This window comes from Zalophus californianus, chromosome 3, assembly GCF_009762305.2.
Source record: "Zalophus californianus isolate mZalCal1 chromosome 3, mZalCal1.pri.v2, whole genome shotgun sequence".
Lineage (NCBI taxonomy): Eukaryota > Metazoa > Chordata > Mammalia > Carnivora > Otariidae > Zalophus > Zalophus californianus.
Window position 1 is genome coordinate 121,374,790 of NC_045597.1, and position 72,089 is coordinate 121,446,878.

Here is a 72,089-nt window from a genome sequence, read left to right on the forward strand (position 1 = left end):
AGGATTGCTTTGATGATTAAATGAGCTAATGCATATAAAAACTACATAGTAAGCACTCCATCAATGACAGTTGTAAATATTCATTCATCTGTAACTGGCTTGTTCCCAAAAGGTTTAAACAAGCCAACTGAATAAATAAGACATTATATATGTAAACCAATTCCATTTTTATGATGCTATCTTTTTAGAAATAATAAACAAAGCAAGTCACTCCTGAACAAGAAATACGGTGTTACTCATCCATAACTACTAATTACTATAATCTCAAATTAGATTTTGAAATGACTCAATACTGTGAAGTGACAGCTACCAGTGAGGAAAAAGGAAAAAAAATTCACCAACTAGAAAAACACAACAAGGTGGAATTGTCTGTTTAGTTATCTATGTTTCCCACTAGATTGTATTTTCTGTAGAAGCCAGGGTTATATCTTTCTTTTTCATTTAAATTTCCAGCTCTAGCATATTGCTTGGCACATATTAGATGCTCAATACATTTTTAAATAAATTAACAGTGAGGGTCTTGAGTAGCAGAGTAGATTGCGCAAAACAGTAAATTTATATTTGTCTCAGTAATTTCTTTTTTAAAAAAGATTTATTTATTTATTTTATTTGACAGAGAGAGACACAGTGAGAGAGGGAACACAAGCAGGGGGAGCGGAAGAGGGAGAAGCAGGCCTCCTGCTGAGCAGGGAGCCTGATGCAGGGCTCCATCCCAGAACCCGGGGATCATGACCTGAGCCGAAGGCAGAAGCTTAACAACTGAGCCACCCAGGCACCCATCAGTATTTTCTTTCAATGGGAGAGTTGTCATACAGTTATTCTATATATTAAATTATATTAAAATCTGAGATGTTTTAGGTCAACCCAAACCTCCCACCTGGGAAAATGCCAAACCCATGTCAAACTCATGTGTGCAATATTGTTTCTAAGTAAGAAAAGTCTTATACACCTTTGAAGATTTCATACACACACACAAACACTTGAAGTATCTTTAAACAACTTTCATAAGCTTCACTTGTCTAGAAAAAATCATACAACTAGATCTTTCTTTTCTAATATAAAATAAACATACCTCTTCCTGTGTTCCCATAACACAATGTGCATATTATTTCTAGCACTGCTCCCGTGGTAGTGTATCTGTTGACTTTTATGTGTCCCATTAGACTCAGCATGTGTATTTCATTTTTATATGTCCCATGCTATCTGGTACAAATAGAAACCCAATAACTATTTGTTTAATTAATTAATCAATACCTTATTTGGGGGGCATCTGGGTGGCTCAGTCGGTTAAGCATCTGCCTTCGGCTCAGGTCATAATCTCAGGGTCCAGGGATCTAGCCCTGATTCAGGCTCCCTACCCAGCAGGGAGTCTGCTTCTCCCTCTCCCTCCGCTCCTCTCCCTGCAAGCGCTCGGGTTCTCTTCCTCCCTCTCTCTCTCTCTCTCTCTCAAATAAATAAATAAATAAAATCTTTTTTAAAAAAATACTGTATTTTCTATGTGAATTTTTTCCTTAGGAATGGTTGTCCCCAGAGAAAAGTCACCTTTATCTAAGCCATCATCTTCCAGTAAGAATGATAGTATCTTTTGGTATTTTGTCCATTACCCATTGTCCTCAGCTAATGTCATTAACAGTGCTTATAAGGTCCTATGTGATCTAGCTCTTGTTTGTCTCCAGACCCTTCTCCTGTCATTCCCTACATCACAACATCCTTGGAACTGCAAGGGAGCTGCATTGTATGAATTGGCTAGCCAGAAATTCTCCATGAGTATTAAAAAGAAAAACTTCAAGACTCTAGTTAACTTATTATTCAGAAAAAATAATTTTAGGGAGAAATTCTTTGTCTGTTTGGGATCAGTAAGAAAGAACACAGGTTACTCTACAGGGCTTCAGATGGCTCTTTTCTCTGATTTTTGATTGTAGAGCTCTAAACATGGTATTTTCTTGTCCCTGAATTATAATTTATTTTGATTAGAGATTGATTCTTTCTTTAGTAAATATTTATAACCTTGAAATAGATACATGGGGAGCTGCAAACACATGATTTTTTAACAATAGGCATTACATTTGGTTTTGCCATAAATTTTCAATAAAATATAAATAAAATACAAAAGTATATGATTTCTATAGACATATTTGCATCTTTCTAACCATATATGGGTACTTCACACACCTCCATAAAATAGTGATTTGTGCAGACCTATTGTTTTAAAGGATGACTTTTGCTAAATCCACTGTGTTGATTCTTTGAAAAACAAATGCTTATTTTTAATATGAGCTATATTTTCATATGTATCAACATTTACATTCTCTTCCCCTTATATAAAAAGGTATAATTTAGATATGTGAACTTTTTTTTGAGTGTGTGTATTTTTCTTTTCTTTCAAAGAAATTGAGCATTTACATTACCCCACTTGAAAAAGAAAGGTATAAAGTGGACATTTCTTGATGGATAAATTAAATAGCTTTGGAATAACAAAGACTTTTCTCCCCCAATAGCCAACACCCCTGATACTTTGCTTACCTTTATAGAAACCTCAAAGGGAAAATCACGACATGCAAAATATAAAAAAAGAGGTCATATTCCACACACATCTGTCTATAGAAAAATTCATAGCCTTCAAGCAGACCATGCAATTTGATGTTTTGAAATGTGACCTGGACACCCAGAAGCTGCCTTTAAAAACAGAACACATCATCACTTGGTGGTTCTGGGGTTACCCTTTGCATAAGATTTGTCAGCAGCAAGATACATGACAAACCTGAATCTGAACTTGGAGTTTGAAGCTGAGAGGTAATACCAACAACCCCGGAATGAGTGTCTTCTTAAAGAAACCAGACAACATTTTCAAAGAACCAATGGTTATCAACAAGCAATTAGTGATAAGAGGTAAGAATATCAATATGTATTCACTTTGCAATATATACATATATCAAATCATTGTGTACCTGAAATAAACATAATGTTTAGAAAAGCAACAACAACAAGAATACCAAGATCCATTAAAATCTTTGTCTTCTGGAAACATATAAGTTATGAAGAACAGGTACTCCATGACCCATTATGCAATAAACTTGCATTCTTTGCAGCAGTATTTATATTTTAGTTTAAATATGGCTCCTGTGTAAATGAGAAAATTTTCTCCTTTTTATAAAGTTTCCAGGGATATTACAAATTTGAAGTATCCAGATACTATTTATTTTTCTACAGGAACATAAAAATCAAAGAAAACTAAATCATGCACGTGGGGGGAAAATGAAACTTTTGATACTAGGTTGACTCACATGTGTGGTAGCTGATTTACTCTTCTTTGCTTCTTTCTTCTCACTAATGAAAACTAATTATCAGTCATTCCTTGAGACTCTCACAGCCAAAGGCTGTTGAACCAATCTTGATAGATGATTTTCTTTGTACATTGTACTCCATGCATTCTTCAAGAAAGGCAGAAAATGTTAGGAAATAGTAAGTGGCAAATATGTTTTCAATTAATAAAGTGTAAAAAATATCAGAAATAACATATAGCTGTTGCTTTATTATAAAACTACTTCTCAAGCTAGGATATTTGCAATCCAATTGTATGGACTACACTGGCAGAAAATATTCTAAAGCAACCCGATTAAAATGAGGAGTGGGTGCTTCTTGGTCAATTTTATTTGTTGGTGAGAAAAAAAAAGTCTTTTTCTTTTATTTACCAAACTCATACATGAGTACATAGTCCCTAGAAAAAATTACCAATGCAAAAGTCTATATAATAAAATGGAAAAGATTTCTTCACCCTCTCCCATTCCTATACCCCTCGCCATAAGTAACCACTGTCAAATGAGTGAGGAGAATGACACCACCATGCAGACAGCATAAGTCATTCCTTAGTTCATGTCCATTCTCCAATCCCAGGGTTAAATCTCAATTAATCATGGTGAATGATCCTTTTGAAATGCTGCTGAATGCATTTTGCTAGTATTGTATTGAAATTTTTTGCATTTGTGGGGCACCTGGCTGGCTCAGTTGGTAGATGATGAGACTCTTAATCCTGGGGTTGTAAATTCAAGCCCCACATTGGGTGTAAAAAATTACTTAAAAATAAGATCTTAAAAAAAAAGAAAATTTTGCATTTACATTCATCAGGGTTATTGCCCCACTGTTTTGTTTTGTTTTCCAGTAGCTTCTTCTTCTGGTTTTGATATCAGGATAATACTGGTCTTATAAAATAAGTTTAGAAATGTTCCCTCCTCTTTCATTTTTTGAAAAAGTTTGAGAAGGATTGGTGTTAATCATAAATGTTTGATAAAATTTACCAGTGAAGCCATGTAGTCATGGGCTTTTCTTCATTGGGAAATTTTTGATTACTGATTTAATCCCTTAATATTAGTCAGTCCTATTCAGATTTCCTATTTCTTCCTAATTTAGTCTTGGTAAATTGTATGTTTCTAAAATTTTCATTTCTTCCAGGCAGCCCAGTTTTTTGGCATAGAGTTGTTCTTAGTGGCCTCATGATTTTGAACTTTTGAATTTTCGTGGTATCAGTTGTCATGTCTCCTTTTTCCACACAACTTTTGTTAATTTGGATTGATTCTCTTTTCACTTGGTTATTCTAAGGGTTTGTCATTTTTGTTCATCTTTTCAAAGAATCAACTCTTAGTTTCGTTCATCTTTCCTATTGTTTTTCTGTTTTCTATTTCATTTAATTCTGCTCTTAATCTTCATTATTTTCTTTCTTCTATTAACTCTGGGTTCAAGGCTCAGGGTTAGGATGTTTATTTGGGATCTCTTTTACTTCTTAATGTAGGCATTTATTGCTATGAACTGCCTCTTAGAGCTGCTTTTGTTGCATCCCAGGAGTTCTGGTATATTGTGTTTACATTTTCATCTGTCTAAAGAAACTTTATTTGCCATTTAAATTCTTCTTTGATCCATTGGTTTTTCAGAAGAGTTTTATTTAATTTCCATGTGTTTGTGAATGTTCTAGTTTTCCTCTTGTTAATTTCTAGTTTCATGCCATTGTAGTAAGGGAAGATACTTGGTATGATTCAAGTCTTCTTCAATTTGCTGACTTTTTATGTGGTCTATCATATGGTCTATCCTAGAAAATATTCCATGTGCACTTGAGAAGGATGTGTATCCTGTTGTTGGATAGAATGTTTGTATATGTTTGTTAGGTCCATTTGGTCTATAACGTTGCTCAAATTCTCTGTATCTTTATTGATTCTCTGTGCAGATGATCTATCCATTGCTGAGAGTGGGGTATTAAAGGTGCCAGCTATTATTGTATTGCTGTTTATTTCTCCTTTTAGCTCTGGTAGTTTTTGCTCTACATACTTAGATGTTCTGATGTTGGATGCATAAATATTTACAATTGTTACATCTTCTTAATGTATTGACCCCTTTATTATTTTATAATTACCTACTTTGTCTCCTTTTATTATTTTTATTTTTTTAAAGTGGTCAGAGTGACCACCCTTACTTGTTCCTTTTTTTTTTTTTTTTAAGATTTTATTTATTTAGTTGACAGAGAGAGAGACAGCGAGAGAGGGAACACAAGCAGGGGGAGTGTGAGAGGAAACAGCAGTCTTCCCGCGGAGCAGGGAGCCCGATGTGGGGCTCGATCCCAGGACCCTGGGATCATGACCTGAGCCGAAGGCAGATGTTTAGTGGCTGAGCCACCCAGGCACCCCCTCCTTTTATTATTTTTAAAGTCTATTTTGTCTGATATAGGTATAGCTACCCCTGATGTTTTTTTGATTATCATTTGCTTGAAATGTCTTTTTCAATCCCTTCATTCTTGGTCTATGTGTGTCTTTAAGGTTAAAGTGAATCTCTTGTAGGTAGCATATTGTTGGGTCAGTTTTTCTAATCCATTCAGCCGTTCTATGTTTTTTGTTTGGAGCATTTAATCCATTTATGTTTAAGGTTGCTGTTATTGTTGTTGTTTCTTAAGTAGGCACCACACACACAGTGTGGAGCCCAGTGTGGGGCTTGAACTCACTGAGATCAAGACCTGAGCTGAGATCGAGTGTAGGACGCTCAACCAACTGAGCCACCCAGGCGCCCCTATTTATGTTTAAAGTAATTATGGATAGGTAAGAATTTTTTATTGCCATTTTATTAATTGTTTCCTGGTTGCTTTCTAAATCCATTATTTCTTGTTTCTTATCCTGCTGTCTTTTTTTCCTATGCTTTCATGTATTTTGATATCAAACTATGCTTTGACTTTTTTATTGTTTTTTGTTGTCTAATTATTACATTTTCCCTTGTCGTTACCAAGAGTCCTACATAAAATATCTTAAACTTATAAAACTCTATTTTAAACTGATAACTTCAGTGGAATTCATATACTTTACACTTTTACTTCTTCTCCCACTCCCATTTAGGTTATTGCTGTTACAATTTACATGATTTTTATATTATGCAACTAGTAACAGATTTTTGTGTTTATGGTTATTTTTGTTACCTTTTAAAAGCTTTTAAATCAGAGTTGTGAATTATTTGCAACTGTTGCCATATTGCAGGATTTAACCATGACAATATATTTACCATTACCAGTGAGATTTATGGTACCTTTTGTATTTTTTTATCTTAATTAATTTTCTTTTACTTCCATTCAAGGAACTCCCTTTAGTATTTCTTGTAAGGCAAGCCTGGTGGTAATGAACTCTCAGATCTTATTTGTTCAGGAAAATCTTTATCCCATATTTGTTTCTGAAGGACAGCTTTACTAGGTATAGAATTCTTAGTTGACATTTATTTTCTTTTAATATTTTGAATACATTATCTCATTATCTCCTGGTCTGAAAATTTTCTGTTGTGAAATCTTCCAGTAGTCTTATTCACATGTAAAAGAATGAAACTGGACCCCATTACACCACTTACAAAAATGAACTCAAAATATATTAAAGACTTAAATGTGAGACCTGAAACCAGGAAACTCCTAGAAGAAAACATAACAACAAAACTCTTTGATGGGGTGCCTGGGTGGCTCAGTAAGTTAAGTAGCCAACTCTTGATTTCAGCTCAGGTCATGATCTCGGGGTCATGAGATTGAGCCCCATGTCAGGCTCTGCACTGAGCAGGGAGTTTGTTTCTCTCTCTCTCTCTCTCTCCCTCTGCTTGTACTCTCTCTCTCTAAAATAAATAAAGGGTGTTATGCTGAGTGAAATAAGTCAATCAGAGAAAGACATGTATCACATGACCTCACTGATATGAGGAATTCTTAATCTCAGGAAAGAAACTGAGTGTTACTGGAGTGGTTGGGGGTGGGAGGGATGGGGTGGCTGGGTGATAGACATTGGGGAGGGTATGTGCTACGGTGAGCACTGTGAATTGTGCAAGACTGTTGAATCACAGATCTGTACTTCTGAAACAAATAATGCAACATATTTTAAGAAAAAAGAAAAAGAAGAAGATAACAGGAGAGGAAGAAAAGGGGAGTATGTCAGAGGGGGAGACGAACCATGAGAGATGATGGACTCTGAAAAACAAACTGAGGGTTCTAGAGGGGAGGGGGGTAGGGGGATGGGTTAGCCTGGTGATGGGCATTGAGGAGGGCACGTTCTGCATGGAGCACTGGGTGTTACGAACAAACAATGAATCATGGAACACTGCACCAAAAACAACTAATGATGTAATATATGGTGATTAACATAACAATAAAAAATTTAAAAAAAAAGAGTAAGACACGGGAATAAATAAATAAATAAATAAATAAATAAAATAAATAAATAAATCTTCAAAAAAAAATCTTCCTTGAGATGGGTCTTGATAATGGTTTTTTGGATATGATATGTAAAGCATAAACAACAGAATCAAAAATAAACAAGTGGGACTACATGAAACTGAAAAGCTTCTACACAACAACAAAAAAATCATCAACAAAGTAAAAAAACAGCCTATGGAATGGGGATAAAATTGCAAACCATATATCAGATAATGGGTTAATATCCAAAACATATAAAAACCCATACAACTCAATACCAAAAAAGTAAATAACCCAATTAGAAATGGGCAAAGTACCTGAATAGACATTTCTCCAAAGAAGCTATACAGATGGCCAACAGGTACAGGGAAAAGTGCTCATCATAACTAGTCATTAAAGAAATGCAAATTAAAACCACAATGCGATATCACCTTATGCCTGCTAGATGATTATCATCAAAAAGACAAGAGATAACAAATGTTGTCATGGATGTAAAGAAAAGGGAAGCCTTGTGCCTGTTGGTGGGATTGTAAATTGGTACAGCCACTATGGAAAACAGTTTGGAGGATCCTCAAAAAATTAAAAATAAAACTATCATATGACCAAGAATTCTACTTCTGGGACTATATCCAAAGGTAATGAACATACAAACAAAAAGGTATCTGTACCCCCATGTTCATAGCAGCATTATTTACAATAAGCAAGACATGGAAAAAACCTGTGTCCTTTGGTGAATACATGAATAAAGAAATACGAATATTATTCAACCATTAAAAAAAAAGACAAGGAAATCCTACCTTTTGTGACAACATGGATGGATCTGGAAGGCATTAAGTAAAGTGAAATAAGTCAGACAAAGAAAGACAAATTCAGTATGATCTCATTTACATGTGGAATCTAAAAAAAGAAAAAGAAAAAAAGAATCCAAACTCATAGAAAAAGAGATCAGATTTGTGATTACCAAAAGCAGGGCATGGGGGAAGGTGATCAAAGGATACAAACTTCCAGTTATAAGATAAATAAGCACTAAGGATGTAAGGTACAACATGATGTCTATGACTAACACTGATGTATGATACATAGGCAAGTTGTTAAGAGAGTAAGACCTAAAAGTTCTCATTATAGCTAAAGTAGGTTTTTTTTTCCTTTTTTCTTTTCTTCTTTTTTTATCTTTATTTTATCCATATTTCATCTATATGAGAAGATGGATGTTAGCTGAACCTAAAATGGTAATCATTTCACAATATATATAAATCAAACCATTATGCTGTATGCCTTAAACTTATACAGTGATGTATGTCAATTATTTCTCAATAAAGCTGAAAAAAAAACTAATAAAAAAATAAGTGATATGCAACATTTCAGAAGGTTGTACATTTAGATTCATGTGTTAAGTATTACATGTAACATCTATATAGTGATTTTATTTATAAATACATATATTGTGTTTGTATATACATCAAATTATATAGGTATGATATTGTAATTTATAATAAGAAATATGTATTTAGTCTTTGCTAAAACCCTTGGAATTTCTTTTTTTTAAGATTTGATTTATTTATTTGACAGAGAGAGAGAGACAGCAAGAGAAGGAACACAAGCAGGAGAAGTGGGAGAGGAAGAAGCTGGCCTCCCACGGAGCAGGGAGCCCGATGTGGGGCTCAATGTGGGGCTCCATCCCAGGACCCTGGGATCAAGACCCCAGCTGAAAGCAGAGGCTTAACAACTGAGCCACCCAGGCGCCCCAACCCTTGGAATTTCTTATTTGATGAGAGTGATTAAGGTCTTTTGTTATATGAATGAGGTGACTTTTGGAGCACTTAAGGATCTTGCCTTGTTGCCAGGAGAACCAACCATGTAGTTAGAGCATTAGAACTTTCAGTCCCATCCTTCCCCACCTCTGCCAGGGGAAAGGGCCTTGAGACTGAGTTTAATAGCCAATGGCCAATGATTAAATCAATCGGGCTTATATAATAGAACTTCAAGAAAAACACCAAAGGGCAGGGTTCAGAGAGTTTCTAGATTGGTGAACACATGGAGAATGATGCTCTTGGAGAGGGCATGGAAGCTCTGCACCCTTTCTTCATATCCTACCCTATGCATCTCTTCCATTTGGCTATTCCTGAGTTATATCCTTTTATAATAAACTGGTGATCTAGTAAGTAAAATGTTTCTGAGCTCTGCGAGGCCCTCTAGCAAATGAATAGAACCTGAGGAGGGGGTCTTGGGAAACTGATTTACAGCCAGTCAGTCAGAAGTATAGGTAACAACCCAGGCTTGCAATCAGTTGGCATCTTCAGTTGGAGGGGGTTGTTGGAAGCTCCACTCTGACCAGTTGGTCAGAAGCACAGATAATAACTTGGGCTTATGGTTGGTGTCTCAAGGAAGTTGGGGGTGTAGTCTCGTGCAGCTAAGCCCTTACCCTGTGGGATCCGATGCTATCTCCAGGTAGATAATATCAGAACTGAGTTGAATTATAAGATACCCAACTGGTGCACAAGATTGCCTGTTGGTGTGGGGAACCTCCATACACATTGGAATAGGCACCAGATCATAAGAACATGCTATGTAACTATATATATATATTATTCTTAACAATATTTCTTAGAGATTTACCATAGCCAGATTTATCTATCTTACCCATATTTTTACCCATATAGAATTATGCTATGTTCTATAGTTTAAATAGATCAAAATTTATTTAATAATTCTCCTAAAAAACTATTTAGTTCTTTTCAAGCTTCACTCCTACAAACAATGCTACACTAAGCATCTCTGAGCATATATCTTTTCCCTTATGAAGAATTTCTCTAGGAAGGATACTTAATTTTGGAGCCTATTTAAATAGGTATTGCCAAATCGCCTTCCAAAAATGCTATCCCAGTTTACACACACATCAATTTTAGGAAATGGATCATTTCCCCTCATCCTCACCAACAAAGGATATTGTCTATGCACTTAATGTTTTACTAGCTTACAGTTTTAAAAAATGGTCTCTGATTATTGCTTGTTAGAAATAAGAGCAAAAAAGGAAAACTGTCATATTAAAAGATTAATTCAGAAAGTCCAAAACCCTTAGTTTTTCCTCAGGAATTCCCAAAAGAGAAAAAATTTACCCCCCCCCAAAATAGGGAAACATTTGAAAGAAGTAATTGAGGATATTTTCCCAAAACTGAATGGCGTTCTCGATTGAGGTGGCCCACTGAACACACAACACAGCATAATAAATTGAGAAAGACCCATAACATAGCCCAGAAAAATTTTATAATACTAAAGTTAAAAAGAAGATCCTAAAGAGGCCATTATACAAAACCAACCGACCAACCACAACCACCAACGACAAAACCAGTAATCAGAATGGCATAGCCAGAGTGATCTTTATAAAAATTTAATCAGATAGTTTTATTTCCCAGTTGAAGTTTCATTATTTTATTAATTGCTCCCTACTGTTTGTTGGTGAAAGTATAAAATATAAATTCTTTTCTATGCCTTTGCAGAATCCAGATTCTGATTACCAATCTAATCCCTGCCAATGTCCCCTCCTTGGATTTTATATGCCATCATTTCCCCCCAAAAAAACCCTAGGCCTTTTATATTCCTCTATATATACATTCCCTTTATTGTCTTAAAAGTAAACTCCTTCCTCTACAAAAGAGAGGATGCTCCCAGGCATTCTTGGACACTCTATCCCAACATATGGCTTATGGGTCCCTGTTTAGGGTTATTAACATACTGTGCTGAAGGTGTTTGTTTTCACAACTGTCTACCTTACTAAACTCTAAGAGACTTGAGAGCAATGACTATGGATATCTTCTTTGTATGTCCCATTTTTCTACACTAGCACATAGAGAATTGGCAGTCAAGACTGGTCAAATAAAAGAACTCAAACAAGGCCCTTCATGATGAACAACATTATAAACCACCTGATAATACAAAGTAATGAGTGGAAGATGGAAATGAAATGAAAGAACTGTATTCTCAGACCCTAATGAAATAGTGGTAAGAGAAATAATAAAAATAGAACTATTTTACTGGGGATTAATTATGTCCCAGGCTGTTTTTATCTCATTGACAGATGAGGAAACTGAGGCATAGACAATATAGGCAAATTGCTCAAGGTAACAGAGCTTGTCGTTGGCAATGCGCAATAAATGTAAGTGGGTTACCAATGATTGCTAATTTTATTTCAATGCTCATAGGAAGTGCCAGGAATCTCACTCAATCTTGTACATGATAAAATGCACTGGATTCTTGAGCTGTGGAATAAGTATTATCTTGCATTTAGTCAACTTCCACATTTATATCCAAATATTCAGAACTATTTCCCAACATACTCCTGAAAGAGTCAAAAGCTACCTTTCCCCTGGAGCCTGCTTCTTCCCTTTCTTTTTCGAAAACATATAGCTTTAAACCAGGCAACTAATCTAATTCCTGAAGGGTTCCTGATATCAGCACAAACTAGGCTAATTCTTCTCTAAAAACTCCAAATAGAAAAGAACAGGGAGCAGGATATATACACAGAGTCTTATATACACCTATAGGAAATAAACAGCTCTAAGACAAGGGTTCATCCTATTGAGCATGTCAAAGTTTCTATTTCCACATGCCTACAGATCCTAGAAACTCTTTGGAAGTTCAAGGTACTCAGAATGATGCAAAACTGGACACTGTGTATCTGTCTACTTGCCTACGTTTTATCTATCTGACCTAGTCTGTTTTAAACAGACAAACTTTGAACCTGCAAATAAATTTCATTTTAATTACTAAACAAATGTTTTACTTGCCTTTGGTTAGGTATGCCATTATTTATGCCCTAATCAGTGTCAGAGCAATTTTATGTCTGTATATGTAATACTATGTCTACTGCCTCAAGAGTTTCCTCTACATTGTATATCTTAGGAACATAAGTCATTATTTATAAACCCACAAAGAAAGTGTTAAGCAACAAAGCTAACCATTGTCAAAAACTCTCATGTTCATACCAACTCAAAGACATCCTATTCCTTGGAAAAAAATCAATGGAAGTTATTCACATATGTTAAAAAATCATCTCAAACAAAATACTTTTTCTATAAATAAATACATTTTGTATAAGTAAGCCAAATGTACATAATGTAATTTAGATACACTTGGCATCCTAAAAACACTTGGGAGAGTAGTCACGAAATCATTCACTAAATGCTATAATATTCTGTCACTGTATCATAATATTTTATATGCAAAATATGCCCTTCCTAAAGTGGGCCTAAAAACACTCATTTCTGAAATGTTTATCTGGAATATAAATGTGTTAATGCACTATGGGGTAAAACACTTGAGTGCCTAAGGATTTTCACTAGGTCCCAGAAATTTATCTAAAGATAAATCTTTCATTCCTTTTAATGACATATTCAAAGTAGTTAGCATCTAAATATTACAGTGCTCATAAAATTTTTTTCAAATCCTCATTCCATGACATGTTACCCTTTGTGCAGTTAGAAATAAACTGGGATATTGTCTTTGACATGCAAGGGAAGCAAAACAAGACTGGCCAAGAGAAAGAAAGATGGCTTTAGTCAAGTTTGTGAGACTACTTTAAGCTTTGTCATTTTACAATTCTATAAACAGACAAGTGCTTATCTTCCTAAGAAGATAACAAATGTTAACTGCCTCAAAAATCACTCTAATTCACAAAATAGACATTATAAACATCGCACAAATTATGTCATAGCTAATAACAATGTTCTTGTACCCAAGGAAAATTCACATGGTGTGCAATGATGTAGTGAATTTGAAAGGATCTAAAGAACTCATTTACACAGTCTAATTGCATAACTCTGAGCTTCATGGACATGGCCCCTCCAGCCTGGTTGGACTTGTCCTATGCTTTCAAAAGATAGAGAGGAACGACAAACAGGACAAAAAGAAAAACAAAATTGCATAATCACTTCAGAAGTTTTGTGGTCAAAAACCAGAGCTCAAAATAATGTAAGGATTAAAGTAAATAAAATGAAAAAAAGAACTAAATAAAATGTTTAACATGCAAATTGAAGGGTTAGGACTAAGTTTCCACACTGAAGCCATGACAAGCCTAAAACCAAAAAAAAAAAAAAAGGAAGTGATTAATTTAAAAAAAGCTCAGTATCACAACAAATTCTTGGTTATTGAATAAATTAGTATAATAAAAATGCCTTGTCTTTAACAGTTTTAGAACCAAGGTATAAGCACTGTAAACAAAATAATCTAAAATTCAACATTTCCTTAAATGATCAGAAGAATTAAAAATGTTTGAAATAAGCTAATCATAAAACTGGAAACAAAAACCAACTCCCTTCTTTATCCATATTGGTATTTTTAAATGTACAGTCACATCAGAGACTCTTGTTAGAGTTTATCGTTAGGTTTAGCAGAAAAAGTCAATGATAACAGCTTTGTTTACTCTAATTATTTCTTTTGTGCAAAAATAAGGTCATTTTCCCACTAAATCATTAACACAGTAACAAAAGTAAAGCAGTTTAGCTATTAGAAATATTTGCTCACAGCATAGTCTGTCTACCTGTGTAATCCCTTCTCCTTGCTTTTTAAGGCAAAATGATTTAATTAAATCTCTGGGATGAAGAGCTTGCTAAAATAAAAACAGAAATTATAACCATTTACAAAATGAAAAAAAATCAACTTAAATCTTAGGGCACCCTCTTCACTTAATAAAACTGTCTAGTAAATATAGCTCATTGACTTTTATTAGGGCAATGCATTTTTTAAAACATCACTTTTTCTCCTTTTTCTTTCATTGAGATAGAGTTGACATGCAACATTATATTAGTTTCACTACAACATTATTTTGAATAAATAATAAGGAAAAACACTTGGAATCTCCTACAACGAAGTAAGAAGATACCATACAGATATTTTATATGTCATCTTGAAACTAAAATTATGGGGCAAGTTTTGGTCTAAAACACACCTATTACAAATTTAAAGCTACTTCCAGGGGCACCTGGGTAGCTCAGTCGGTAAGCATCTACCTTCAGCTCAGGTCATGATCTCAGGGTCCTGGGATGGAACCCCACATCAGGCTCCCTGCAGGGAGTCTGCTTCTCCCTCTGCCTGCCGCTCCCCCTGCTTGTTCTGTCTCTCTCTCTCTCTCTCTTTCTGTCAAATAAATAAATAAAATCCTTAAAAAAATAATAATAAAATAAAGACACTTCCAATAGAACGAATTGGCTATAACGGACACAAGCCATCACGTATTAGATATAAACAACAGCATCCCCCCCAAAACTAAAACAAATGTTGGGTTTTTTTCCTCCCCCCCCCTTCCAATTAGCACAGTAAATCCTCCAGAGTTTAGATATCAACTGACTACATAGCTTCAGGGAAAATACCTGTGTGCTCCTCCAATATGAGACCTCACTGTTAGAAGCTTAAATTATACGTATAGTAAATAGCAGTTCAAATAAAGACAACCTATAAGTCAGTGTTATCATGGAATCATTCATAGGATCCTCTCCAGAAATCATTACGCACAGCCTTCTGCATATGTGGGCTTCTCCGTAGCCTGACAGCAGGCAGTTTCAGAGTGCATGGGGAGTGGAGAGCTCACGTTAATGAGATTCTCCTTCTGCATCTCTCCACCTCACATGCTGCATCCTCAAGCACAGGAAAAGCACTCTCTCACTAAGACAGAGAAAGCAGGAGATTCTTAGAGGCCTTGCGTTCACTTCTTTCTTTTTTTTTTCTCTTTGCCATTTATGTTTTTAGATCCATTTCTATGTCTCGTTGACACTGGAAGAAATCTTTTTTCCTTTGCTTGGCTTCTAGAGGAGGATGCTTTGTAAAATCCTTTCCCTCACTTCCATGCTTATTATAATTTCAAGTGGCCACTTCATTCCATTCGTTCTTTTCCCTTCCAAGCTGAGCCAAGTTTCAGAGGGGCATGCCAGAAAAGAACACTAATAAAATACAAATGAGAACACTTCTTGGTTCTTTTATCAATTTGATACTGGGCTGAGTTCCATCAACATCACTTCCATTATGAGAACAATTCCATGAAGAGGAATATTTTATTAAAAGAAAACACTAAGATCCTCTTATTACATTGACCAAGGTAAGATTAGCCTACTATAGGATATATGGTCAAGAGTAGTGCTAATGCTAAGAAGGACCTATGAAATAAGAGTGGTCCTATTTTTAGGCTGGCTTCATTTAAGATTCGCTCTGACCTTTATTTGAATGTGTCATATTTAATTTAAACTCCACATAAAGTTCTTCACGTGCTAAATTGAAGTAAACTACTGATTTTTCTTCCTTTTCCTCCTCCTCATCTAGAAGTTTTCCTGTGGTGAAAAAGCAGCCTTTTTTCTTTTGCATTAATAGGAGCAATACAGTTCACTAATTCCTCAAAATTGCTTCCATTCTTTTACAAATAACATCACTGCAAATTATTTTCTTGACAATCTACCAAATTCCTCTTTACTTCTTTTCTTCCCCTTACCTCAAAGTTACTGCCATCTTGGACCAATCTAAACAATTCATCTTCTACCTTGGTATTTACACTCTTCAAATAATCATACATGGTTTTCTTGTCTCTCCTCTCCTCTACTGCTTGTCTTGTGTGGGTAAGCAATACATAATTGGTTCTTTTAATCTTTCCTTATAAGTCAATTGCTCCAGCCCCTTAATCATTTTTGTTGTGGTTCTCTGAAATCTGTCCAATTTGTCAACATCCCTCTGGTGCTGGGAAGTTTGGGACTGCATGCAGGATTCCGGCACTGCCTTGTCAATGCTTTCTGCAGAAAAGGATTAGCATCTCTCTTGTTCTGATGGTGAGAAGTCCCTGGGCATGCAGCTTAAAAAGCATATCAGCTTTTCTGCTCTCATTTTACATGGAATACTGAGACCTAATTTTTTATCTAGCCTTCACTCCAAGCATTAACATTTTACAAATATTTCTCTTGCACTCAAATTCCATATTCCAAATTTGCAATGCTGAGACATGTATTGGACATATTTGCTTTCATCTTTTTCAGCTTAGAAGCGCTTTATTTTCTCCGTGTATGCCTGACCTCTCTTTGTGCCACTGCATGTCTCCAGTCTCACCAAGTTCTCCATTCACTACTCTTGGTGAGAGTGATTAATACAATGTTTGTCCATTATAAGGATGGTTAGTAACAAGGTTAAATGAAAACCTTATAACAGCACCCCCATCAAATCACACCACACGAGTCAGCTTATGGTCAGACAACAGTTCGTTGTATTTACGGTCTTTCCATTTTCAGCACATGTGACAGTGCTCGTGTTAATCTGAATAAGATTTCAAATAAGATTTTGTGAAACTGGATCACAGGTTTCATGTTCCTTTTAGTCACCGGGTTTGTAATTTGATCAAAGGGTTGTTAAGTTTGACTGCTGTGGTTCAGTCTTCAATTTTGGAAGTTACTGTTATTAACTGGAGGAAAAAAAATGATTAGGCTATTCACAGTACTGGGAGATTGATTTCCCTAAGTGAAAGCCATAGGAACATAGACTTTTTAAAATAATAAGTGTTCATTGCAAAATCATATACATTTAATAATATGCCTAGTTTTCATATTTATGGTCCGATTTCACTGTTATCATCAAAATTTATGAATATGTCTACATAATGCAAGTATTTGTATTCTAGTTACAGAAAGGAAAAATGCTTATTTACAGCTCCTTGTTTATAGTACCTTGCCTTTTCTCTATCATCCATTGCCACTTGCAACCTAATGAATGATGCGTTTCTCACCCACACCAACTTTCCTATAATCATCAAATTCCATAACTATTTTATATTATTCTACATTGGAATGCTTATTTTGAATACATGTTAAGGGAAATTAACTCAAGAAAAGACAAGCACTTGATTTTCTTTTTCCTGCTTTCAGTTAAGTACATACAAGAAATGTAATGAATGAATCAACAGTACGTATTTTGATGAAAGCAATGTTCAGCATACAAACCACTGCACATTCAAGAAAAGCCTTGCATTTTTTTTCCTAACTCATAACCTAGGAAATGAGATTCACAATCTTGTTAGTGTCAGACTATCATCATTCACATTGCTCTACAAATTAAAATCCTATATTTAAAAAAAAAAAACAGCACTGCACCTTTGATGTTAAACTTTTCTGTTGTTTTGTGTTTTATGAATGAAATTTTCCTCAGGAAGATCCTCAAAGGATGTAAAAGTCCTCAGGCTTTGTTAATCAAGAAGAGAAACTGGGAAGCTACAAGTCAAGAGTGCGTGCAAGTTGGTCTCATGATACCGTTTGAATTGCAAGATGCAACATTAAATATTTCTGCTAGCTGAAAGTAAACTTAGGCTATTCTTACAAACCCCAGGCCACAATTACTGTGCGTGTCATGGAGGTGATGTGTCAGTCCCCAGGGAAAGGGTACAAAGGAAAGTGCACATAAAACTTCCACTCCAGAGGAAAAGCAGTTCTGACACCCCAGACAGAGGATGTCACCTCTTTGTCCTTCTACCTGCAGGTACAGTGCTGTCCTGGCCTGTGACAACAGGTGGAGATTAAAAACAGGAGAAATATCTGGGACAAAAAAATGTCAAAGCCTCAGAGTCAGTTGCAGTCTTAAAGAAAATAGCATTTAAATAGAAGCCACATGATTAGCAACACCAGTTTTAAAGAAGGAAAATGTAGTTAGCAACTTATTCATTCCGAATTACAAAACTTTCAGCCAAATCTATCCTTATAAATCTGAACAGACCTCAGGACAGACTTTGTGTAGCACTCATGTTTGTCACACAAGGTACAGGGGCCACGAAGGTGGTTGTCTTTTTCCAATACTCAAACAACAAATGGCAGTTCTTTTAGGACTATGGTACTCATAAATTTGAAAAATGCCTCACCAAAGATTAGCTGAATCTTTTGAACTCACTGAGTTCTACCTGGAGAACTAACATAGAGGCGGGTACAGAGGGAAGACGACCACACTATCAAATCTGTATTTTAGTCAGAGAAGGCTGTTGAATCTCTGATTCTCTATGTATTTAAGTATGTGTTTTTTCGAGGCCACCTAGATTTCTCAGCTCAAATGGCAATTCCCTACTAGGGACCCTTCCAAAAATAAATGAGTAGAGGACAATTCCAAATACTACTCAGACTGATTTCAAAACCTCTGTTCATTACATCAGATTCTGGTACACAAATTCCTTGGCTTCTGAGGGCATAACCATTCCACAGAATTGCTTTTCCTTATTTGTTAATCCAGGACTATAGCAAATGTAAGGTGTCTCACGTGTACCAAGTAAATGTTTTCTCTAAAACGTAAAAATCAAATTATCTCTTCTATACACAGTCTTCTTTTTATGGCCATAGCATGGAAAGCAGTAATAGCCTAATTCATTAAAACATTATTTACATAAATAACAACAAATCATTTATCCAATAAGCAGATTTACAGACCCCAAATGTAAACACCAAAAGCTCCATTTTAGCAACAAAACATGCACTATTTGGGGAAAAATACAAGACAGACAGAGCAGTACACCATACATAAAATGTCAAACATGTCAAAACACTCATGAATACCAACATCTCCCACCACACCATGACCAATTTTAAAGGTTATTTAGGGCTAACACATCTGCAAGTGCAGATTTTACAACAGCAGACTTTTTTCTCAGATATATTAAAAATAAGTCACTAATGTGTCAAATGTTTTTGATGTTGTTTCCATCCATGGGGCCCAGGCACATTCAGACCAGCACTGCTGAGAGCAGGACAATTACACACAGCACAGATCCTGGCGTCAAATGGATTCATTACGGATTTCTGGAAGCTTGGTTTTAGCTGTATCAATTCAGGATGCAGGGAGGATGGTTAAGCAAAAGATCAAGAAAACAAATGTAGCTATCTTCATTCCTCCAAAATAAAAACCCCTGTTGGGGTCTCCATAATTCAACTTTTCAGAACTTCATTTCAGAAAGGCGCTTTCAGAACATGTCACAAGGCTCCCTTGTCCCTAAGTCCCTGATTGTGAATTATTTCCGGATAGCTGCAGACAACAAAGCTTTATAAAACAGGAAGCATAACACATGCAGAACATACTTATCCTATTCCCGGCCCTCAGATAAGTGAGGCTTAAATTAAATGTCAAAGACGAACAAAATCTATCGTCTAAGCAAAGAGCTGACCTAAATCCACCATATTTTGTTTGTCAACTGTGTATATTCCAATAAATTTTGTAATATAATATGATCTTTGCCACCCTTTGACCACACCAAGCTAGATGCAGATAGTCTTCTGAAGAAAGATTACTCTCTGCTTGACACTCTAGGTAAAATCTACTTATAGCATTTGGTAGACTACGAGAGTAGCTTTAAGAAAATGTTAATAACAGTTAAACACCGCATAGATCACAAATAGAGAAGGAGAAGAAAGAGTAAATGGCTCGTGCACAACCAGTCTTCACAAAGTGGTCTGCTCAGGGCTGTGACTAAAGTGAACTTACTGATGTGCAATTTGGCTTTCCTGATAGGAAATCTAGAAGCTGGCTAAAGATCAAATGATTAATGTAAGGAAATTCAAACAGCTTGAGGAGGAAAAACATTTTTTTCTCTTTACTACCTTTAATACGACTTTCTCAGTGACATAAACACATGTAGCAATCATTCCCAATCTTTTCTTTTCTTGGGCAGCAAAGCAAGCAACTCAAAACTCCTTCAGGTCCTAATGATGCAAAGCAGTCAAAATAACCCCGGCGAAGAGAAGGGGTTATTCTCGTAAGAGAAGAGCAATATACTATCATCACCACCCCATTATGATTTCATGTCAGTGCTCCACTCCGGAAGTCTGAACACACCTAAAATAACCTCTTCAACTCTCAGCAGAAACCCACAGCCAGTTTCAGTAGCCATTGTGGAGAAAGGTCCAATCCTTCTGGGCCAGCTATCGCAAAACCAGGTCAGTTGGAATTGCGTGTCCTGGTTCTGAGTTTAAATTCCAGCTATCCCATGTACTGACAGGCCAGGACATTTAACAATACTTTTGAATCTCATCTCCTCATTTGTAAAAATGGAAGTAATAATGGGAACGTCACAGGGTGGAGCTGAGAGGATTACATGAGATGAGATCCAGCCTTGCCTCAGACGGTAGGTAGAGAAAAATTGTAATGGAGGAACCTTGGAAACCATGGAAGGGGGCCTCATCTGACATCAGGCTCTGCCTTTCCCAGTGGCCTGAATCTTGGAAGGAAGTCCACAACCCCCAGCTTGAAGATCGCAGCCCTTCTTAGGAAACAAGCCTGCTTTCCAATCCCCTCAGCTAGAACGGAACGACAGGAGAGGCGTATTTCCTTGCCAATCATTTTGCTCCTTTTAATTCCCTGATGACAAAACTTGAAACTTCTGTGTGGTCCTCAACAGTCCAAGGCTTCCCACACCTAAAGCCACCCTCTCCTCACATAACCGTTGTACTGTGCCTTCCACATTCAACCTTCATCTCAGACCTGCCCCCCACCAACCCACCCACCCCCGCAGCATCCTTTATTCACCCTCTTTAGTTGCTATCCTTTATCTCTTCATATTCCTTTAAGCTCATCCACATTACCGTCGGTGCCCAGAATCCTGTATTTCTCAGGCACCCCAGTCCTCTCCTTCCCATCTCTGTTTGCCTTCCACTCTGGCACTTTGATTAAATAACTCAGGTTTCCCCCACCTCGTCCATCTCCTCAGTCCCCACTTAGCTGAGCATTCACAGTATGGTTTGTTATCTTTATCCACCCCTATCTCTACCTTCCTCAAAAGCTTCTGCTCCTTTCCTTGTATTGGGCAAGAGCATACCAATGGGACAACCCCGGCATATAGTCTGTAGGCAATGTGACGTGGACTCCCCTACCTTCCCATTGGATTCCCCAAAGACCTTCTTCACTGTTTACCCTCTTCTCAGGCACTGGTTTGCTGAGGGAAAGGAAAAGGGGGTGGCTTTATGTGCTTGTCCTTTGGCCCTTACTCACGATCCCCAGCAGGGTTCCAAGTACATAACAGGCCAGGGTATAAAGAGATGTGGAACCCCACTGGAGTAGGAGGGGGCAGTGAGGAGATGGGGACAAAAAAAAAAGAGAGAGAGAAAAGAAGAGAGGGGACTGATCACCGCATTGCTGAAATGCCCTTCTCAGCATCTCTCAGTATAGATATCCCCTCCCCTTCGCTTCCAGCACGATCTGGTCCATCAGCAGTGGCTCTCAAACTTTTTGACTAAGACCCACACTCATAGATATATTTTACACTACCGCCCAAGAAAAGTTTCAGCAAACGATACGTACACCTTTCATATTTGGCTACTCTGTGCAAAGCACTCATGATTTCTATTCTGTAACTCTTTTACTTCTTTGAAAGAAAATTTTGATCACAAACCATTGTATTGATTTTACAAACCATGAGTGGGTTGGGACCCTCAGTCTGAAAAACACTGACCTACTTGCAACCTACTGATCAAGAGACCTCTCTCTCTTTCTACCTCCATACCCTTTGTAAAAGTCCAATTCTATTTGAGATAGTCAACACAATCCTTTCCTGCAAGCTTCCAGAGGCAGAAAATCTTAGCAAGTTCCGGCCCTCTGAAGTCCTCACATGTGCAGCAGCCCTCCCCCACCCTCTACTGCCCGGGGAAGTCTCTAACGGGTACTTGGGCACTGTATCTGTTAAGACAGGTGGCACGTGTCCTGGAAATCCTAGTTTCTCTAAACACAAGTTTCAATAAAAACATAAAGAAGTAAGAGTGAGAGGATTAACTAGGGGAAGAAGAAACGCGGAGGAAAGCATAGAAGCCCGTCTCTCCAAGGATCCCGGTCCCCATCCGGCGCTCTATCCAGTCCTGCTGAGCACGCCAAACAGAACTCGGCTAAGCTAAGAGGGCAGCCAGCCACCGGCAGTCGGTGTCTTTAGGGGAGGAAGGAGCGCTCCCGGCGGCAGGCAGAGAGGCGCACTGGCTGCCCCACTGCCCCTCTGAGCGCGCAGCACTTTTGTGGCCACCTGACGAGTCGCTTCCTCCGGCTCCCGGGCCTAGGGCTCAGAACTCGGGGTGCGAGGAGATCTGAAAGCGGGGTCAGGACGCGCGCCTTCTCTCCTCGGAGCTTGGGAGTTGAGAGCACACGTGCGGGGCACGCGTGTGGCACAGATGCGTGGGCCCCTCTCTCGGCTCTTCCCGAGGTGTGGATGCGCCCTGGCGCCTCTGCCCCACCCTTTTGTGCTCCCCCACAACTGGAAAAAAAATGGTTCCCCCCGCGTAATGTGGAAGAATGCCCCGGAGACACAAGGCTGACCACTGATGGGTGGGTGCCAGAGAAGTCGGGGGCGCGCTCGGCCGCACGTGCTCGCGCCCTGACGCACCGAACCTGGTCAAGCTGCGTCGGGAACCTGTTGCGGCCTCCGGCTCTGGGGGACCCGACAGGGAACAGCTGGGAAAAAAGCAGGGAGCAGCTGGGGAGGGCAGAGCAGGAAAAGGAGGAAACGGAGAGTTAACCCAGGCGAGTGTGTCCTAATTGTTCCCAGGGTCCCTCGGCAAAGTCTTTGACGCAACATGCGGAGTCAAACTCTAAGTCTCCAAAACGCAGTGGGCAGAGGGACAGCTTGCGTCTCCACGTTCACCCTCGGCGGAACCGCGAGCAGACACGTCCTCTTCAGTAATCCTGGGGCCTCGAAATCAGACCACGCTACACGGGGGCCTAGTGTGAAAGCGTGGGGAGAGGAGTAAGCGTCTGGAGCCTCGCTCTCCGGAGTCCTCTCGCCGCTGTCGGTTGGGCCGGGAGCGCACGTCGCGGCTGGGAACAGGGGTGCAGCTCTCCTCCTTACTTCCCCGGGGTGGGGTGGGGCCCTGCGCTCCAGCGCTCCAGCGCTCCAGCGCTCCAGCGCACCTGCTCACCCACCGCTCCAGGCGGCGCCCTCCGACCGAAGCGGGACTTGCCCTTAAGGAAACGCAAGATTAAGGTGGGAGAAAAGTCCTTGCGGGCCCCAGTGGTCGTTTCCAGTCGTGCTCAGGAAATAAACACTAAGGGAAAATGACTTTAAATAACAGCCTCACCGTCCTAAATGGTTACGTGTGATATCCAAGTAGGGATTTCTAGTAAAATCTAAAAGTAAAAATGAAAATTGAATTTCTGTGTTTATTATTAAAATCGAATTACTAAAAAATGATGACCTTGTTTGGAATTCATATCTTTCTTTCCCAGGAAAGTCAGCCAATATCGACTGAACGCCCCCCACCCCAATATAGCTATACGAATCGTGATCACTCTGGTTCGAGTTCTGTCACATGCACGGATCTAAGCAGAACCTCTGCCAAAGACTGTTGCACCGGGCGCGCCCTTTTTAGTAGTTGCTGAAACCTCTGGGAAGGAATGGTTGGCTGGGAGTTGGCTGGGAACCCCCCTCAACCCCATCCCTCCTCTGTGGGACTCCAAAATTGAGTCAGGTCCTGGCTCACGGGGTGCACAGGAATTGAATTGCTGAGAAATTCCAGGGCGCGCCCTCGAAGCTACAGTTCCTGTTCCCGAATAGCGGTGACAGGTGGGGGGGGGGGGGGCTTAGGAAGATATCTTAAAGATAGATACTCCGTCCTAGACCTCTGTTCAAACAGCAAAATAATACTGAAGAAAGTTTTTAAATCCGCGGTACTAGACACCCTCTTTTCCCCCTCGCGCGCTGATAGGACCCGTCTCAATTTTTGAGGTGGCTGCGGGCACCCACGGCCTCCAGACCGGCGCCTGTCTCACCGAGAGAGGCGAGGCCGGCCGGGAAGACCCCCAGCCCTCACTCTCCGCTGCCACCTCCGGGCTGCCGCGCCGCGGATAAAAAAGAAAACGGACGTGTGTGCAGAGTTGGCGGGGAGCTTGCGGCGCGAAGATGGGCCACACGCGCGACGCCCAGAAGTACTCTGGTGTTGCTACCCTGTGTGGGGCCTGTCGGGATGGAAATGTATCCTGTCCTGGAAAACTCTGTGATCAAAATATTACCGTGAAATACAACTTTTTCCTCACAGACCTGTTCATATCTTGGAAGTCTTCACTGCCGACGCCTAGGCTTAAAATATAATTAGATCCTCGGATATTCGTGTAGACGCACTGACACCTACAAAGCCAAGAGAGTCTCAAGGCAAAGTGAAATTGAACCTTCAAGTGACGTTCTTAAGTTGGCAAGAATATGTGTTTCTCCTCGTCGGGCCCCTTGCACGCTGAGAATCAGTGTCCCTTAAGACTTGTGATTGATATTTTTAGGGGAGCGGGCACCCAAACTCTCTAGGGACGGAGTCATGCACCAAAAGGAGATATACATGATAAGGTCGTTGGGTGCGGCTGTCACTGCAGGATGCTATCACCGCCCTGGGTCGGGCGTCTCTCTTGTTAGAACCAGAAATGCAAACGTCCCTCTCTTCTCCCTTCCCTCTGTCTCTGTGTCTCTCCCCTCTCTCTCTCTCTCTGTCTCTCTTCCCCTCCCCCCCCAGCGAAAGATCCGAGCAGGGGTCGCCTGAGCACCTAGGGAGACTGCGGAGGTCCTCTAGACGGCGGAGAAGCCTAACCCACCAAGTAGCAGGCAGTAGCTCTGCTCGCCGGTGCTTTGAATTAAGGGCATCTCTCCATAAAGTCAGGGCGTTCTAAGCAACCACTCAAAGTGAGTCTAGACTTAAAATTAGACCTTTCAGACCTGAGAAGTGTATGGTCATATCCTCAGAACAATGATTATGTATTTTCCATAGCTGGAAGGATACAGGATAACTTTAAGAGGAGGTGGGAAGATGAGAGTGATCTGAAGCCTTCACTATAAAGTTTTCATCTCTTTCTAAGGAAGTCCCATACAACGTCTGGATTTTGCAATGCAGCGTGTCTGTTGCTTTTCGTGGGCTTTACTCATAGAAAGACTAGGGCAGAATAAGTCCTCAACTGCATGGACCTCGGAAGATGCAGGAGAGATGGTTGCGAGGTTCTTCCCTCCTACAATCCCGTGCGCAGCCGGCAGTTGGAAATTGACTCGATGACTGTGAAGCAGAAAAAGCACTGGCCACTTTGCAATTTAGAAATTACAACTGAATGTACGAGGAGCCAGTGCAATATGCCTGCGGACTTGGGAGAGTCCTCCCTCCCTCCTTTCACCCCAATTCTCCGGAGGCACACTGCCTAACACCTCATTGGCCTCGGGTGGTGCACAGCCGCTTCCTTAAGGGAGAACCCTCAAAAGAGTTCGTTTCTGGGTTCAACTCTCGGGGATTCTGACTCGGAATGTAATTGTCTCAGGGCTGGAGGCACCTGGGAGACAAGCCCTGACGGCTCTGCAGACTCCCAGCATTTCTAAAGAGCTTTCTCTTTCTCTCTGCTTATTAGTGTGAGGCTTTGGTTGGACAGAAGTTGTGAAAATAAAAGGAAATGGCAAGCCCCATCTTTTCAAAAAAGCCAGGAACTTGGATATTTCGCTTATTATTTAATCCCTTTTGTGACCACCCACTTTTGCCCCTCAAAGTTACCTGCAGAGAAACGTATCTGGTTAAAATAACCTTAAATTATCACCAAACCTGCCTTCTCTCTTTTTCTCCCACACACAAAACCTGTCTTTAAAAAAAGGAGGGGGGGGAAGCAAAGTAAAAACAACCACCTAAAAACTCTTATGGCAATTTACTGGCAATTTCTAACTTTGCGTTTTAAAAACAATAACACTCTCTAAATTTCAGTGCCCCGGAAGCCATCTGTAATTCACTAGGGTCAGCGAAGAAGATGGTCCCCATCTTGTGATAAGAATTCACCGTGAGCCTGAAGCAAATCAGGCAGGACCTCCACTGCCCAAGGACCAGGACGTTGAGCAGAAGGAAGCTCAGACCTTAAGAGGGCGTCTACAGCATTAGTGGCTTTCTTTGCTAGAAATTGGTGCTGGGTGGAAACCTGAAGGCTGTGGTATAGCTTATTTGTACCAGACTCAGCATCTGACAAATGGCTATTTTATAATTTATCTGAAAAACTTTAAAGAAGGAGATATTATGCTAAAAGTGCAAAGTGTACATCATCGCTATCCACTGAAGGAGGACAACAAAAAGTTGTAAGAAACACCTCTCCTGAGTTCTGCTGTATGTTAAGACCACTGACCCAAGGCCCAAAGGGCCCGAAAGGCTTGGCCCTTCTTGCAAGACCCTTTACAACAGTAGTAAGTAGAGGAATTGGAAAAATCAAAGATAATATACAACACACTTCAAAATCCATGTTAACTTCCTGAGTCTTAAAAAGATACTCCCTAAACATTCTGCAAGACAAAAACTTGAGAGGACTTCAGACCTTGCAGAACTTCAAAAGCTATCTGGTCTCCTAAACTTCTCTTCTGAAAGCTGCACTTACTAGCAAAATTAACGAAAGAGTTAAGATATCCTCAGTTGATTCTGATAAATGCAGGTTGCCACACTCAAAAATCCTGGTTGAGGAAAAATATTGTACTGAATTTTCTGGATAATTAGTTCAATTCCCCAGGTTCTTTTGCTAGAATAGATCTCGGCTGTCAGTTTGAAACTCAAATGTTGAATAAGTGACCTATCCTAAATCAATCTCCAATTCTATTATATATTGCTGTTTAGTCATCATTTCTTCCTGACCCGGAAAGAAGACAAAATTCTGTTCATTTACATAGTTTATTGTTGTAAACATTAAAATTGTCTTTCTCAAAGAAAGAATTTATCAGAAAAAAAAAATCAGCGTCTCTAACTGTCATACACCATAGAAAAAAAGGCAGTGACTCATATCATGTGCCATACTGGAAATATACAAAGAAAAATACTACAGAATATGGCAATATTAAAATTCTTACTCAAACATAAAATAATATATTAACTGACAATTTTAGACATTAAAAAAAAAAAACAAAAAAAATTCAAAGTGCTCAGTAATTTCCAGGGAGTTATGTATATTATAAGCACTCTGGAAACAGTCAAAAGCTGCTGCATGCAAGTTTTGTTTAGCTTTAGACAACAAAATAATCAAGATATAAACTTCTTTTTTTAATCAACATCAACAGTACATACAACACTTACAAACAAGGAATGTTGGACGGTGTTACAAACACTATGTGTCCCTTTTGTCAGGATTTTCTGATGTGTAATACTTGTGCCCACCTATTTTACAATTGAGAAAATGTTTAAGCTCAGATAACTACCAATCTTTATAAAATCTAACAGACTACATAGTGTCTGAAATACTATTTATATAATATAGACATTACTGAAATAGCAAGTGCCTATAACATTTTCAACCTAGAATCAACATGCTTGTCCCTTTTTTGTGTAGTTCTTTTTTTCTTTTTTTGTTTTTTTTGCAAACACACTTATCTTTTAGAATTTGTAATATGTATTCATAAATAGGCACAAAATAATTTAAAAAGCCAAACTGCATTGGGTAAATTTACAAGCCTTTCCCTTCTTCAACTCATGCCACCCACGCAACATTTAGTTTTACTATATATTACAGCTTTCTTTACAGCAGAAAACTTTGAAGTCTTTTAAAGGGCAATACTTGTGGGTCCCCTTACAATGTGTGACTCTGTGTGTGTGTGTGTGTGTGTGTGTGTGTGTGTATTACATTTGTCTTAACTGCAACAACCAAACATGGCCAAACATTTCCCATCATACATTAGGAATCTTTCTTCTGAACAATAAACTGATTTTTAAACTGATAATAAAAAGTTTATACCACTGTATTGTGTGTAGTCCGTGTTCTAAATCCAGGATGCCCCGGAGCCAAAATGCCCTTTCAGGTTCTGCCTGCAGGTTAGGAAATAGCAACAGTTTTTGTTGTTTTGTTTTGTTTTTGTTTTTTTCTTTAGGGATCAAGGGACTGGGATTTTATGGAGGGGGTGGGGGCCGGCTAGAGCTGAGGCAGCTCATGGGGATATCTCTGCCTTGTGACTTGCCCCCTCTGGATAGTTTTAGGTTTCTTTCCAGTTCCTTTGAAGTGCATGGGAGGAGGTCTTAGAAAGGTAAAGTGTCCAGGAAAAGTTTGTCAATTATTGCTGGCGGTGGTACCAAGTCTTCTAGTTTCAGGTAGAAAATGCGCTGTAGCCCCTGTGTGCAAAGAGTACGGAGTTCTGGGAGCTTCCCCAACAGTTTGGACAAATAGTTGGGGCGATTCAACCCCCCATTATTGAAAGTCACATGGTCTTTGAGACAATTTACAATCTTGTTTTGCAGTTCTTCCACTCTCTTGGGTTCCTTGAGCCCGTGTCTCTCTGCAGAAAACACAATCAGAAACAAAAGAGGAACACACAAAGCAGTTAGCTAGTTGGCAGGAGCAGGGAGGATCAGTGGCAAGGGAAAACCGGGACAAATCCTGGTGGGCAGTTTTGGAGACGTGCCCTGCACTTGAGGTACTGACCTGTGACCATAGCCAGGGCAGCAATGCAGGAGAAGGCAGAAATGTCGATGTTCATATTCTGCAAGTTGGAGGAGAATTCAACAATGGAGTCAATCCATTCCCCAAAGCCACGAACGCATTGCAACCTGTGCAAGACCACCCCATTGCAAAAGATGAGTTTACCCTCCACTGGGTTGGACCTGCAATTAATACCAAAGAGAGAGAGGGGAGAAAAAGAGAGAGAGAAAAGCTAAACAACTAATTACTTGAAGAGCAATAAATGAGGGATTTAAGAGGTACCTAATTACGGAAGAGTTAATAAAATGTAGACCAGTAGACCTTGAAAGGGTTTAATTTCATAACAACCAAGAACGCCCCCTATCCCACTTCCATTCCACTCCTCCAAGGCTTCTGGTCTCACGCCTTCCCTTCTCTTCCTTTTGTCTACTATCTTTTCCTTCTTCTTCCCCTTTCATTTTCCTCTTCTGTCCTTTTCTCTTTCCCCCTTCGATTCCCCTTTTCCTCTTTCTTTCTCTTCTTGATTCCTCTCCTCCTCCTTTCCCAGCCTCCCTGGATTGCCTCCTCCATTACCTGTACGCTAATCGAAGCACAAACAGTTCTAAGAAAGCTGATTCAAAAAGCAGGTCTTGGTCGGCTTTGGGCAGGTCCGCGAAGCCCGGGATCTTCTCAGCCCAGCCTCTGATGATCTCCATGGAGCCAGTCAGGAGATCATAGAACTGCTGGATATGCTGAGTGTCATCTCCACCCATCTGATAGTCAGGGTTCGCCTGGAACTGGAATTTCATTTTAAAAAGCACTTAATGAGGTTCTCTAAAATATATAACCCGTGAAATTGCTAACCCCGCTTCTGGTAGGGGAGCCAGGTTTTTATAACAATTAAACCTCTCTCTGACCAGTAAGGAAATTAGATGTTCCGGGGCAATTAATTCAATTAGGGATGGTGCTATGAGGTCGCCGCTTTAAATATGTAAATTACCATTTCCATACGGACTAAATACAGTGCCATCCAGCCCTGGGAAACGTTCACTCTTATCTCCACAAAACAATTGACACGTTAGTATTCATGCCAGTCCCAGAGTGGGTCTCAAGCAGAGACACCCTCTGCAAATCTTAATAAAAATGCAGTGGCTTCTAGGTTTGCCCGACATACTTCCTCCAATTAAAGCCCGCACATTTCTCACAGCTGGGGTAAAAAAGGAATCTGACCACTTGATTCTCCACCCCGTTGCCATTCCTTATACCTTTCTCCTTCCCTTCCCGGACCCCCAAGCAGGCATCCCCCACCCAGAGGGTGCCACAGAGGATGAGGATTAAAGCATCTCTATGGAAGATTGGGGATAAAATCCAAGGGGGGAGGGGCATTTTGCACAGCCTCTGGTTTGGGCATTAGAGGCATTTGTGTGTGAGTATATGTGTGTACGGTGGCAGTGAGATGGAGGGCTCCCAGAGATGTGATCACTGTGGCCTGTCCTCTCTTCTCTGTCTGTCCTCGTGTCTACACTCCCAGCAACATGGTTTGTCTGTCGCCTGTCTCCTGTGGCTCTGCTCAGGGCTGTAAAGCCACAGCCTTGCTTGAGTCTGGGGCTTAGTGATGGGTGTGGGAAGGGGTCCTGCCCATCTGTCGATTTGTCCACATGCTACCCCCGCCAGCTTCTTACCCTGGAATAGTCCAGGCTGGTCATAGCCGGGTTGGAGTCGACATGGGCCCTGACGAGGGCACTGATCAGACTCACCGGGGGCGAGGGGGGAGAGGGCTCCTGTGGGCTCTTCGGTTTCGAGGGCAAACGACCTCTCCGGCCTTTTAAACTGTCCGTGCGAACCACTGCAAAGGAATAAATGGGTTAACGTCGCTCCCCCTAGCGGGACCCAGCTGCCGCCTCGGCCCCTCCCAGGGGAAGGCCACAGCCACGGGGCGCCCAGCAGGGCTGCGCAGGGTCCCACTGCTTGTAAAGCCTTCACTGACCAGAGGCATTCAAAAAAAAAAAAAAAATGTAGGGTTGTTTTATGTCTTCTTCCAAATGGTTCGTATAGTTGAAGGCGAGAAGGGCCTGGCTGCTTTCTCCAGGGCAGGATGGGCAAGCAGGCAGCTGCGGGGTCAGCGAGGCCGGACGCGGATGAGGGGAAACCCGGAGACACCCCCCACAACCCCCCAGCGCTGGGAAGTGGAAAATGGGACTGGGATAGGAGCGGCAGTTTCCCCGCGGGCGCAGACGAGGGATTGGGCTGCTTGTCCCGACCTACCTTCTTTGACCATCCCAACAGCCAGGCACTTCTGAAATCGGCAGTACTGACAGCGATTCCGGCGCCGCTTGTCCACTGGGCAGTTTTTATTTGCTAAACACACGTATTTTGCGTTTTTTTTGTACCGTGCGCTGCAAAAGGAGACAATATAGACTGATTTTTTTTTTCTTTTGAAAATCCAGGAACAATTTGTGGACGGCTGGGATCTACACTCCTCCCCACAAACAAACACATACACACAACTCCTTTTTTATTTTTTCCCTTTTCCTTTTCTTTCTCTTTCTTTTCGTTTTCCTCCCCCAGGGCATTTAACAGGAGAAAATTGATAGCGTTAACATTTGAGCTAACCTTGCCGCTCCTTGCTGTGTTTTATATGCCAAGAGAAGGAGAAGGAGACGCTCAGTAAATACAAATCCGTGGGCATTCATATTATTTACATTCCTTGGAGACCTTCTCTATTTAAAATGATAAGATTATTCAATCAGGATGGCGAAATAAAGAGATCACTTAATTTGACCACAGGGAATTCTGTTCCACTTGGTTAGCTCAGACACGGTTCTCTGTCCTAACCAATTTCAATCTGAACAGAGAAGACAGCTCCTAGCACATGCAAATGACCCTCTTCCAACTCAGGCTCCTGCAACTTCGGGCTGGGGCCTGCCGGGGTCAGCTGCGTGCGGGGGGGATGCGACCCCAGGTCTCCCGGTCTAGCTACTTCCCTTTCTCAAGCACCCAGCGGCCTCCGCCACAGGCCGTGGGCGCCTGCAGGGCAGCCTCCGCGGACCCCGGGAGTTGGACGAACTAGGACTGGGCTGCCTGCACCACCGCGGAGCGCGCACTCCGAGGCTCCCGGCACTACGGGGCCCCCTATCTGTCTCCTCCGCCCCCGTCCTCGCTCACCTTAAAGAAACCTTTGCAGCCCTCACAGGTGCGCACGCCATAGTGCTGGCAGGCCGCGTTGTCGCCGCACACGGCGCACAGCCCCTCGTTGGAGGGGGAGCCCCGCGACGGCGGCGAGGGCACCTGCGTGTCCAGCAGCTGCGACGCGTGGCCGATCTGCAGGCCTGGGAAGCCCATGGACGCGGGCTTTCGGATGGGGTTGGGCACAGCGAAGGTCTGCCCGTCCACCACGTGGTGGCTGCCCGCCTGCTCCGGGTTCATGGGGACGTGCAGGGGCCCGTCGAAGCGCATCTGGCAGCTAGACACAGGGGTGCCGGGAGGCGATTGCTTAAATGAGAAGAGGGAGAGGCGGGAGACGGGCGTTTTCCTCTGCTCGATCATGTGCGTGGTGGCCACGTAGTTCTGATGGAAGTTGTGGAGAGAGCCTGGGTCGTCCCACATAGGGCTGTGCTGCACTTGGAAGCCCGGGGTGGTGGGCGTCGGGGGCGAGGAGGGCTTGTAGTAAACCGACCCGGAGTGCGGCATCATCTCCTCGGACTGGGGGGGCAGGTGGCTGTGTTGCTGGTAGTTGTGCATCTGAATGTCTTCTACCTTAATGGAGGACTGCTGTCCGGACAGGGGCATTTGGTACAAGCAAGGTGGCTTGACGTCGTAGCCTGTGCTGTAGTTGTCCATAAAGGTACTGAAGCTGGGGAGAGAAGTGGTGGCAGTGATTTCAGTGTTGGTGAGGTCCATGCTAAACTTGACAAACTCTGGAGTTAAGAAATCGGAGCTGTATTCTCCCGAAGAGTGGTAACTGTAGCTCTGAGAAGCGGGGCTGGCTCCTTGAGGCGAGGACCCATACTGCGCCTGAACACAAGGCATGGCTGGAAATGAAACAGGGTAATATACACTCAGCCTGGTCAACTGAACACTTTCTCCCGGGCTCGGGTACACCTGGAGCTACACCGGCAGCCCTCGGCGGTCAGAGAGCATGTAGGGACGCGAGAGGAAGGACGGAGAGGGCGAATGCTGCGGGGCAAAACAGTGCAGGGCATGGAAAGGCTGGTCCAAGGAAGACCCAGAGCTAGAAAGCTCTTGAGGGTCTCTATTCCCGTATATTTCAAACGCCTCCCCCTTCACCCCCTCACAAAAACAGTACCGCTCATATGAGCCTTTCCTCTGAAGCTCGAGTTCAGCAAGCTCATTCTAGAAATGAGGTTGAATGGCACAATGAGAATGTTGTTCCTGATGATGATGGGCCGGGAAAACATTACGTTACAGAGTTTGCTGAGGAAGATCGTATTGCCCTGTTTCTTGATATCCAGGGAACTCGGAGGAGGGAAAGAAAGAAATGAAGTTGCACTAACCTTCAGCCGAATTACAGGCGTTTTCGAGGAAATTAAAGGTGGACAGTGTCGTAATTCAACGAAGGACAAAGTTTCCAAGATTTTTAGAAAAGCAATGGGGAGTCCAGCCTGTCGGATCTCCTCCCTGAAATACAGACATAGGAAGCTTCAGGGTGACTTTCCCGACAGATTCAGAGGGCATCTGTAGGGTCACCAGGCAAGCCCTTCTATGCCCTCCTTGATTGTTTCATTGTGTTGCCTTTACCAAACTTAGCAGTTAAAATGAATGTGTGAAAGAGATGACTGTAAACAACACAAATGCCCCCCAATGCACTGTGTAAATCCTTGCAGAGAGAGGGTTCTGAAGGAGAAAAGGTACTTCATGTACTTACTTAATACTTATGATGTAATAAATTGGACGCTAAGATGTGGGGGTGGGGGTGGAGGTGGGAGTAGACGTGGGGGTGGAGGTGGGAGTAGATGTGGGGATGGGAGGGTAGTGTCATTTCCATTTTAGTTTCATTCAGAACCAAATAAGAAGAAACTAGAGTTTAATAAAATACAGCATTGGATTTCTCCTAAATTTTTCTGTGGTGAAACTAGCTTTTCTTTTGGGAGGGGGTAAAGAAAGTAGAAGTCATAAATATAATATGAGAAAGTAATCTCTCCCTCGACCCCTATGCGTTACAGAATGTCCTCAAGGCCTGGGCAGCCCTTGAAGGCAATCTGAATGGAAGCATCTGGATTTCCTAAGTGTTTTTGACAGAACACTGGGATTGTTGAGGATACAGGTGAATTGCTATTCACTTCTCCAGGAAACTTGTCTTTAACATCTTTAATGGCCAAGGGGTGGGAAGAGAAGACCCTATTTTTCCAGGAGCATCTTAGGTCAATTGCAGAGGGAGGGAAACACTGCTTATCTGGTATTGGCACCAAGGTTAGAAGCGCTTCCCAACATAGGAAGCTGACCACCTTGCCTATACAGCCTTCCACAATCTGCCTACCTGCCGGTGGAACGAGGCAATCTTGTGTCCTAGTAATTTTCAGATGTTACCACTTGGAAGATATTCTAGAGCATAGACAATCTTATTACTAATGAAAAAGAAAACCAAACATCCACTCCTTCTGTTCTCCTCCCCCCTCCCCCACTACCTTGCTTCCTGGGGAGGAAGGTTAATCAGAAAAAAGTAAAAAGAAAGGAGACCCATGACACCCACAGCCTTTGAGAGCTATATGCCTGTGCTGGATATTAACCTCCTGGTAACTTCGCAGCTTCATAACTGTACTCTTTCTTCTCTGTTTCTCTGCTGTCTGTCTGTCTGTCTCTCTCTCTCTCTGACGTATTCACATACACAAGCACAGCATGTGTCAAAACCAGAATTTCAGGCAACTTAGTAATAGGACACTCTACGAACACCAACACCACCCCTTATTCAATAATACCCAGGAAACGCTGGCACATCAGCCAGCCGCGGTCACACAGTTCCCAAGCAACACATAAACTGGAGAACTTTCTCCCTGTCACTTTGTGGGTAGCGTCCAGGCCCCTCGTATATACAGGACTTGGGAGTCTCCTTGTCCAATGGTCACAATCAATTCCACTCTAAGAGCAAACTTTGGGCACATATCCCCCAGGCAAGTCCACAGCTCCCCAAACTACGCACGTCTCCCATCCACGTCCACCAATAAGGAGCCTAGAATCCTGCCGGGAGCCAACTCTCCCCTAGTGCCAAAGCTGGAGTTCGGACAAATGACCGCCGTAGCCGGGCGCACCTATTCCCCATCCTCCGGCCCCACTCGCGCTCCCGACCCTCTGGCGCCCACTTCGAGAAAACCTGTTACCAGCCATGTGGAAAGAAGAGACGGTGCAAAAGAAGAAAGGAAGGATAAAGGAACTCGAGCTGCACGGGCTGTACCTACTCACTTAGGAGTTCTCCGCGTCTCTCTCATTCATTCAACTCCGCCGAAGTGTAGTTCCCTCTGGGAGTCCTGGTAGCAGGGTCTGGGAGGGGTGGGCGAGAGGGGCGAAGGTAACCTAGTCGCCAGGAGCCGGGAGGGAGCAGGAGAAGGCGGACGGCTGGGCAGGAGAGCAGGACCGCGGAGCCTAGCGCGAGCCGCGGGGCGGACTGGGCCCTGGCCGCCAATGTGCCTTTGTTTATGTGGCTCGCGCTGCCGCTGCCAACATGCACCTAAAGTCTCCGCGCGTCAGCGCGCGTCAGCGGCCCGCCGCCCAATCGCCGCGCCGCCGCGCTCCCCGGACTCCTGGCCGGCTCTCGCTTTGGTATATTTCCGACCTGACGTCACGAGCAGGGCCGATTTTAAGGTGGGAACCGTTCTGGGTTCACCTTGGTCGCCAGCTTGGTTTTTTTTTTTTTTTTCTTTATTTCTTTCTTTCTTTTTTCTTTTTTTCCGAAAGAGGTGTGACCTCTCCACTCAGGTCCGCGCAGCCCGCAGCACCGCGACATCTCACCTCGCCTTCCCCTAAACCCCGGGCCACCGCTGCCGCCCGGCGGCTCACATGTGGGGGAGGGTGCAACAAAAGCCCCCGGCGGAAGGGAACGCTGGCTTGGGCCAGGTAGCCAGCACATGGACTGGTGAGGGATGGGGTGTGCCTGGGAGTGCCCTAACCTCATCCACTTACAATTGTCACCCCCCCCCTTAGCGGAAGCGCGGACAGATGTCCCATGACCCGAGAAGCTCAAAGGGTTCAGGCAATTAAGGTGGGATTTCCCTAGCCCAATGTATATCCATTTTCTTTTTTCCTGTGCATGGTCTCCTCCTTTAGCGTTAGCATTCTCTCTCTCTCTCTCTCTCTCTCTCTCTCTCTGTTTCCCCCCCCCCCCTCCCTCACACAGACACACACAGTCCAAGGTGGAAGGGACTGGTAGGGCCTGTTCTCTGTGTTCCCTTCTTCCCTTGAAGTGCCCACGTGCAAGCGAGGACGTGGTGCGTGGAAAGGGGAAGAGAGGGGAACAGGTAGACAGTGACCCAGCCCTTTAGGGATCCCGAAAGGCAGAGTGAGGCGTCGCCCACTTTCCTTTCGCAGACAATACAGGGCGAGCAGCGGGCAACAGGTGCGCCTTCAACAGAAAGGTGCTCTAACCTCACCTTTGTACCTCTTGGTACTTTCGACACTCCTCAGTGCCCACCAACTCGTACCTAACACAAGTTGTAGAGAAATAAATCAACCCTCCTCTGAAGCACAAGGGCTCTCGAAGCCTCGTCTCCGAGCCAAGGGGGAAAGACAAAACATGGGGAGAGGGCGGGGTGGGGTATCTCCGCGAGCGTAAAGTTGTGCGCCCAGCCCTTCCAGGAGAGGGACCCGGTGCACTGTGGTAGCTCGCCGCACCCCCGCGGCCGCCCCCAGTCACCGCCGACTCCACTTTGCAAGCCAGTCCACCCACCAGGCTGAAAGCGCGAGGCGCTTTCTAGCAAAAGAGACGCCGCTTCTCCCGAGAGCGAGCCCCCTTCGCTTTCCTCGGGCCGGAGCAGGGCAGGCCTCTCAGGGCTTCTCCTGGGGATGCTGGAAGAGGCTGGGACGAGGGAAGGGGGCTTCCGAAGCGCCCCCCCTCTCTGGCCGCGAAGAGTTCCAGCCGCCCCACCTCCCTCGGCGTGGCTCGCTTCAGGCTGCAGGAGCCCCTTGGCGACTCCCCCCCCGCCCCCAATCCTGGTGTTCCCTGGATGGGCCAGAAGCGCCGGGGAACTATCCGCGTTCTGGAGCCGCTCAGCTCTAATCTGCACCCCAGCCTTTGCTCGCTCACCAGCGGCTGGAGAGGGCGTAGCCATCAGGTGTCCTGCGGCTGCCCGGGGAAGCCGGGGGCTCTTCTGCGCCGCAGCCTCTGGAAAACGTGCGTGACCACCTTAAGTTTCCCCCAGATGTTGCGACTGCCGCTGCTGCCGCCGCCGCCTCCGCGGTTCAGCGGTGCCCCAGCGGGCCGGAGTACAAATAAAACCAGGAAATGTATGTGTGTGTGTGTGTGTGTGTGTGTGTGTGTGTGTGTGTGTGTGGTGTGAGAGAGAGAGAGAGAGAGGAGGGGGGGGAGTGTGTGTGTGTTTGTGTGTGTGTGTGTGTGTGTGTGGTGTGTAGGGGGGGCTGTTGTGGCGAGTGAGGATGTTGTGAGTAGGGGGAAGAGGGGAGGAGGGCGAAGAATAGCCTATTAGCATGAGCTCGGTAGCGTCAGCGCCCCGTGGGCAGGAGCGATTCCATGCGAACGAAAGGGAAAAAAGTGAGAGTTTGGAGAGCAGGGGAGAAGGAGAGGGGTGGGGGTGGCGGTGACGCAGGGGCGCAGGCATTGACGCACCCGCGGGGCTGGGCCCAAAATAGCAGCGCTCTAGCTCGGTGGCGCCCTCCCGGGTTCCCTTCCTCTTCCGCGAGGGAGCAGGGCGCTGCCAGGAGAGCTTTCCTTGATCCCAGCGGTGGGCCAGGCTCCCGGCAGCTATTTTCAGGCAGTCGGAAACAAGCGCAGCCACGCTGGGGTGGCGGTTATCATTTTTTTAATATACTCTTCGGAAAGCGGGGGCCAGGAGAACTGTAAGGTTGTAACTATCACCCTCCATACACAAATACGCCCATCTAAGTAGATACATTCCCTGCACAAGTTCCTCCTCCTTTATGGCCCTTAAAACACTTGGCTTTAGCCTGGGTTGAGTCTGCGGACAACCTGAGAATTCTCTCTCAGAGAGTGGAAAGTGTTCTGGAGTTCTTACAGTGAGCTCTGAAGAAGACAAACATTGTAGTGTGGTGCGTCATTCTACAACAGCAACCTGTGGAGTCGGGCTTGACAGAGCCCTTACCCAAGTCTTAATGCTCCCGACTGAGAGGCAGTTTTCACAGCAGCTATTATAATTATTATTAGTAACTGGAAATGGAGGGGTTAGATAGAACATTAAAAAGAGAGAAAAGGTAGACTTTTCCCCTTGCATCCTACAACTTGTATGAGTTCTCTCTCTTCTTCAAATTCCTATTCTAGGTTCCTGGAAGTGTTACTTCTTAGGAAGGACACACTGGACGCAAGACTGATAAACTCATTTAAAACCAATTACTGGATAAGCTACTTCCTGGGTTAGCATTTTTGGTAGGGCTCAGATGTGCTCCGGGTGGGAAGCACACAACACAGGCATCATAAAGTGTAAAAAAAGGACCCCGCTCAGAACTCCAGACTCCTGTGTCTCCCCCCACCAGATTGTGATGGAACGAAGTCTCAGTAGAACCGCCAATGTCTGTAATTGACTGATGCTGTCAGTAGGGGGCCTGACTCCACAACGTTCAGGAGGTTCAACACACACATCACACACACACACACACACACACTCTCTCTCTCTCTCTCTCTCTCTCTCTCTCTCTCTCTCACTCACTCATCACCAGCTAGCTATTCACTACTTAGGCCAAACCCTAGGAGGAGCAAGCTACAGGCCCAAATATTCACACTGTGCTGGAATTCATAAATAAACTACAAGTCTTTTATTCTTTTCTATTTTCTTAAAAGGGGAAACAGCCTAACACATGGAATTAGGTTCACAATAGATTTTCTTTTTTACCTCCTGCCCACGTTTAACTCACTGTTAGGTCACAGGGGGGAAAATCAAAATAGTAATAGAATCTCTAATTTTATCACCAAGTAGCTCAAATGGCATATAGTTTGGAAAAAATGAAAGCATGTTTTAAAATCCTATGATTACATGTTTAAATAAATTATAGTTTAGAAGAGGATTCCTAGTGGGTGTATTTGCTAGTACATAAGAGAATGCTTTTGTGCACAGAGGTTTAATTACACATATAATGGAATCAAAATGTAGAATTGAACAACCTTTTAGAAAATGTTAAAAGGATGCTTTAGGCTAAAGAAACTGAAATTTTGCATTTATATGACTACAACCCTTCAAGATTCCTTTTTAAACAGATTCTAGAATATAAACTACTTGTAACTCAATTAAATGACAACACTAGTTTTTTTCAGGGCTCAGATTCTGGATACAACTTTAAATTATTGCCATGTATAAATGTGTAAAGTTATCCCCAATGAAGTTCTCTTTTCTTAAGAAGTTCAAATAAATAGGAGTAAAAATTGGTCTTATACATAAGAGCTCCTTCTTTTGAAACCAACTAATTAAGTGACAAAATTATTAATTCTATCAATATATGCTATTAGATGACCTCAGAAAAGCATTTAGAAAAGTTGTGTTACTACATTGTCTTTTATGATGTTAACCAATATTAAACAGAATGCATTGACACATATGTAAAAAATATTTTTATAAAAAATCAATATAAATAATACGCTCACATCTAAACCAAAGTATTTTAATTTCATTGCATGGCTAGAAGATTGTACTTAATAAAATTGAGCTTTTGGTATATATTTAGAAAACAAACATGGATGTAATTCCATAGGATTTTCCTATCTTAATGCATGGGAAAGGGGTCTTTAGGGATTTATTTCACGATTCTCCCAAAATGAACTCAGAGTAGCCCTTCAAATTCAGCCTATAGTGAATAGACATAACTGTCTTATTGCAAAATGTTGTGGTAATTTTAAGTAATTTCCTAACAAAACTACTTAATGGAAACTATCTTAAACATTAAAATGAGATACATATTTTAAGTTATACTTGGATAAATTTACATTCATGGCATTTGTTGCTTATCAGCAGAATTTTACATTAGTGATAGGAAATTTTCACTTTGAAAAAAAACTCAGTTATAAACTACAAAATCAGTCTTAATGTTGAAGGTTTTTGGTTTTTTTCCTTTTGCCATTTCATTTGCATTAATAGAATATTAATTAACCAATCATTTCTTCCTTTACTATAAGATGCTTACAAAACAAGTCCATTGCTTACCTGAGATTCACATTTTGGGTAGCTGTGGCTTTTACTCAGTTTTATTCAGCCCATTTTTTTAACCAAAAAACACTAAATGCAAAATTATTTCTTACTTCAATTCAGAACTCAGTTCTAGAAATGTGTAAAGATGTGCAGAAAACAGCACTCTTTTTTTTTCTAGAAGCATCTACTTGCAAATTAAAATTATAAAACCGAACATATGGTAAAGCCTCATGCCACTCAAAAAGTATTTTGCATAATAAAAATCCTTCATCTTCTCTCTAATGCTTGACTCTCAGTAACCATCTCCTAAACATTAGCTTTTAAACTAACCACTTATTATTTTCTTCTTGTGTGTGTGGTAAAATACACATAACATAAAATATACCATCTTAACCATTTTTAAGTATACTGCTCAGTGATGGTAAAAACATTAACATTGTTGTGTACCCACCACCACTATCCATCTCCATAACTCTTCATCTTATAAAACTGAAACTCTATACCCATTAGACAATAACTGTCCATTCTCCCCTTCTTACAGCCTCTAGCAATCACCAATATTTTCTATGTAAGAATCTTTTTTGATCAAGCAAGTAAGGGTAACTTTGGTTTTAGATTTCATTGCTAATTTCAGTAAACACGTTGGTCATTAAATTGTACAAAGTCCTAGAAGACCTTTTAAAGATTCTGAAAATAAGTTGCTATATGCAAAGAAAATATCAAGGACACTAGGAATTCTAAAAGTAGCTAATAACCTTAGTAACTATCACAGTATTATATAGCATTTAAAGTAGATAAAATACATACACTTGGAATAGTTTTTGTATTTATATCATAGCTGGCTATTTTTGTTCTGTTTTTAATGATAAAATAACCACTTTTTGATTTTTTCCTCAGACTAAATGGTGGATAGGAACCTCTCGATTTAATAAAAAATGAAGATCCTGTACTGATATATTATGACAAAGACATATATGCCCTTTTCTTCATCATAATTCTGCAATTATCAAGCCTACAATTTTAACACTACAAAAGTAACTTATAGCAAGGACCCTTATAGTGATAAGTAATAAATCTAATTACCATATCCTTTGAATAGATGTAATATAAATTTCATTGCTCACTTAAAAGTTCTAAAGTTAACAGCATAAACTTGAAGTTGAGTAATTAAGTAATCCTTATATAGACACTTATTAAAGTATTTATACATATTATCTTAAATCTACATCTATCATTTTGCCAATTAAAATTAGGACTTTAATTGCAATTAAGTAATTTAATTGCCAATTGAACAGCAAAATTGCTAAGTGACTAATTTTAATGCCTATTTTAATTACCAATCATGACTGGGGAGGGAGCTAATCAAGTTACATCAAGCAGTACCAGAGTAATGATGTGAAGGAAAAAAAAAAAAGTAGAACAAACATTCAAGGCTACATGCTTTAAAAAAAGAAACATAAATTAAATAAATGCAAACACAATCTTATAAATGTATAAAAATACTGTATTTCAATATCTGAATACAGAACATTAAAGAGAACAAGATTAATTAAAGAAGCCCCTGTCAATCTTCAGTCAAAGTAAGGAAAACCAAGTCAAATTTTTATGTGGTATTTACACGGCACTCACACTCACGCAGATAAAAACAAAGCTGCATAGAGCTGAGAATAAAAGACTGTTTCCTGTTTCGCTGGTTAAATATTTACAGATTGACAGTTTTTAAAAATTCTTTAAAAATGAAATGCTATAAAAGAGAGGAACAAGTTTCCAATGCAGCAATGTAGATTTTAAATTTGAAAACCAAACGGGGCCAGTGCAGTGGGACTGTATACTCTTTCCTGATGGCTCTCCTCCCCCCCCCCACTCACTTGAATGCAGAGTTCTATTAGAGGCCTAATGCCTATCCATAACTTGTCCCATGTTACCATGAGAAACACATAAATCTTCCCTATCTTACATATTCTAAAATACATTCATAAGTAAAAAGTAAGAAAGCAGCTAGGATTACATCACAATTAAAATTACACAGAGCATGGGGACTATACCCTGTCCTAAGAGTATTTCTTCATATTCAGTTAAAATAAACATGCCAGCTCAAGATAAAGGCTGTAAACCAGCAGGCAACCAGAAACAGTGGTGAAAATCTTCTTGGCAATACAAACACATTTTCAAAAGTTTTCATTTCCAAACTACTTCTCAGATTAGCAATATGGAAGGGCAATATTGAAAGAAGGAGGTGAAGTTGAGAGCTCAAAAAATAGAAAGTGATTCCCTGGTAGACAATAACAATGCTAGTACTTTCCAGCTATAGGGATCGCCTTGGCAGCCAGCCACCTCATTTAGAGTAACAATGGACATCCATCAAATCTTCGTTTAAAATAAAAGTCATGATGCAAGATACATGTCTTGTTTTTATTACTGTATATGTACACCAAAAATATACATAGTTTATATCTACAAAAGGGCCCGAAATCATTCATGAACTACATGTAATGTTATAACTTGAGAAAAAGCAAATAGTGCTGCTTAGGATTTTATTTACTAATGGACTTGAATTCTGAAATGAAGCACAGCAGGACTTTCAGCCTGGCTTTTGAAGGAGGAACACGTTAATAATCATGGGGCCTAACAAAAGGCTGCAATATCTGCTCATGACAATAACAGCTTTATAAGGCAAGTTCTGTGTGGCTGATTAAAGGACACACTCACTGCCTATTCAAAAGTCATGGAGATGGAGTCATTATTGACAAGCTCACTTCTGATCAGGGTCAAAACACATTGAGTACTGGTGAGAGAGAAAACCTTAGCCATTAAAAGATTACCAAAAACAGCCCCCAGCAACGGTTGCCGTAACTCAGATATATAGCTTAATGTGTTCTGTATAAGATTTTCTGCTATATAAATACACAAAAGGTATTATATTATTTGATAATAATTACCAACATGATCGCATTAATCCAAGCACTAGGTAACACATCATCACCCATTTCAAGAGGAGGGGGGGAAAAAGGAGAAATATTATCCTGTAATTTCAAAATGATTCTGAAAGGACATGATATATAGACAAACTTCCAGAATGTTAACTTTCTGAAACTTGACATGACTGAAAATATGTACTTGTTTAGATTGTTTAGGTCTGTTTTATATATTGTTAGTCTTATCAGTTCACGTGAATTAATGTGGTTTACACATTGTTGGAAGCAAAATCTTTTAAAAGATAGTACATCCATAGCTTTCAGATATCACTTAAGGGTAAAAATTTAAAAAAATTTCATAAGTTATTTACTTTTTACCCTTATTTTTTGTTCACCAGTGTTGCCTCTCTGCATTAGTGGAAGAAAAAGGAGGGATACACTAAGAGACAACCATGTTTATAACCTGAAATTAGAGGCCATCAACCATTTTATTAGTCACCGGGATATTTAAAATAAGACCTGTGAAATATTACAGAAACATTCCACTGGGATCTAAACAGTGACTTCAGTATGCTGTCACTGACATGTTGGGGGGAGAAAAACAAACGACCAGTACCACCACATGGATGATCCAAGTACACACATGGTGTGTGTGTGGGGGGGGAGTGTTGTGTTTAGAATTGTTTGGCTCCTTATATTTCTTATGTTTCATATTTCTGAGGGCTGTTTCCTATCAGTTACTTTCTTACATTTAAGAATAAAGTTATTTTAAAAAAAGAATTTCAAATAGTTAATGGGTTTAGGAGTTATATAGAAAACTCACAGAACACGTTATTTCTTATGGGAGTTCTTTAATTTTCTGGATTCCAAAAGTATGGTGTTCCTAAATATTACTAATTCTTAAGTAACTAGCATTGGAAATCATATTTTCCATTTCTCCATACTCTCATCAATTAGTATTTGGTTGACTGACTGGCAATTTATAAGACAACAGTTTTGCTAAACTTTATAAACTTTGTATCGTTCAGAAGAGGGGGGAGGAGGAAGGCAATACAGAAACCACATTTTACAGCCAGAATGATTTGACAGGGCCCCTCAAACCACAAATAGATGTTACAGAATTTGAAATGTAGCTCTGTAGCTCAATTTATACCACAGAATCTGTGAGATGCTATCTCCCTGTTGTTATAACGTATCAGGTCAAGTGATATAAATTGTACCAGGTAATTCATTTTGCCGTTCGGAGAGTCATTAAATTCCTCCCAGAATATATGTGATTGATATCCCTGAAGGTGAAAGGCTAAAGGAACCATATGGCAACATGTTGCATTCCGTATGCTATCTGCCCATCCGTGCTTAAGCTGCCATTAGCAACATCTGTACTTTACGGAAATCCAGCTGCGCCGACGACGGCTGACGGAATTGTACTTGGGGGGGAAATCTAGCTTAGCGCCATTAACTTGAGACTTAAGAGTCTATCTACCAGGACGGATGGAAGCTTTCACAATTACACGAGACGACACAAATGCTTTATTAAAGTTTAATTTTGAACTCCCAATTAGCGAAACTACATTACAAATCGATTGCAATTTCCTAGAAGGCACAGCAAGTTTTCTGCCTGCCTGCCACGTGCGAGAGGCTCCAGAGCAAGCTTTCCCAGCTCCCGGCAGCTGAGAGGGGCTGGTTCAGAGCCGGTCTCCGCATCCCAGGAAGTCCCTAAAATCCCCACCAGCCCCTCCTTCCGCAGGCTGGGGGCGTACCAGGCCAGAACCCGCAGGGAGGGGCGGGGGGAGTCCTCTATTATCTTGGTCGCTCGGGAGGAGCCTCATCTAGTCAGTCACGCAGAAGTTTCTCTTTTCGCTCTTGGCGTTATACCCCAGATCGGCTTCGTGCGCGCGGGCCAGCGGGGCGGAGGAGCCGGGAGACCAAAGTCCCGGCAGGGCTGCCCGGCGCTTGCACCCACCCCTGCTCCCCTCCCCCCACCCAAACAAAGCCCCGCTCCAGGTCCAGGATACATTACCTGCCCGGCGCTCCCGGCCCCTCGGTCACCGCATCCCCCGCTGGCGCGCCTTGTGCGGGTCCCGCTCCCCGGGACGCACAAAGTGGCCGCCCCCGGCCGGCTAAATCCCCCTCTCTCGTCATGTTGGGGGGAGAGGGGGGAAACGGGGGAAGTGGAAACTGGGAGGCTGGGCCCAGGGAAACTTACTGGTAAAATTAAAAAAAAAAAAAAAAAGCTGCTGGTTTGCGAGGGGGGGGCGGGGCGCTGTCCCGGCCAAGGGCAGAAGAGGCCGGTTACCTTTCGGAGGGTCGAGGGCGGGAGGGAGGGGGTCAAGGAGCGGCCGCCTGCCCCCCTCCCCCGACCCCCAGCGGCGGTGGCAGCTGCACACACAGAAGCCCATTGTCACCGGCGCCCGGCGCGCAGCCCCGCGGACTCGGCCCCGCGGCCAAGCGCGTCAGCGGCCCCGTCAGCCGGGCCGGGCTCCGTGACGCGCGCGCAGCCAGCTCTATAAATAACCCGCCGCCGGGCGGCTCGGGCGGCTTTCCAGTGACGCCGGGGCAAGGCGCAGGAGGAGGAGGGCGAGAGGAAACAATAAAGCTGCCCGCCCGCCTCCCCCGGCCTCCCTCCGCCCTCCCCCGGCCGCCCCGGGCCCTTCCCGCCGCGCTCGGCTTTCCCCGCCCCGGCCCGCCCTGTTCCGAGCGCCGCTCGCGGGTGGGAAGGGCCGAGGCGAGCCCGGCCCCCGAGTTTAGTGAAGGGGTCGCTGTGTTACTTACTCCCGGCCCGATTTCTACCTCTGGAGGCTTTCTCCGCTCTCCCACACCCGTTCTAGTACAGGTAGGATGTTTGTGGTGGCAAATCCTCGGTTCAAAACCAAACAAAAACCTTCCATCTTAAATGTTCTGATGTAGCATATTTTAAAGTATATGCGTGTCTTCGCATCTCCTAGAGTTCCGCCTACATCCTTCTCTATATATGGATCATCATGTCTTTCCTTTCTTCAGACTCCACCAGGATTATTTATTTAGGTTTTTTGTGGAGCCGGGGCCATATTACTGTTTGAATTTGGGAAGTTGTATAAAGGGTGCCCAGTAAGAAACAGCGTGGGCCTGGCTTTCAGGACTCATGCTCTCAGTCTCAGAGCATTTTGCATACCTTTTTGACCTTGAACGTAGCACAGGTCTTGAACATAGCACATTTGAATTTTCCAAAACTCTACCATCGTTCAACGTTTTGGAGTTTCAGCAAGGCTTACACTTAAAAGGGGCTTTCTTGATAGGTAAAATTTTTTGTGGGGACTTCCTGTTCAAGCTTTCATACTTAGGCCAGGCTTTCCCACACCCCAACACTCCTCCTGCCCATTAAGGTGTTCCTATACAACAGGAGGTAGTCTGTTTTCTTGTAACTATCAATTAATGGACTAGTAAGACAATATCTCTTCCTGCGCAGAATGTCTCAGAAAAATGAACAGATTTTCTGGGACGCTGATATAAAATTTACAGATGGAAATAAAGTTTTTAAGTGCCCTGGCATGGGTAGAGTATTAAAAGGGCTGAGGAAATGGTTGTTGATTCACAATCAAGACAAAATGAGGTAGTGAAGGGGTTCTCTCTGCTGGGAGTTGGAAGACTAGGAAATTTGGTTTTTAGTTAGGTCCTGTTTGTGCCACCTTGCAGAAATTACAGCCTCGCCCTCTGCCTCAGTTTCCTTATCTTCCAAATGGAGAAATCATGGCTTCTAAGATCCTTTCAACACCAACATTCTAGGATGCTAAAAGACATAATTGTGTTCAGGTACATAAAGTTATTAATATGAGTACCTGTGTCTCATGGGAAAAGAATAACTAAATATACAATAATTTGGTCTTCTGACAATTTTTTACTTTGTACATTTTTCAGAAAGAAAACATAGTAGGGCCACTTAAGAAAAAGAATGAATTCAACTATATCATTAAAACTATCTTAAGAAAAAATAGTTGTCACTATATGCTTCATTTACATGACAGCAGACATAATTACAGTCTGATGATGTCTTAGGGTCTTTCCAACACCATGATCTCTCACAAGAGTGAATGAATTATGAGTAGCAAAATGTACTAGGATCACTTTTCTCCAATTTCGCCCCAAATCTAGTTTATATAGTTTTTAGGAGGAGGTTTTCAGTTGAAAGACATGGAATTATCAGTGGGTGGTGTTTATGAGACAGGCAAAGACTTCCGATTGACCCTCATCATTGTCAGAATCTGCCTTAATCTTCTGTCTCCAGGTTGGTGAAGACAGGAAACATAAAAAAGGCAGAAACAAGTTTAGAGCCAAAACATTTGCTTCATGTAGACACCATCAAAGTGTGATCACAACTAAAAGTTAACCAGTATTTTCCCGGTTCCAAAAGCACATCTGTCTCTCCTTCCCGTAAAATGTTTCATATCTCTAATTTAATTTTGTCTTAAAAATCTTTCTCCTGCAGCTTACAAAGAGGTATTTTTCTTTCACTACGACTTTCCTGAAACTTCCAGCTTCTCACATAGTTTTAAATTAAAACTCTTTTGCTTCCTTCTTACCCTTTTTAATGTGATAAGTTCCATTCTCCATTATCCTTACCCTTAAAAATTTAACAGGATGAGAATTAGGCTAAAACTGAAACATGTCCAAATTTTATGAGGTAGAGAGGTGCGGGAGCTTAGCTCTGGAACCCAGGAGAAATACAGTGAAACAACCAGTTTCCTTAAAACAAAAGGAAAAACAAAAACAAAAAACCCAAAAACAACCACATTGAAATTTGTGAAATAGGAGACTGGAAATATGGAAAATCTTTCACTGGATCTCCTTGATAGCATAAAGCTTGTTACAATTTTTTAAACATAGCAGATATTTTAGAATATGGACATTTCTCAATATTTCTGACGTTTCTCTCTACCTGAGGTTAAATCCTTTTAAAAGACTCCTCACAGTAACAGTATTGAAGAATTTATTAAAGAAAGTACTGTGCACTCTTGCCTTATTACTCAGTTAATCCTGCTCTGTATTTAGAGAGCGGTGCCAGCCAGGTTGAGGCTTCAAAAGAATGAGCACAAATATTTGCCATATCCTATGCAGTATAGTTTTGGTGATAGAATTCATTTCAGAAAATATCATTGAAGTTATAGTATAAGCAAATCTGAGCAACTTTCAAATGGATGAATAGAAGGTTAGCAAGAAAGGTGATGAGGGATTCTCAGCATTCCAAATGAAAGGAAAGGAACAATGAAGGTTATAGACCTAGGAGTTTTCTGCATTTAAAATACCAAGAAATGAGGCAGGCTGTGTTCTTATAAAAAATTAAAAAAAAAACGAGCAAAATTAACAGGAATCCCAACATAGTTTAAAATATGCACATACATACTTAGCCAGCCCTTCTGATAAGGTTGTCCTGATTTTATCTTTTATTTTTTAGACTGAGGAGGGGGGAAGGGGCAGAGAGAGGGAGTGTGGAGCCTGATGCAGGGCTCTATCTCACAACCCTGAGATCACGACCTGAGACAAAATCAAGTCAGAGGCTTAACCGACTGAGCCACCCAGGCACCCCAGGTTGTCCTGATTTTAATGGTTCACCCCAAAGTGCACAGCCTTTGGTAACTCACTGATGGGGATCCATTGCAAACAACTTTTTCTTCCGGTATAAATTATAACATCAAACCAGGATTTGTGAACAGTGAGTTTTAACAAATTCCTTGTGAGGGTTCAGGGTCCTAGGCCTTAGTGCCCTTGGATCCATTCCTGGTTTTTTCAAACCTTTCTCTGGTCTTTAGTACAGGGGGGCTGATCCAGCCAGCTGTGGATTCCCTCCCTTTCTTAGGAGCTGCCTGCCATCTGGGTGTGACCAATGGAAAGCCAGAGCAGGAAGATGTCCCACCCTGCCCCCCAAACTCTAATTCCTGCCAGATGCCCCAGGACCTCTGACCCTGGGCTCCAGTAACACTGCCTTTGCCTTTGCCTTTGCCTTTTATTCCCCCAGCATTTGGGTTGTAGTGGCTTTATCCTGTTGAAAAATCACTCTCCTCTTTTTGTTTCTCAGCCCTTCTGTCACCTGTTTTACAAATTACTTGAATTAAATTCTCCCTGTGTTGAATACTCAGAGCAGTTTCTGTTTTCCAGGTTGGAGCCTGACTCCATACATCCTCTTGAAAGGCACTATCGGCTGATATACATGGAAAATCTATTATTCCTTGATTTTATTTTGCTAGAAATTATTATTTTTTATTTTTTTAAAGATTTTATTTATTTATTTGAGAGAGAGAGAAAGCACATGAGGGGGGAAGGGTCAGAGGGAGAAGCAGACTCCCTGCTGAGCAGGGAGCCCGATGCGGGACTCGATCCAGGGACTCCAGGATCATGACCTGAGCTGAAGGCAGTCGCTTAACCAACTGAGCCACCCAGGCACCCGAAATTATTATTTTTTAAATGTTTTTTTTTTTTTTTTTTATTTGAGAGAGAGCATGAGTGGGAGTGGGGAGGGGCAGAGGGAGAGGGAGAATTGGACTCCTCACTGATCAGGGAGTCTAATGTGGGGCTGGATCCCAGGGTCCTGAGATCATGATCTGAGCTGAAGGCAGATGCTTAACCAACTGAGCCACCCAGGCGCCCCTAGGAATTATTTTTTTATTGCTCTATTTAGAAGTGCTAATAAAGGATTCAGTCCTCAGAAAAATGTTTTTGAATTTCTTAAAATTTTGTTTTAAAAATTTTTACTGTTCATTAGTCAGAACAGGGCTAATACTTAGCTGAGCCTGATACATAAATTCCATGCTAAAAAGAAGGGTAGTATATAATACCTATCAAGGTTTAATTTATGTCACATATCTTCTATAAGGCCCACTCATTCACCAGCTTATTTTTCAGTGGTATCTCTGTCCCCTTGTATTTTAGAGAGAGAGAGAAGAAGAAAGAAGAAAGAAAGAAGAAAGAAAGAAAGAAAGAAAAAGAAAGAAAGAAGAAAGAAAGAAAGAAAAAGAAAGAAGAAAGAAAAGAAAGAAAGAAAGAAGAAAAGAAAGAAAAGAAAGAAGAAAGAAAGAAAGAAAGAAAAAGAAAGAAAAAAGCTTTCTGTATTATTAATTTGAAATATCATATATGTGGGTCATTGAGATACTATTTCAAGATCTAAATTAACTCTACATTTTTTTTCCTCCCTGTATTTTCTGCTACTGCTTCTCTTCTCCCTCCCCACCCCTGTAAGCAGGTCTCCTTCTGGCTGTTCATTGTTTCATAGCCAGGAAGAGGCAAAAGGAAGGGCAAACAAAAGTGATCTATAAGTATTTTTGGCTTTGTTTTATAAAATCCTGAAATTTCAAGGGGAAAAAATTCCAGGACACCACGTAAGTATCTTGAAAAACTTCAAAAGGGAAAGGATTTCCTTGAAACTGGAAGAAGGATTTTCCTGGGCACATACAAGGGGAGAGAGAAACAGAGAATGATCAGCATTTCCTGAGGAGAAACACGGAACTGGGAGCTGATACTGGAGGAGTTGCCCAAGAAGAGAACCGGGAGTTGGCAGAGAAGTCTATGAGGTCATGCTTCTAGCATCCAGGTGTATCATGGGAGATGAATCATTGCACAAATGCCACCTAGACCTCACTCATCTGTACCAGGAATTATACTAGTTCTTCTTTCCATTGACCATTAACACCCAGGTAGCCACAGTGAATGGTCAGGACTTGTATGGGAGCCACCAGGAAGCATCTCTCTTTTTTTTGTTCTCTGCACTTCAACATGGAGAAATGTAAACTGCCACCACACATCAAGAGTCTGCTGGAGGATAGAGCCAACACAGACAAAGTGGATCCAAGAGATGGAGAAAAAAATTGGGTGCTGAAGACATTTGAGCCTGGATCAAGCTATTCTTGGAGCTAAAGCTATCATCAGATTCTCATGTTATGTGAGTAAATCAGTTCTCTTTTAGCCAAAGTCAGTTAGGATTGAATTTTCTGTCAATTGCATTGGAAAGAGTCCTAACTGATACACTTCTCCCTAATGCCTTTTTAAGGCCTTAGCGCTGGGACATAATAAGTACGGAACTTACCCGATGACTAATAGTGGATGCATACCATATGATACCAATTTATTCTGCTACTGCTACTGGGCAGAACAAGGGGGAACTTTGTATTATCACATAGGAAGTGGCATGTCAAAATCAAGTGGGAGTGCCCATTGTTGATTAAACTTCCAGGGAGGATGAAACTCTTCTTGCCCCAGAGATGTTAAACCTTTCGATCAGCACAACATAGAATTCAATGGTCAAAGCAGGAGACATGAAACATAACAGCCTTTGGTCCCTGTATATCTCCCATCTCTTTATTGCTACACCCTACCTCTAGCATCTAGTCCTAGCCAACTAAAAATAGCTCCCCAAATTGTCCATGCTACTTCATGTATTAGTAACTTTGCACAAATTCTTTCCTCAGGCTGGAAGGGACTTCTCATACTATCTACCCTTCAAGATTCAGCTTGTATGCCCTAGCCTCTGTGAAATTTTACTTGATACCAACACTGCCCTGCTCCTCACACTTTCCACCCCTACACTCTAAAATTGATCACTTACTGTGTCACACTCAGTACATATTGCTATTGTGACCTGTATGCAGTTGCTTATTTCTCTCTCTCCCCTACTGGACTGAGCTCCATGAGGGCAGGCTTTCTCTCTAATTCTTGGAATTTTTAGGGACCTGATCATTAAGCTATCAACAGTTCTTTTGTGAATAGTGGAAATAATTGACTACATGAAATGAATGAATGTAGAAAGAGTTGTACATTTTTATAGCTGGGACCTTAGAGTTCACTTAATCCTTGTGATCAAAATATTTGTCACAATAATAGGAATTGCAAAGTTATAAATTTTAAGAGAGTGGAATGTTAAATTTCATTTGAACTCATTATATAATAGCATTCTTTATTTTATTTTTGCATAAATATAGCAATATATTGCAAAGTTTAAGAATTCTTGTTCTTTAAATTTGGCTACCTTTCTTCTCTCTTTTAAATTTAAGATTTTTCTATTCTGTTTAAGTGTTTTACTTCCTATGCATATCTGTGCTCCTCCGACCTACACAATATTTATGATTAGATAATATTTTATTAAAGCCAAGAATGAAAACATCAGTTCAAATAGCAAATGAAATCAGATACTTAACAGAGCCAAGCTAATTATGGTTGGAAAAAGACCCTCCACCCACTTTATTCAAATACGCATACACACACACACATACACACACATTCATATCCATACTCTTTAATAATTTCATGATTTCAACATCTTTGTGTAGGAAGGGAGTTGCTGCCACTTGAAAAGGTTACAGTAATGCATCCTGTTTCTTATAGACCTATAGGAATCTGGGCATGGTTAGAAGCAGGAGGATGAAGGAAGTGGGAACTGACATAACTCTGCATAAAAATATAGCCAGTTATCTCCATTTAGGGTAGACTCAGTACAGATTATATTTGGGGAAATGTTTCTTTTTTTTAATGTGAATTGTCTTTGATAATTATTATTTGCGGTTGGGGGATATGTTTGTGTGGAATGCAATAGATGATCAAGAAGAATGAGGTGGCAAATCTTCACTGCTACCGATAGGCAAAATTTGAAATGCAAACGCTCCAGGGACTATGCTATGAAAGACCTGTGTTGCTTGACTCAGCCTTTGGGAAAAGTATTGCTACAAATAATATCCTGTGGGTTGCACTGGTTGGGAAAGAGGGATGAACCCTCCATGAGATTAAACTACCATGAATAGGGTATAAGGCAGTGAAGATATATAATTGTAGAGCAATGAAGGAAGGTGCTGTCCAAGATAAAAGTAAATGACAGTGGACCTTGAGACAAGGAGCGAGGCTAGGAATTGGGGTATGCGCTTAGGGATCTCTATGTAAATATTTTACATTAAGTTCTTTATTGCTCTTATCCTCTGAACTATTGGGAAGTTTTATTTTGTGAACAGTTTTTAACCTTCCTCTTGTAATTCTCTTCATTTGTTTCTAACCTTTAGTTGTTCTTAACACCTGTATGGACTAGGGTGGTGGTGTGTGGGACAATCAAGGCAAAGAACAACATCAGCAAGTATAACATTCTTTTCATCGCACCTCCCCAAGGCCATTGTGTTGTGGTCCCAACTTTTGGCAGTAGCAAGGAAATGAGTAATGGTCTGAGAAAGAACATGGATAACAAGGCTTCTGAAAGGGGTATGGAAGAGCAGATGACTCAGGAGCAGGCATGGGGGTGAGAGCTGGGGGCAGGGTGTTGGGGGCTCGGGCTGAAAAGCCTTCTTTGTCAAAGGAATCAGAGCTTCTTGTCCATTCTACCTTTAAATACTGCATTGCCAAGCCTCCCCTACTCTTCTCAAATCTGGCTATTTCTTCCCTCTTGCTTCAGCTTTCATCATTTTTTACCTGGATTTTGGCGACAGCCACCTACGTTGTCTCCTGTCGCCAGTTGCTACCTTGCTCTGGTCTGGTTCTCCTCCCTAGCACCACCCTGGCCGTCTTTCTAAAGAGCGCTGGCCCATGACCCGTGCTCTGCCAGAACCTCCCATAAAAAATTTTTCTATCCTTCTTTCTGCCTGTTCATTGTCCTCAGGATTTCTTTTGAAAAGTTGCACCATTCCTTTGGCGACTTAGGTATTCAAAGCTAATAGATAGTCGTTTGGTTAAGAGGTGCCATTAAAGTCACTTGCCATGCTAAACGGATTCCATTTAAAGACTTACCCATTTAAAGATTACGCAAATTTTCAATATTGAGACAGATGGCACTACAGTTAAGCAGTGATGTCCTTGAAAATCTATTTTTTTTAGGAAAGTAAATGTTCACAAAATGATCAAAAGGCTTGTGAGATATGCTTCTTTAACAATTCTATAATTTCATCAAATATTTCTGGTCATAGATGAATCTGGGTGGAGAGAGATGGTAATGAGATGGAGACAATGGTGGGGTCAGTGAACACAGATTTTCGATACAAATGGATTAATTCTTGGGCACGGCCCTTCACCTCTGCACCTCATCTTTATCATGTTCCATCAGGGGCTTAAGAGCACATACAACCCACTTAATTTCCTGAAAATTAGTTATTTATAGCATTTTAAAAAGTCTTCTGTGAAGTTAAGTTCATGCCTGAATTTTTTAATGTGCATAATGATTTTGTAAACACATGGAAGAGAAAGGAAGAGCCAGAAAATATGCCCCTTTATGCATCCCAGTAAGTCATGCCATTGAAAAGGGGCCCAGACACAGCTTTGAAATCCAGTCTGGAGTTCCAATTATCCCTCTCTTTTCATATGCCTTGTCTGTCATGATGGAATGGATAGCATAAAGCTGGTATATAGTCTTGTCCTCATCTGTTTTACAGAGAAGTACACCACTGACATCTTTATACATGTCATTAATATAAAATTTCTCCTATATCAACAATGATGTTATAATACATTCAACTTTGGTATTTAGTTTATATGCCTTAAATTCAAAAGCTCTTCACCCACTGCTGCCCACATATGCTGACAACTGTTCTGATCCCAGCAGGAGTAACAGATTTTATTTCTTAAGCATTGCAGAACTACAACCAGAGTGTTATTATTAGATGAAAGATCTCATACTGGCTTTGCGATAGAGAAAAAAGAAAGAATCGAGATGAAAATAATCTAGGTTATTTAAAAATGCCCCACATTTTCAAAATTGTAATTCAATTTGGTTTTCAAAGGTAACATATTCACATGGATCAAAATTCAAAAGGTACGAAATTGTATACAGAGAATAATTTCTGTCATATCCCTATTCTCCTGCCATCCAGTTCTTCCAGGCTACTGATATTATAAAATGTTTGTATTTTCTCCCAGAGATAATCTACGCATATACAAGCAAATGTGAACACACATATGTGTGTTTCTTGTTTATTTTCCCTTAACAACTTACTTTGGAGATGGTTTTGTATCAGTACATATAAGGCTTTTAAATAATTTTTTTCTGGTTGCATACTATTTCGTTGTGGGAATATACATATATTATTTTACCAGTGCCAGGTGAATGGATATTTAAGTGGTTTCCAATCTTTTGCTAGATATCCCTATAAGATATCCCTATACCTACATCATTTTGCCTATGGACAGGTATTTCTTTAGCATAAACTCCTAGAAGGTGAATTTCTTGGTTAAGACTGTTGTAATTTTTTAAAGAATGTAACTTATTCATATTTCTATTGTGATAAGAAAATCAAAAGGAGCAAATGAATACATTTTGAAAAATAATTCTTTCTCATACCCCCTTTGCCTAACCACACACTTCCTTTCCCCAGAACCAAGTACGTCTCCAGTTTCTTGTATGTCCTTTCCGAGATTTTATACACACACAAGCATAGGCACATACCTACCCCTGTGGACAAGAATGTGTCTATTGGAGAATTTGATTTGTTTAGTCAGATTTGTATTTTATTATGTACTGTAGTCTACAAGAAATGGAAGGCTCTTGCAAAAATGGCTGAATGGATTCAGTGTAACCATTTAAGTTAGGAACATACTCTTGTATTGCCTTGTACACCATCATCATTTAAAGTGCTAATTCCACTAATTTTCTCTATGCACATCTGTTCTGTGTAGAGGGAAAGGAGATTATAAAGAGCCCTGCGCTGTCCTCAGCCAAAAGTTGTCTGATGAAGTCCAGTTTCGAGTTTGCTCTGTATGCCTGGGAAAGAGCAGTCACTCTGTAATCCTATCCTCCTTGCCAAGGGCTTCTCCTCCTCTTTCTGTTAGGTTGGATCCCCTGTTTCCTCTAGCCCAGATAATTCTCTTTTTCTTAGTGTTCTCCCTCACTCTTTCTTCTCTCTCTCTCTCTCTCTCTCTCACACACACACACACACACACACACACACAGAACCACGCATTCTCTCTCCCTCACAATACATCTTCCAATAGCCAAAGAGCAAGAGTGTCTAGGAGGTAAATTTTTTGAGATCTTATATTTTTTAAAAAATCTCTTTATTCTTTCCTCCCATTGGTTGACAATAGAATTTAAATGGGAAATACTTTTTTTTTCTCAGAAATTTGTAGGCATTGCTCTAGTCTTACTGCTAAGAAACACAATGCCATTGTGATTTCTGACCCAATTTTTTCCTCTTTGGAAACTTTTGTGATCTTCTCTTTGACTCCAATATTTAAAAATTTTCTAATGCTATGCCTTGATGTAGTTTTATTTTCATCTATTATATTGAGCACTGGCTGGATAGACCTTTAAATTTGGAAATTAATCTCATAGTTGTGGAGAATGTTCCTGAATTATTTCACTAATTATTATTATTTTACTAATGATTTCCTCTTGATGCTCTTTTTTCTCCTTTGTTTCTTTTCGAGTATGTATATATGTGTATGTTTTTGTATATACAAGTATATATATATATATTTGAATTTGCTATACTTTTTGAGAAAATTTCTCAACTTTATCTCCCAACTGACATTCTTTTTTTTTTTTTTTTAAGTTATCTCTACACCCAATGTGGGGCTTGAACTCATGATTCCAAGATCAAGAGTCAGATGCTCCACTGACTGAGCCAGCTAGGTACTCCTTAACTGACATTCTTATGTACTATAAATTTTTTGTTTATTTTTATGGTGTCAATACATATATAACATAACATTTACCATTTTAACCAATTTTTAGTATATAGTTCAGTGGCATTACTTATATTCACATTGTTGTGCAACCGTCACCACCATCCATCTCTACAACTTCTTCATCTTCCAAAACTGTAATTCTATACACACCAAATAATAACTCTCCATTCCTCCCTTCCCCAAGCCTCCTGGCAACCACCATTCTATTTTCTGTCTTTATGACTTTGATAACTATAAGTACCTCATTTAAGTAGAATCATACAATATTTGTCCATTTGTGTCTGGCTTATTGTATGATGTCTTCAGGTTTCAGCCTTGTTACAGTGTCTACCAGAATTTTGTTCCTTTTTAAGGCTGCATAATATTCCATCATATGTAGGGATACCTGGGTGGCTCAGTCAGTTAAGCATCTGCTTTTGGCTCAGGTCATGATCCCCGGGTCCAGGGATTGAGTCCCACACTGGGCTCCTTGCTCAGCAGGGAGGCTGCTTCTCCCTCTGTCTGCCACTCCCCGTGCTTGTGCTCTCGCTCTCTCTCTCTGACAAATAAAAATCTTTAAAAAAGATATTCCATTGTGTGTGTATATATATATACCACATTGTTTATCCATCCGTCAGTGAATGCTTAAGGTCTTTCCATATTTTGGCTACTGTAAATAATGGTGCTATAAACATTGGTGTATCATATTTTTTCTTTATACTATTATATATATTTTCAGTAGTTTTCTGAATGTTCCACTTGTATTATATTTTGTTCTTTTTTTTTAAGGCTATGAAATCTTATCTTAATTCTCTGAAGATACGAATGTTCGTGTGTGTATATATACATATACATATGAATATATTGTGTATATAAATTTATATCTCCCTGCATGGTATTCATTTCTTCCAAGTTGCATTTGTTTGCTTGTTTATTTTGGTATCTTTTCCATGTTAGAGGTATTTTTTTTCCAGCTGTCTTGTAATTTTTGATTTTCTACTCTTGATTAAGAATGAAAGTCTAGGGGTACCTGGGTGGCTCAGTTGGTTAAGCATCTGCCTTCAGCTCAGGTCATGATCCCAGAGTCCCAGGATCAAGCCCCATGTCAAGCCCCATGTCGGGTTCCCTGCCCAGTGGGGAGTCTGTTCTCATTCTCCCTCTACCCCTCCCCTGCTCCTTCTCCCTCTCTTTCAAATAAATAAATAAAATCTAAAAAAAAAAAAAAAGAATGAAAGTCTAAAAGCCAATAGGGAGCTCTGAATGCATATATGTATATGGGGCTTTCTGACTTTGAGCTTTATGGCAAGGTGGTCTGGGAAGGCTGTGTGTTGGGCATCTTTGTTAGCAGTATTTTTAGGTCTTTCCAGTTGGGATGGACAGGTTCCCAGAGAAAAGTCCATCTATCTCTTTCCTGGAGGGTTGAGATCTGGCTGCCAGTGTCCTGGGAACTGACTGTGGAAAGGGTCTGAGGGGATGTTTTCGATAGAATATTCAGGTCTTCAACTGTGCCTGGCCTCTCTCAGTTCAAAACAGAACCATGGATTTTATCCAAGGTTGGGAGACTCAGTATCCCACTCGTGTGGAGTTGGGAATCTAAAGAGATAATTTCTTCTCCGTCAGCTTTTACCCAGTCCTTCAGCCAGCCTTACTGGCCTTGCCTCTTTCACTTTCAGTTCCACAATTATCTAGTGTTACCATTTCTTGAAACTTCTGAGGATTCTCTTGTGTTAATGGGAATTCTCAGCTTTCCCCCTTTACAGCTTAGTTTCCACTCTATGAGGTCTGCTAAATCAGTCAGATTTCATCCACCTATTTTCTAATTTTCAAAAGTAAGTCACCGCTGCTCATCTCTTCCTCCCCATCTTTTTGTGTCTTTAAAAAAATACCTCTCGGGCTGCCTGGGTGGCTCAGATGGTTGAGCGTCTGCCTTCGGCTCAGGTCATGATCCCAGGGTCCTGGGATCGGGTCCCGCATCAGGCTCCCTGCACCTTGGGAGCCTGCTTCTCCCTCTGCTTCTCTCTCTCCCTCTCCCTCTGTCTCTCGTGAATAAATAAAAATAAATAAAATCTTTAAAAAAAAATACCTCTCAGATTGCTTTCACAGGAATTCCTGAAGTGGTAACTCTTAATATGCGTGTGTTCAGTTCTTACTTTAACCCTGAGCTAGCCCCGCATATTTAATGCTTGTCTGGAAAAGAGGATAAGTATCTCCTTGATTCACCAAACTTCCAAATGATGTAGGGATTTAAAATTTAGTTTTATACCAGGGGTGCCTGGCTGGCTCAGTTGGTTGAGCATCTGACTCTTGGTTTCGGCACAGGTCACGATCTCAGGGTCTTGGGAGCAAGCCCACCTGGGGCACCGTGCTGGGCATGGAGCCTGCTTGGGATTCTCCCTCTGCCCCTACACGCCCCCTCTAAAAAAATTTAATTTTATGCCATTAACTTAATGCTACCTTATTGAAAACTCTCACATTACCTCATTTCAAGATAATAGAAATTGGTTTATTTTTCCACAACTAAGGCATTAAGGTTTGGGCCTAAATCACATGCAGTGTCCATTCTGAAAAAGCAGTGGATATGTCAGCAAATAAATCTATTTATTTTAAGGTGCAACTTGCCTACTCTATTAGAAGGAATAATCATTGAGAAAATTGTATTTACTTACGATGGATTTAAAATTATAAATGAGTTGTGTTATTTGGTCCCCATTTATCAAGAAAATGGGCTCTTCTTGGTGGTCTTTTAGAAGAAGTTTCATAATATTTTCTTTGAGGTCATGGCAATTGGTCAAATTAAAGTAGTTTTGCAATAATTGAAATCAATCTGCAAGAAAAAAAACTTAAAAATAAAAATGGCACCTGTTTATTACCCAGATATATCTGTTCCCTCTGCTTCATTTTAGTCATAGCTATTTAATTTCCTGAAGCAAAAAACAAACAGATTTTTCACTAATGTCAGTACTGCAGAGCTAGCATGGGACAGAAGAGCCAGCTGTACTTGATTTCATCTTATGCATCATCAACAAAATTGGCAGCTAAGTTCTGATTTCAGAGCCTTTATGGTTAATGATGATGTACAAGCTGTGCTTGATTTTCAGATACAAGACTGATCTTTGCTGACAGAAAAATCTATTTTTGATTTGTAAATTGAGCAAATTTGATGCAAAATTATTGATGTAGGATAAACGCAGATCATGAAGATATCATTTTTAGACTCACATTTCTAGCCCTAAAACCACTTCAGTTTATTATTATTACCACCATCATCATCCTTATAATTATTAGCATTGCGATGATGGTAACTAAGTATTTAACTAAAATTGCAGGGAAGTTTTGTGAATGAGTCATATATCGACAAGTCTTATACTAACTTAAGAATGTGACTGCAATGAAAGGAGCAACAGAACTAATTAGCAATCAATTCTATTAGCATCCCTGTTCGGGTATTAAGGCTATTTCACCACCGTATGTTGCAAGGGATCATGAGTAAAATCTTCTGACGTTGTGTAAAGAAGGCTGGAGCAAATAAGTGCAGAAGAGGGAAAGAAATTCTTCCTTAATTATGAGCACTCTGACAACAGAAATTGTATTTCCATCCTTTCTTAAAGAAGCTACTATATTTTTTGACTTCATACAAATCATTTTATCATACTTGCCAATGATGTACCATTGAATTTTTTTGAGAGGCAGCAGTAATGGCTCTGTGTAAAATCATGTAGCTATAACATCTTATCTTAGATGTTCTTTTGTCTTGGCCCCGTTTAGGAGCCCTAACCACACATACCCAGTTCTTTCATGCCACCTGTTTCCTGGAGGTGGTACTTCCTACCCCTTGCTCTGGTTTGCCCCTTTCTCATTCCATACCTATCACTCTTTAACTTTATCATAACTTACTTGTCCTTTGTCCTATCCGCTTAAGATTTTGCAGGGATACATGTGTTAAGAGCTTGAAAATGTTTATTTTTTAGATGTGTTATCCTTCTAGGAGTACAGATTTGCATTTTAAGAGAAACTCTTGAAGACCTATTGCCAGAAGTTGAAATGTCACATTTTTCTGTCTGTCAAGAATGGCAAAAATCCATATCTTACAATAACTGGCTTTTACTTATTGATTTTACCCAGCTTAAAATGTGTGTTTCTGAAGCATAATGAGATAGAGATTAAGATCAAGGGCTTTGAAGTCAAATGGATCTAGTTTTGAAACTCAGCTCTGCCACTAACTAGCTGTTAGTCACATTTTACTTATCTTTCAGATGTGATACACTGCAGTACCCACCTCTTAGGGCTGTGGTGAGAAGTAAATGAATTAATGTATGAAAATGATTACTATAATGTTGAGTAATAGTAGGGGTTCAATAATTGTGAACTGCTATTATTTTTTATGTAATTGATGTTGTATAATTCAAATATTCTTTCTAAATTATTGATTTTTCTTAGTCTCAAATATAGGGTATATATCTACATATAGATATCTCTACATATAATCCTATACAAAGGATATATATATATGTAAATAAAGGAGGGATATATAAGACGTCAGGCCTTGTTCAATTTTGTTTCCTCAGGACTCTGCATATAATAAATAATTGGTACATAAATACTAAATTTTATTCAATCCACCATTAAATGTCTTTGAGTACAATATAAATTTACTATAAAGCAGAAATGGAAAGGATTGTTTTTCTCACTTATGTATTTTAATTGAATCAAACGGTTTTTTGTGTTTATCTTCAGTAAGATCAAATGAAGCATTCTCTTAAAAGACAGGCCCATCCCTTTTGTCATCAGCATAACAGAAACCTCACAAGTATAAGCATTAAACCAGTATCTCAGGGCCTCATTTACTATCAAGAGGCACATTAGATACTTTCAGATTACTAGCAAAATACACCAAATTATACTCCAGAGGTCTTAAAGAATTAATATCTCCCTATAAAGTGCCCTGGTTTGTTATCAAGGAATAATTTAAACATTTGGGAAATCTGTTTAATATCAACAAGACAACAGCAGCATCAATGATGTTTGGTCCAATTCTGTAGGGTATAATTAGGGCTGGGAGTTAAAAAAAAAAAAAAAAAAAAAACTTTTAGAAATGGGGGTGAAAACCTGTTGTTCCAGAATCATTAAAATGAGCACCCAGGAGGTCCTCTCCAGGTATAGAGTTTACTTAGTATCTGCAGTGAACTCAACCCAGGGGTCTTTTTTAATTGTTTCAATAGATGGAGTTCGAAATACTGTCAAAATGAGTGACTGATGAATGACTCTAAATGAGTCTGATGCAAAATACCAGGCCCTCAGCTAGATAATTTGAAGTCTAACAAAATCTAAAAGACTGATTGTTTGGAAATTATTGAATCATTTTTAGATATTAAAGTAACTAAACCTACTCAGTGACTGAGTTCTGGGTTACAGATATGAGTGGAATAAGAAAACCTTGCCCCTTCCCATATTTACCCACACTTGCATCTTGTTTCTTTAGAAACACAGTCAATGTATTTCCATCTCTGTGAAGCCTTGTTTTGCCCTTTCCCCTTGAATTGGAGTCAAGTCACTAGAGTCAACAACACTGAGCATCCTGGTAAAGTGGTACTCCCAAGCCTCCAGCTCCAGGCAAAAGCTATTTACTGTCCTGTATTACACTGGGGCCATTCAAAAGCAGATGCACTCACTAAAACTCCTTGCCCCATCACAGTAGTTCCATGTCAGGGTCTTCCCACATTCCTCACTGCCACACCTGGGAGCTGAGGAGCAAATAGATACTTGGTAGCCTGACATCTTTCATCTTAAACTGGCTGTCCTCCTCTTCTTAAACGATATAAAAAATCCATTTTGACCCACATTTCTGTTTCTTACCTAGCTCACAATCAGAAGCCCAGGCTCACTTTGTTACCTGCCCACTGCCTGCTTTTGTAAATAAAGTTTTATTGGAACACAACCACGCCCATTTCTTTACATATTCTCTATGGCTGCTCTCACACTGAAAAGGCCAAGTTGAATAGTTAGGATAAAGGCCATCTGGCCTGCAAAGCTTAAAATATTTACTATTTGGCCTTTTATTTCATCGTGGTGAGTGTACTCTTTAATCCCCATACCTACTTCACTGATTCCACCCCCACTCCCACCCCCGGCCTCCAACACACCTCTTCTCTGGTAACCATCAGTTTGTTCTCTCTAGTTAAGAGTCTGTTTCTTGGTTTGCCTCTCTTTCCTTCTCTTTTCCTTTGCTCATTTGTTTTGTTTCTTTAATTCCACATAGGAGTGATATATATGTATTTGTCTTTCTCTGAGTGACTTACTTTGCTTAGCGTTATACCCTCTAGCTCTATCCATGTTGTTGCAAATGGCAACATTTCATTGTTTTCTTATGGTTGAATAACAGTCCATTGTGTGTGTGTGTGTATATATATATATATATATATATATATATATACACACACACCACATCTTCTTTATCTATTCATCTATTGATGGACACTTGGACTGCTCCCATAGTTTGGCTATTGTAAATAATGCTGCAGTAAACATAGAGGTGCATTGCATGTATACTTTTGAATTACTGTTTCTGTTTTGTTTTTTTTTTTGTTTGTTTGTTTGTTTTTTTGGTAAATACCCAGTAATGCAATTACTGGATCATGGGGTAGTTCTATTTTTAACGTTTTGAATGACCTCCATATTGTCTTCCACAGTGGCTGTACCAATTTGCATTCCCACCAACAGTGCACGAGGGTTCCTTTTCTTTTACATCCTCACCACCACCTGTTGGTTCTTGTGTTGTTGATTTTAGCCATTCTGACAGGAGTGAGGTGATATCTCATTGTAAGTTAGATTTGTATTTCCCTGATGATGAGTGATGTTGAGCATCTTTTCATGTGTCTGTTGGCCATCTGTATGTCTTCTTTGGAGAAATATCTGTTCATATTTTCTGCCCATTTTTTAATTGGATTATTCGTTTTTTGGGTGTTGAGTTGTATCAGTTCTTTATGTATTTTGGATACTAACCCTTTATCAGATATGTCATTTGCAATTATCTTCTTCTATTCAGTAGGTTGTCTTTGATTAGTTTTGTCAATTTTTTCCTTTGCTGTGCAGACACTTTTTATTTTGGGGCCTTTTGTAGAAGTTTGCTGATCTCTACCCTGTACATTCATCCTCATACCACTGCGTATGTCCACTTATCTAACCTGCTCTTTACTTCTACTGCCACCTCAAGCCCTTCCACTCTGACACCTGGGGCTAACAGTTCATCATCAGCAAACTTGTCTGCATCTTCAACTTCAATTCTGAATGTTGCCTTTGCCATCTTACTGTAAGTAAACTCTGGATATGCCCTGTTAAAATCATTCCTAAGGTGCTGTAGTAAGTGTAGGCTGTTCTCTTTTACATCCTCTGTAACCACAAGGCTGATTATGGGATGGGTGTTCTTCTTGCTTTGCAGTGACACTTCCAAGTCTATTCTCTTCTCTCATCCTTCCAAACACCCAGCTCTTTGAAGTTTGTGTCATCAGATTTTGTTACCTACTACCCCTCCTCGTTGTTGTCATCTAGAGAACTTAGTTGCCTTCTTATTTGATAACTTTAGCACATGGCTCATTGTCTTTTTATTATTCTGCCATTATTCTCACTTCCTTCTTACTGACTTCAAACCACGTGGATGATACATCAAATAACTTCCACTCTCATTTTCTGGACATCCCCACCCTTCATTGTCATTCCCTTCTCTCTGCTGCCCTCTTTCACCTGGCTGAGCTTCAACCCTGGTTACACCTGATAGAACCTGTGCACCAAAACCACTGAATACTGATGGAGACCAACAACTATGCTGGCCAGTATCACGTTTAATTCTGGCTGTATATCACAAATGGGTAGTTGTATTAGTCATGATTTTCCAGAGAAACAGATCAATAGATCATGATCAATCGATTGATCAATAGATTTATTATAAGGAGTTGGCTCATGTAATTATAGTAGTCTGAAATCTGGTCAACAAGTGGGAGACCCAGAAAGTGAATGGTATAGTTCCAGGCCATGCCTGGAGGCCCGAGAACCAGTAAGAACCAGTAAGTTCCAGTCTGAGTCCGAAGGAAGAAGACTGATGTCTCAACTCCAAAATAGGCAGATTGAGCAAATTCTCCCTTCCTTATCTTTTTTATTCTATTCAGGCCTTCAGTGGATTGGATGAGGCGCACCCAGATTCCCAAGGGCAAGGACTTTGTCTTTGTGTCTTACATGTCTTTGTAGTTGGTTTCATAAACACTTGTTGAATGGGTGAATGAATCATTGATATAAATGAGCAATAACCTAAAGATAAAAGTTATTAATATGATGTTCTACTTTTAAGATTTGCATTGGCATTTTTACTTTAAAAGAAATCAGAATGATTTCATATAGGGTTATACTAATTCCTTTTAAACTACTGCTAATTTGTGTGACTTATCCATATGCATCTAAATTAATTTTTCTAACTTTAACTAAGGCTTATAAATAAATAAGTATACATATATGTATGTAGATGGATGGCTATATATACACCTACCCACACATATATAAAACATATGTTAGTCCTGTTCTAAGAATCTGCCAAACTTTCTTGGTAAGACTTGCCAATTGCAATCATGTGACAGGATGACAGTTCTCTTCTCTGGGAGAAGTCCAGACTTCCAGTGTCTGGGACAGAAATAATATAGACCAAGAAACATATATAGCTGATGATGGATGATTTTGGCTCCCATAATGTGAGGTTTGGTCTTATTGGGAGACTTTGAAAATCATTAGACCAGAAATCATTTTTTATTTCTACACAGCTAAAATTTTTCCTTTTTGTATTTCTGTATGCAGGCATACTGCAAAGAAAATTTCTGGTCAATATGGGTTTATACTAAACTCTACCACTCAATGATCACATGAGATCTTTTTGCCAGTGTAGCTGCCTTATTTTTACTGGCATAGTAAATATGTATCCAAATATACCCAATTACAGATTCTTTCCTGTTGTCGATAATGTAGGACAGCTTAAGAGTAAAGATGTTTTCACTCTTAGGCAGAATTGATTCAGAGGAGATGACTGGGACACTTCAGTGACTGCATTTATTGCATTTATGCACACAGAGGAGGCAATAGTAAGGAATGCTTTCCAGCTGCAAAAGAATCAGCTAGCAGTGGTTTCAACAAATTTGGGCTCAGCGGCTTAATGACATTAAGGCTGCCATCTCTGCAATTCTACTGGCCTTCCCCTCAAAGTCAAAGGATGACTGTAATGCAAATGTGTCTGGCACACTTGTCCCAGGTAACAAGTGTTTAAATGCGGGAAGCAGGATGTGGTGTGTACATGTGAGTTTCTCCTTTTATACTAATCAAGGAGAGAAAACCATTCAATAGACTTCTCTTTACATCTTGTTGGTTATGAACTGGTCCCCTGACAGTGCTCAGACCAACTGCTAGAGCTACCTTTCCCAAGAACTAGGGATTGTTGCCTGATTTCTGAACAAATTTGGGGTTTGATTTGAAAGAATAAAAATGGGAATGGCTTTTGTATGGGTAAGGAATAGTGTGTCCCACAGACGGCCACCAAGACCATTTATGCTTAGGAAGGAAATCATGCTTCTGTTGAATCTTGAATTCAGGTAGAAATTGGCCAGGTAAATATAAAGTTTGGAAAGGTTGAAAAGAATGAGAAAGCAGCTTCTGCAAATGTATGGAACAAAGAACTGAAAAGAATTAGTTATAGTTGGGCATGCTGTGCATGTAGAATCAGAGAGGAGAGACTACAGAGTTTGGCAGGAGTCATGTCATGAAGGCAGTGTGGAAGCAAGGAGGCAAGTTCTCACACATTCAGGCATTCATTCTGAGGTTACTAAAGTAGCAGATAAAAACCTGTCTCAGCTTTTCCTCCATACGTGGCTAAGAAAATCCAGACTTTTCATGGACAATACTGTTATCTCCCTATTTTGAAGAAGAAAAGTGAGAGCAGTCATTATTTAGGATATGATGTTCCTCTCTCTCTCTCTCTCTGCCTAGCTAAGTCTTGCTTGGAGATTTTTTAGCTGTTTGCCAAACCAAATTGTACTCAAAGGTTATGGAGCCTCAGAGGCTTTTCCAGCTATATTACCTCTACTAAGATCTTTGGGGAAATAATAGCTGAATGCTTAGAATGAAACCCATCCTGTTACTTTGATCATTGTGGATTAGACCAAGGGATCAGAACCTTGTTGGGTAATAACAAACCAATATAATCAGACCTTCTCACAGTGGGAAGATTAACAGAGTGAGGGATGAATGTCAGATATATCAATGGCAGAGACTAGGTGCAGAGGAGGGAGGAGTGGTGAGAAAGAGCTAGAGAGAGAATAAGAGAAAGGGAAAGTGAGCAATAGCGGAGTTCTACCAATTAACAGAGTAAGTCTTTGTGGTTTTTTTGTTTTTTCAATTTTTTTAAAGTTTTAATTTTAATTCCAGTATAGTTAACATAGAGGGTTGTATTAATTTCAGGTGTACAGTATAGCGATTCAACAATTTTATACATTGCTGGGTGCTCATCACGACTGGTGTACTCTTTAATCCGCATCACATATTCCACCCATCGCCACCCACCCCCCGTCTGATAACCATCAGTTTGCTCTCTATAGTTAAGAGTCTGTTTAACACAGTAAGTCTTTGGTCTTGGAAACTGGGTGAGGAAAATAACACAGAAAGTGTCAACTATTGAATAGTTCTTTAGTGACGTGGATCATATTATCATTATCATTATCAGACCACAGGAATTACTGAGTCTATTTTCAAAATGTAACAGATTTCTGTTGCCCCAAGTAGTATAATATATTCAGATAAAATTATTGATGAAGGTTGCAATCATACGTTATTTTGAATTAAGTTGAATTACTCTCTACCTTCCAGGGTAAGTATCTAAGGTGTGCAATCTTTAGGAATAATCATGCCAGTGTTTCCTTTCTGTAAGCTTGTGGTTAATGGCTCATAAAGAAGCCTTTTGTTCTCTCCTTGGTAGTTCTGAATAAGAAAACTAGTCAAAATGGAACCGGGTAATCACAGAGGCAAGAAGAAAAAGAGAAAATATGTTTAACTATTAGAAGTTGAGGGCCAGAAGAGACAGGATTATGGGTTTGCCAGGCTGGGGAGTATGGCCTGAAGTGCAATAGAAGCAGACTGGAGAACAGGAGAGAAACTTCTGGGGAAATCAGGCAATAGGGACCTGTTCCAGTTAAAGCATACCTTATGTCTCCTAGAATGGTAGTTCTCCGTGGAGGTCACTCTTCAGAATTACCTGAAGTACTTTTGAAAACCCATTTCCAGACCTTACTCAAGTCCTGCTGAATCAGAACATGACTTATGCAGCTGGCCCAGCACCCACCCATGGAGCTTTCACCTGTCCACAGTGAAAATATCCATATAATGATGGCCATGGTGCTTTCTTGAAAGAGACTATCTTTAGTTCTCAGACCATGGTCATCTTAATTTTTCACTGGAGTATTCTTCCTTTTATAGAATTGTTGTGTAAAAACATGGTACTTTTAAAAAATGTTCTTAGCAAAAAAAAAAAAAAAAATAGCAAAACTATTGCTCTGTTTTGACCTTGGATAATTTACCAACATCACTAGTGTCTGAACTTTAAAATCAGGCTTTGTGCAGATTAAATAAGAGAATGTATAGAATATGCTTGGCACACAAACACTGAAAATTATCCTATGGTATCAGGTGAGATACTTAGGTTTGCAAAATTTGACTCCCCCTGCTTAAACAATAAAGCTGATTTATTGTTCCAAGTAAGTGAAAAATCATAGATCTTTTAGATCTTGTGGTAGGCATTAGGTTTAAACAGGAGTCTGGTTTTACTTTTCTGTGATTCTTTCTGTTCTGCCCTCTTCCGTGTTTGGGTTTTGCCTCCGGGCTAACCTCTCAAGGTGGCTGCCAGGATCCACACAGTGAGAGAGAATGCTCTTCCTGAAACCAGGAACAGAATTCCAGTCCTAAGGAGACTGGACCACCCTTGAGCATGACTGTGGCCAGGGAATGCCATGCATTGATAGCCCAACCCTAAGTTAGTCTGTTCCTGAACCAGCGCTGGTGCTAAGGGAAATGGGATCATCCTAATCAACTTGAGACACCAGGACCAGTTCCTGAAGCTGGAGATGCTGTAAATCCCATCAAAAACAGTTGCCACACAGTAGGCAGAAGAATTAAAGTTGGAAGCATTCCCACAATCCCCCTCGTAGCCTTAGTCCCAATATAATGCTGTTGTTGGCCACCTGCATATGGCAGCCCCTTTCACATATACTTCCTGCTTGCTCTAAAGTGCTTGGGTTCAAATGAAAGAAGCTACCAGCACTGTCTTTAAGGAAAATGTTATTTACTTTACTTAATACTTAGAAGTACTAAAATGTTGCTACTGAGGTTTGAAAAATAGGGAAAATTAGAAGGGAAAAAAACAGGTTCTTTTCCTACAAGAAAAGATAACCATCATTAAAATTTAGTGTCTTAGCGTTGTTTTTCTCTTATGTGTGTGCTTATTATATGTTACATACAAATTTTTTTATGTTTATATGTTATTTTAAATTGAGTTTTAAACTAATATGTATATGTTTCTTGATCATAAGCGAAATATCTAGTCAAGTTTTCAAAATGGGAAAATAGAGAAGTGTAAAAAACAAAGGATGGAAGGAATGAAGAAAAAGGAACGAAGGAATCTCATTGAGATACTATCTCTATTTTTCATAGTGCCTCAAATATTTGTTTGATGTAGTTGAGGTAGAGCTATTTATACTTGTGTTTTAAGCATAATTAACAAAGAAATGCTCATTTGTCTTAGATGACAGATAATATTTACCACTGGATGGTTTATTAGTCTTTACCAATTAAAAAAAATGACTCAGGTAATCAATATGAGTTTTAAAGATGTGGAAACTCATAACTCAAGCCTCCTAGCAATAAAAATGACCACTATTGGCTATATGTAATTCTATTTTATGGAAAAGAGGAAAGGGGCTTATGTATGACAATTCTCTCTGTGTAACTCACAACTTAGTAAATAGTTCAGCCATTTTTTTTTTAAAATCAAAGTAGAATATGCATATAATTTTAAAAGACAAATACAAACACAAAAGCTTTCTTTTCCGCCTCGCCTGTGGAACCCACCCCGCGCAATCCATCTCCCCAGCAATAACAACTTCTGGTTCTTTTAGCTGTATCTCATAGACTCTACCATCTTGTTTCTTGATGCTTTTTGTGCCATTTACAGTTACTGGTTTTAGACATTACTTATTACCTCCCAGCACTAACAGATGAGGATTTAGCACTCTTCCATGACCCCCATCCTCCAAATATTATTATATCCCATGTTTTGGTTAAGTCAACATAAATTATTTATATTGCCCTGTCCATATAAATATTGTTTATAGATTAATATGTAATTTATTATGTTACATTTCCTTTTTTCCTATAACTTCGGTTTCCTGGGTTATTTATAATCTGGTTTTCTTGTTGTTATGTTTGTTTCACTTGCTGTACATCTAGCATTATTTACCTCCCAGAAATCTTAATATTAATTTTTAAAAATTGAACTATCCTACTGAAGTGAAAAACTTATCAGTAGAGCCAAACATATCAAATTCTTCTTGCTTGCTTGTTTTTTGGTGCTATCCCCTCACCCCTCTGCCCTCCTGCTCCAATAATAGACGCACTGTTTTCTAGGTACTCCGCATACCAGGTAATTCCCCTGGCCACCCTTTTGTGTTGACTATTTTCTGAATCTAAGATTTCCCCTCCTTCTGTGCCTACATTTTTGTAGAGCAAATCACACATTGGGGGGCTCTTTTCAGAGAACTTATTGCCCGATACATTTTTATTTACTCATATTCGATTGATAGTTTGGATAGGTAAATAATCCAAGGCTAACCATTTTTTCATGGTGCATTTCCCTACTCTCTTGGCATCTTGTGTTTGCCCTTACCCTTCCTTGAATGTGATCTCTGCTTCCTTTCTGGAAGTACTTACCCCTAAGACAGGTGTTCTGCAATCTTACCATTCCACACTTTGATGCCTGTCTCTCTTCATTCATCGTACCAATAACTCATTGGGAACATGTTCACCAGTAACAGGATTTTTTTAATATTATCTCTTTAATATTTCCTCATCAATTTGCGTGCACACATTCTCTCTCTATCTCATTCTCTGTCTGGAATTCTTACTGTCCTGATTGTGGACCTCCTGTGTCGCATGCTTGATTTTCTTATTTTCCCTTTCCTGTGACTAGTCCTTTTGCCTTTTATACTATTTTTAAAAAATTCCTATATAACTAACATACAGTGTTATATTAATTTCAGGTGTACAACATAGTGATTCAAGAATTCTATCCATTTCTCGCTGCTTATCAGGATCAGTGTACTCTTTTTTTTTTATTTAAGACCTTTATTAATGGGTGCTTGCCGTTTGTTGATTTTTTTGAAAAAATCAAGTTGTAAACTTTTTATTACAAATTAAAAATGAGGTTCTTAAAAATCTCAACTTGACCAGATATGAAACAATTTAAAAACCTTTAAAGGTGTATTGAGAAAAACCAGGTTTTTTTTTTAAAAAAACACGTTTGTCATTACCAAAAAGAGGCGTCTTTAGGTAAAAATAATAAAAACCCCATGCTGCATAGATAATGCAGATAGTTCTATTTATCTGGTCAGTGGGCAAAAAGCAAGCACTTAAGGTCTTCAGCTCCAATCTTTTGTTCATTTCTTATTGCTGGAATTTCATCTTCATTTCTTCGTGTTGGATGACTAAACCGGATGATGGTAGAGATGGTAAGCCGGCATTTACTCAGCCCCGCCCTGCTCAGCCTCGGGAGCGGACGAATTCTCAGCCGGTGGATCGGCTGCTTTTGTCTCTTTGCCATCTTGTGGTTTAGGGTTTTCTGGGCGTCTGCGTCGGTAATTGAAGTTGCGGCGGTACCGACGTTGAGGTGGCTGCTGACCTTGGGTCTCATCTCCTTGATTTTCCTTATCTTCCTCATTGCCATCCTCTCTAGGCTGTCTTTGGCGAGGAGGACCCCTGCGGAATCGTGGTCCATAACCCCGATACATAGTCTGTCTCACTGGTCTACCTTGGTCTCCGTCACCCTGGTTGTCAGCACCTTCCATCACTTCTCCCTGCACAGGAGGGTTGGAATACTGCGGTCGACACCCATAGGGTCTCCGCATGTAGTAAGGTGGGAACCGTCGCCTGCGGTAGGGCCGGCGCTGTTGG

At 40.6% G+C, this 72,089-nt stretch overlaps 3 protein-coding genes across 3 annotated transcripts in view; 1 reads left to right on the forward strand and 2 right to left on the reverse strand.

The window, feature by feature from the left end:
* Positions 1–27,320: 27,320 nt before the first annotated feature.
* Positions 27,321–36,756, reverse strand: NR4A2 (nuclear receptor subfamily 4 group A member 2). Its single transcript, XM_035726900.1, is given in 9 exon segments — positions 27,321–28,901; positions 29,048–29,226; positions 29,618–29,820; positions 30,706–30,869; positions 31,289–31,406; positions 31,408–31,419; positions 32,189–33,037; positions 33,538–33,661; positions 35,441–36,756. Coding segments are annotated over 9 exon segments (1,932 nt in total). The 5' UTR covers positions 35,467–36,756; the 3' UTR covers positions 27,321–28,644.
* Positions 36,757–50,372: 13,616 nt separating this feature from the next.
* The window catches only part of GPD2 (glycerol-3-phosphate dehydrogenase 2), a 212,841-nt gene continuing 191,124 nt past the window's right edge, over positions 50,373–72,089 (forward strand). The window contains exon 1 of the mRNA XM_027589924.2: positions 50,373–51,162. The gene's annotated coding sequence lies outside the window, so the exon portion shown is untranslated. The remainder of the gene's footprint in view (positions 51,163–72,089) is intronic.
* Positions 71,430–72,089, reverse strand: part of LOC118356818 (Y-box-binding protein 1-like) — a 1,193-nt gene continuing 533 nt past the window's right edge. The window contains exon 1 of the mRNA XM_035726673.1: positions 71,430–72,089. This exon is cut by the window's right edge and continues 533 nt beyond it. Within this exon, the coding sequence (XP_035582566.1) occupies positions 71,660–72,089 (430 nt within the window). The 3' untranslated portion in view covers positions 71,430–71,659.